Source organism: Phoca vitulina, unplaced genomic scaffold, assembly GCF_004348235.1.
Source record: "Phoca vitulina isolate PV1807 unplaced genomic scaffold, GSC_HSeal_1.0 scaffold25, whole genome shotgun sequence".
Taxonomy (NCBI): Eukaryota; Metazoa; Chordata; class Mammalia; order Carnivora; family Phocidae; genus Phoca; species Phoca vitulina.
This window is the reverse complement of record NW_022589728.1, coordinates 14,601,841-14,673,443: the sequence shown is the minus strand read 5'-3', so window position 1 is coordinate 14,673,443 and position 71,603 is coordinate 14,601,841. Positions and strand designations below refer to the sequence as shown.

Below are 71,603 nucleotides of genomic sequence, written 5' to 3'. Positions count from 1 at the left end.
ATTCATGATCTAAGGCCTTCTACAAGGCCCTTAGAGAACAGGCAGAGCTGCCCAAACTAGAGGCCCAGACACTGGTTCTCGGAGTGGCACTTTCCAGATACCCACACCTGCTTCGGAGCATCTGAGGCGTGTTCTCTCATACCTTGCTTTGCAGTGCCATCAAAAGCGTTTCGCTTGCCCTTAGCTGTCACAGAAGGCAGGGAATTTCTTCCATGCCAGCATTCCAGATCATCTTGTCCCCTGTGACCTTTATGGACAGGTGGAATCCAACATAAAATGAAAATGCTTGGTTCTCTCCTTCTACCGGCTTGTTTCTAGACCATATTGGACTAGCAGTCAAACAACATAAATTTTCATTTTGAAAACCTGAGTTCTCAGGAAGGAGAGGTTGAGACAAATCAATGTTTGACACAGAATTATATTGTTAGATTTACTCATCAGAAAATTTCCTTCCTAGATGTGCATTCATTCATGCATAGGTACTTACAGAAACATGTTTGCTTCTGCAGAGACCATTTCTTTAGATCAGCACACATTTGCCATGGTCTTATTTTGTGCCAGATACCCTACCAGCTCTGGAGAATAAAGAGTTGAATGAATTGAAGCCTTTGTCTTATAGAACTTTAGATACACTTTCTAATATGCTCAGGAGCTCACAGTGAATTGGAGAAAGGATTGCAATTCACCATGACATGGAAGATCATGCATTCAAAGTACAACAGTACTTCAGAGGAAAGCAACATCAAGAAAAGCTTCACAAATGTCTGCGAGTCTTGGAGGAGAAGCAGAGGTTCACCAGGCAGGTGGTGGGGATGAGGGCATTCCAGGCCCAGGAAACAGTCTGTACAATTGTCCAGGGGTGTAAAGGTGCATGGCAGGTTCAGAGCACCATGGTACATAATGTGTGAGAGCCTCAGGGGGTGTATAAGGGGAACAGGTGGAAGATCAGGGAATATATTAGAGCTTCTGTGTAAAGAGAAATATTAACTAAATCTCTGCTGAGACACCACTTCCCTAGCAGATTAGCAATCACCCCCAAATTCTACTCACTCTTTTGATGAGGTTGTGAGGAAACGGGTGCATTTTCCACTGCTGGTAGGAATGTAAGTTCGTACAGCCCCTAAGGAAGGCAGTTTTGAAATATCTATAGAAATTATATATATATAATAGACCCAGATATTAGAGCTAAACTATAAAATTTTATAAGAAAAGCATAGAAGAATAGCTTTATAACCTTGCTTTAGATAAAGATTTCTTAGGACACAAGAAGCATGAACCATAAAAAACCAGATGATAAATTAGACTTAGTAAAAAATAAAAACTTCTGGTCTCTGAAAGATACTAGATGAATAGAAAAAGAAAAGTCACAGACTGGGAGAAAATACACACACACACACACACACACACACACACTTGCAGAACATTTATAGTATTTATAGTATAGGTTATTCATTGTGGCGCCATGTGTAATACTTTTGCGATTCATCCATGTTATTGCTCAGATTGACTTTTCATTCCTTGCTGAGTTGTATTTCATTATATAGATATGTCTATCCATTTACCAATTAAGGAACACTAACTTTTTTTCCCAAATTTTGCTCATTACAAATAGACATTTGCCCACTAAACTTTGCGGCATTTTCGTTTCTCTTGAATAAATAGGTAGGAATGGAATTGCTGGGTGGTATGGTAAGTATATGTTTATAAGAAACCACTGAACAGTTTTTCTAAAATGGCAGTATCATTCGGCATTGCCACCAACAACGTATGAGAGTTCCGACTGCTCTGTGTCAGCACCTGTCCCTGTCAGCCCATTTAATCTTAGACATTCTAATAGCTGTGGAGAGGTCTCTCATTGTGGTTTAATTGGCTTTTCCTTAGCAATGAATGATGTTGAGCATCTTTTCATGTGCTTATTTTTCATCCACATTTCTTCCTCAGTGATGTGTCCAAATCTTTTGCCTCTTTTTATTAGATTGTTTGTTTCCTTATTATTGACTCGTAAGGGTTCTTTATATATTTGGGATGTAAGTCTTTTATCAGACATGTGTTTGGGGAGCACTTTCTCCCAGTCTGTGACTTTTCTTTTTCTATTCATCTAGTATCTTTCAGAGACCAGAAGTTTTTATTTTTTACTAAGTCTAGTTTATCATTTGGTTTTTTATGGTTCATGCTTCTTGTGTCCTAAGAAATCTTTATCTAAACCAAGGTTATAAAGCTATTCTTCTATGTTTTTCTTATAAAATTTTATAGTTTTAGCTCTAATATCTGGGTCTATTATCCTTTTGGAGTTAATTATTTGTACATGGTGTGTATCCACTAATCTTCAATAAAAAGTTAAAAAAAAAAAGGTTCCAGCTATGCTGACCTTTATTTTGATGTGACTTTTAGTATTACTCCACCTAGTGGTTATTTAAAAACACTCACACATTTAATCTGTCCATTCATACGATATTTTAAAGTTTATTTATTTTTTATTTTTATTTAAGTAATCTCTACACCCAATATGGGGCTCGAACTCAGGATCGTGAAATCAAGAGGGCATGCTTTTCTGACTGAGCCAGCCAGGAACCCCCATATAACATTTTAAATATAAATACAAAAGCAGGTTGCTGTTTTTTGTTTTTTGTTTTCAAAAAAGAAACAAAAGTATTTTGAAAACAAATGTTTGGAAATAATCATTTAATTTTATTTTGAAATAGATATAAATATATCACCTGTAAAAAGTCTCTTATCTCTGCATACTTGGAAAACTTGAGAACAGATTTTTCTAACTTCTTTTAAATACTCCCACTTAAAAATGAGGCACGCCCATGAGATTCAAACACTTTTTTGAAAATCTGAAAGTACAGCACCTTCCAATTACTTGTCAAGAACAGTTAATTGACATTAGGAAAGGTAGATTTTTTTACTAATAATTTTCAATAAAAACTTCTGAATAAATGGATCAAATTGAAAAATGAGTATTGGATATACATATCTTTGTGATATATTCTTTTAAAAATAACCAAGTATCAAAATAAGCTGAACTTACAACTTGACTTTTGGGTTGCTATATCAAAAATCCATAATCCAAGGGGCACCTGGGTGGCTCAGTCAGTTAAGCGCCTGCCTTCAGCTCAGGTCATGATCCCAGGGTTCTGGGATTGAGCCCCGCATTGGGCTCCCTGCTCAGTGAGGAGTCTGCTTCTTCCTCTCTCTCTGCCCCTCCCCCTTCTCATGCTCTCTCTCTCTCTCTCTCTCAAATGAATAAATAAAATCTTTAAAAAAAAGTGATAATCCAAGATTTAAAAAACTGATATGCATTCACCAAAAACATTATTAATAGTAATAGCAAAAAGGATTTTTGTACCATTAACAAAACAAAATTGTTTTTAAAGTATTTACTTCCTTCTACGTCACACCATAAAATGCCTGTGTGTTTTACAATATACATAATTTATACATATATAAATATAAAATAATTAGTTGTATCTTTGAATAAATTACTCAGTCTCTCTGGGTTCCTATATTCTCACCTGTAAAATGAATGGTTTTGATTACATAATCTGTTCAACTTGCTTTAAAATTCTTTGATTTTGTAATTCTATGCTTCGAGATCCTCTTTTTGACCTGTATGTCCACATTTTTTAAATGATACCATCATCAGCCTTCTTTCACATGCTTAAGACCTACATTTTCTTTGGAATTCAGGCAGCTCATTTCTCCCTGCCTGAGGTCAATCCCCAAGTTATACAAGTATCCTTTGAGATTTAAAGAAGAAAAATTGTTTTTCTTTGGGGAATAATGGAGGCAGGGAGATCAGTTCTATAGCATTGCTATGATTGAAGCATGAGAAAGGGGTTTACTTAAGGAGGTGTAAAACAAAAACAAAAACAAAAACAGATGTGAGGAATGACAAAGGAATTTGCTTTGAGGAAAGAAATGACAGACCTGGAGATAGGTTGCAGATATAAAGGACTTTGCAGGAGGAAGAGTTAAAGATAATTTGGAAGATTCTAGCCTGGGAGATTAGAAGAAAGGTGATATTATGGACAGGTTTACGAACATATTAAAATGATGCCAGTATGTGCCAGGAGAACACTGGGCTCTGTTGCAAAAGTTAAATTTGAGGTGATCTTGGCAATGCAATTATCTTTACTTTTTTTGTTAGAAAATAAGTCACAGATTAAGGAAAAATGGGTTAATATCCCTAACGGATAAAGATCATTTACAAATCAATAGGAAAAAAATACATTTCCAATAAAAAATGGGCAAAGACAATTGCCAGGAACTCATCAAAGAAGACACTCAAATGACCAATAAATGTGAAAAAAGTTCAATCCTACAGTTTAAGAAATGTGAAATTAAAATAATAATAGCCTGTAATATAGGTGATTAGGGTAGGCTTTCGCCATAATTATGTGGCTTCTTCGGAGAAACTGTTCTTTTCTCTTATAGAAATGGACTTGAATGTGGTTAGAATATATTTTGAAGCTATGCCTTCTGAGCCCTGGCTTATGGAAATGAGAACCTGAGAGGGAGAGGGAAGGCAGCAAGCCTGGCTGGAGCCCAGCAGGTTGATGTGACAGAACAGGGGGTCCATGAATGTGCGGAGAAGAGCTGACAATCAGAGCAATTCCTGATGACTACATCAAGTGAAAATGATAATCTTTGGCAAATTGAAATGATATGTCTCATTTCTGAAGATGAAGAAAAAGTGATATATATCTTCTTAAACCAGCTAACCACGTTCATTAACATAGTCATCCCAACATAGCTAGAGAAGTTGAGAAAGCACCAGATAAACATTGAAAAGTACCAAAGGCAGGGGGCGCCTGGGTGGCTCAGTCAGTTAAGCCTCTGCCTTCGGCTCAGGTCATGATCCCAGGGTCCTGGGATGGAGCCCCACATCCGGCTCCCTGCTCAGCAGAAAGCCGGCTCTCCTTCTCCCTCTGCTGCTCCCCCTGCTTGTGCTCTCTGGTGCTCTCTCTCTGTCAAATAAATAAAATCTTTACAAAAAGAAAAGCACCAAAGGTGCAGAATCTTTCAGGTGTATCAGTATGGAGTATAAAATTTGTCATGTACCCTCCAATCTAAGAAATAGAATTATGTTTGAAAATCCAGAGGCTGCTCTAGGGATTCAGAAGAGAATGGTAATTAAGGGGCGCCTGGCTGGCTCACTCAGTAGAGCATGCTACTCTTGATCTCCGGGGTCAGGACAGGGGTAGAACTTATTTAAACAAAAAAGAGAGAGAACGATGTTAAAGAAAAAACATCAAGAAAACCAGCAGAGGGCGCCTGGGTGGCTCAGTCCATTAAGCATCTGCCTTCGACTCAGGTCATGATCCCGGGGTCCTGGGATCTAGTCCCAAACTGGGCTCCCTGCTCCGCGGGGAGTCTGCTTCTCCCTCTCCCTCTGTTGCGCTCTCTCTCTCTCTCTCTCTGTCAAATAAATAAATAAAATCTTTAAAAGAAAAACCAGCAGAATTTCTCCAACTCCATCTGGAATCTATAGAAAAATTAAGGGACAAATCAATGATGAAGAAATTTCATTTTACCAGCTTCACAACTGTTTGTGGTGTATATTATGACATTTTGATCTTTCTAACAGTAGTACAGTTGATTTTTAGTCTCTTTCTGTATGCACTATACTTTTTTAAAAAAAAGATTGTATTTATTTATTTGACAGAGAGAGAGAGAGAGAGAGCACAAGCAGGGGGAGCAGCAGAGGGAGAGGGAGAAGCAGGGTCCCCACTGAGCAGGGAGCCCGATGCGGGGCTCGATCCCAGGACTCTGGGATCATGACCTGAGCCGAAGGCAGGCGCTTAACTGACTGAACCACCCAGGCGCCCCTGTATGCACTATACTGATGACTATTTGTATGACTATTTGTATGTCTTTAGTGACTACCTGCTATTCTAACTGAATAAAACTTAGAATCCTTGAAGTGCCTCCTCATTTTACAGGCTGAAATTTCTTTTTCTTTTTTTTAGAGAGAGAGAGAAAGAGCGAGCACAAGCGGGGGAAGGGAGGAGGGACAGAGGGAGGGGGAGAGAGAATCTTAAGCAGACTCCATGCCTAGGGCAGAGTCTGATGCGGGGCTTAATCTCACGACCCTGAGATCATGACCTGAGATGTTATCAAGAGTCGGAGGCTTAACCGACTAAGCCACCCAGGTGCCCCTACAGGCTGAAATTTCTGAAGCCATGTTACCATGCATGCTATGTTCAGTGGAATCTCAGGGTCTAAAGCTCTCGTTTATATATGCTTTGGAAAGAAATTTTTAAAAAAATTCTAAGGAGAATCTGAACCTGCCTTTGTGGAGTGAGGCTGTAGAGAACAGCCCTGTGAGGCTTGTCATTATTTCTACTTGAAAATTCTTGTTATTTCTTTTTTTTTTTACTTTTGTGTTGTTTTTATTATGCACTACATTAATACACTGCATAACCTTCTAGAAGGGGTAGATGAGTATGACTGAGTTACTTTTCATCAATCAGGAAAATGCTTCCTTAATCGATATTCTCCAGATTGATACATAGTAACAATTAACTCCAGAGACCCGCCTATCTCTTTGCATCAGACTCCACTGATATGGATAATAGGCAACCCTTTTTCCCTTGCCCCCGTTATGGAACCTGTGGATGTGCACCGTGGCTATGCCGGGGATGACCAAGCACATGGCCATGATGCGAGTTTCATGTCCAGGGAGTTTATCCCAAGGAAATAATCTGACTTGCATGCAAAGATGCAAAAGATGCATAAAGATAATGATTAGAGCAGTTTATAACAAGGGATTAGTGGAAACTATATAAATATTCACCGTATATACATTAGTTAAAATTTAAAAACACACATAACAATATGAACAGTTTAACCTCATTTTTTTAAATGCCCTAAATATGTTCATAGATGAAGATATCCAAAATTTGATGTGACAAGTAGGATATTAGATATAGATACGGCAATTGCCTACATAGAGGTGAAATTTGAAGTGACATCATTCTTGCAATTCAATAAAATTATATATATTTAACACATTTTTGTTTAATTTTTGAGTCTAATAAAATGTATATAAACACTAAACATTTTATTGAGTTGATATAATACAATTTAATTTTTAAACAAATTCTACTAATTTGTAAAAATTCTAATTGTAATAAAGGAGTTTTTAAAGATTTATTTATTTATTTTAGAGAGAGAGAAAGAGTGCAAGCAGGGGGAGGAGCACAGGGGAAGGGGCAGGAGGAGAGGGAGAGAGAATCTCAAGCAGACTCCCCGCTGAGGGTGGAGCAGGACAGGGGACTCAATCCCATGACTCTGAGATCATGACCTGAGCTGAAATCAAGAGTCAGATGCTAAACCAACTGAGCCACCCAGGCACCCTGGTAAAAAAGGAGTTTTAAGACTTAGTTGTGATAGGTTAATTCTAATAATCATAAAATGAATTTCCGTCATTACTAAATGATTTTTGTGTCTATTTAGTTTGAGTCAACATAGGTATGGTTATATTTATTGATAATCTCTCTATGTACTAGTTATTTTATTTGTACTACGTGTCACTTATTCCTATCAGCACTATAGAAGTCAACTTTATTCCCATTTATTTTATTGAGAAGAAACGGATTTTCAATAAATTGAGCAGTTGAGTAACTGCTTCATGGAAATTCATTCAGATTCAAACTGGAGGCAGTCTTTCTCAATTTTTTGCTCTTGCTAATTAGCCAAAGTATACGTTCAATTCGTATCTATTTTTCATTGATTCGTCCATAAAACATTGTTATAGATAGTTGATAGCTTAATATAAACCAAAGAAGTGTTAAATGAAAACAGTAGTACAACTCAAGCTCCACTTTAAAATATAAATATATACACATGGACATACGAAAAATGTTTGAAATGATATACATTCTTGAATGGTGAAATTGTGAATGACTTTTATTCTAATGTACTCTTTCTTATTTTGTAAAATACATAAAATGAGTATTTCTCAATTTGTAACTACAAAAAATGGGACTTTTTTTTTACAAATATGAAGTTGCTTCTTATTTTTAAATAGAGCGTATCAGTCTCCTTGATCACTTTAGGGGAGTGCATTTTATATTGAGCTTTTATTTATTTATTTATTTATTTATTTATTTATTTATTTAAAGAGGGAGAGAGAGTGGGGGAGTGGGGGGAAGGGCAGAGGAAGAGAGAGAATCTTAAGCAGGCTCCATGCCCAGCATGGGGTTTCACGTGGAGCTCCCCATAGGGCTCGATCTCACAACCCTGAGATTGTGACCTGAGCCAAAAGATTAACAGACTGAGATACCCAGGGGCTCCCGCTTTTAAATGAACCCTCATTCACTTTACATTTTGCCTTTCCAAGACTGATAGAAAAAGCAAATTGATTTCTCCTAAAATTCCACTAGGTGCTGCTACAGTGGAATGAATTTTTTTTTTTAATCCACTGGTTCTCAAACTTTTGATCCTGTTTTGTAGTTCAAGGTATGATTCCCTTCCCCCCATCAATCTCTTCATCTATTAAATATATATTAATATATATTATAAAGAGACCATTTTTTATATTATCATTTGGCATACATCAATGAATTTTTAATTATATTTTCATTGATGTATGCCAAATGATAATATAAACAATGGCCTCTTACACACATTAAACAGACATACATCCAACTCTCATAATTGTGAGGACCTTGGAGATAGCTGGAGTTATCTGGACCATGTTTTGTGAAGCATAATTTACAATACAATGCTTTAAGAAATTTGGATCAGTAATTTTCCAATTACCAGCAGTTTCCCACTTTCAGATATTCAGCTACAGTAATCCAAAATTATGGCACACTGATGATTACAAGCATATAATTATGTATGACATTTAGAGTAGTCTGTGCAAAAATCCTAGTTGTTCTGGCCCAGAGACGCTTTATCAATGAGGCTCAGGAAATTTCCCCCTTTGCTGTACATTTGTCTCCCAGTGATCTCTCTGGCTCATGGTTTCAGACATCACACAATTATCTCGTGCTAATATATACTCTTCATCTTTGTTCCTGGTAATACTATCAATAATGCAAGTGAACTTTAATGCCATTACTTGTAGTATTGTGCCATCAGATAGATTTGGCAACTAAAAAGTATGTCAGGTTTTATTACTTGTGAATAAATGTATGTAGTGTCTATAAAAGGCTGATGGGCTGGTAGCCTGAATAATGACTTCCAACCATCCACATCCTAATCCCTGGAAACTGAGAATGTTATCTAACATGACAAAAGGGACTTTGCAGATGTGATTAAATTAAGGCTCTTAAGATGGGGAGACTCTTCTGGATTATCAGGGTGGGCTTGATTTAATTACAGCAGCCCTCATAGGAGAGACACAGGAGGAGTCAAGGTCAGAGAAGGCTATATGAATGGAAGCAGAGACTGGAGTGATGCTTTGAAGAGGAAGGAAGGGGCCACAGCCAAAGAACACAGGTTAGAAGCTGAAAAACACAAGAGACCAAAGGCTCTCTTAAGAGCTTCCAGAATAAAGCAGCCCTGCAAACACCTCCACTTTAGCCCAGTAAAATCGATTTTAGACTTCTGGCCTCCAGAAATGTATGAGAATAAATTTGTGCTGTTTTAAGTTAGTGGCAACTGGTCACAATGGCAATAGGAAACTGATATATTTACATATCTGACTCTTCCTTGGTTACCTACCCCTATTAATATAGCATTGCTGTATCAAAATCCTAACTGCCTATTTTACTATAACACACAAATTGTAATACATTGGAAAAATATGTGCTACTTCTGGTGCATTTATTAACTAGTTCAATATTTCTGGAAGAAGGTTTAGCAACATGTATCAAGATATTTTAAAATGTTCATACGCTTTGGGGCACCTGGGTGGCTAAGTTGGTTGAGTGCCCGGCTCTTGATTTGGCTCAGGTCACGATCTCAGGGTCATGACCTCAGGGTTGTGAGATGGAGCCCCAAGTGGGGCTCCGCACTCAGTGTGGAGTCTGCTTGAGATTCTTTCTCTCTCCCTCCGTCCCTCCCCCAGCCCGTGCTCTCTCTCTCTCAAATAAATTAATTAATTAATAATTAATTTAAAAAAATGTTTTCCTCTTTAAGCCAGTAAGGCTAGATATCTAAAGAAATAGCCATAAATACATAAAAAGACCTAGGTACAGAATGAGCATTATGAGGACATAATAAAGATTAGAGGAGATATTAATAAAATAGAAAAATAAAAGAGAAAACAAACAAAATAAACTCCCCACTTTCAATAATGAATACAACAGTGTGGCAGAAGATCAACAAGAAAATTAAAACATGAACATATTATAACTCAACTAGACCAAATAGATATCTATAAAACAATCCACCCAACAACAGCAGAATACATATTCTTCAAATGTATGTGTGTGGATTATGTCTTTCTTAGAAAGACACAAACTATCAAAACTGAAGCAAAAAGAAATAGAAAAATATGAATAGACCTAGAGTAAATAAAAAGACTGAATTAGTAGTCAAAAAATGTCTCATGGGGTGCTTGCCTGGCTCAGTCAGTAGAGCAAGTCACTCTTGATCTTGAGGTCATGAGTTCAAGCCCCACTTGAGAGATTAGTCAAAAAAAAAAAACCAAAAAACACATTTTTTTTTTTAACTGTCTCACAAAGAAAAGCTCAGAATCCCATCCAAAACCAACAGAACACACATTCTTCTCAAGTGAGCATGGCACATTCTCCAGGATAGATCATATGTTAGGCCACAAAATAAGTCTTAATAAATTTAAGAAGATTGAAATCATGTCAAACATGTTTTCTGGCCATAATGGTATGAAACTAGAAATCAAGTACAAGGAGAAAATTGGAAAATTCACAAGTATGTGGAGATTAAACAACATGCTACTGAACAACCCATGGGTCAAAGAAGACATTAAAAGAGAAATAAAAAAAATACCTTGAGACAAATGAAAAGGGACATACAACATACCCAAACTAACAAGATTCAGCAAAAGCAGTTCTAAGAGAGTTCATAGCTATAAATGCCTGCCTAAAGAAACAAGAAAAATCTCAAAGTATGTAACTTTACACCTCAAGGAACTAGAAAAGAGAACAAACTAAGCCCAAACTTAGCAGTTTTTTCTTTCTTTTCTCTTGTTTTAGATTCCACAGAGAAGTGATACTATGCAGAATTTGTCTTTCTCTGTGTGATTTATCTCATTTGACATAATGCCCTCTAGGTCTATCCATGTTGTTGGAAATGGCAGGATTTCTTTCTTTTTTATGGTTCAATAATATTCCATTGTGTATATATAAAATTTATACACATAAAATTTTTATGTAGCACAAACTTAAGCAAATTCTATTTTGAAGTACTATTTGAACTTGGTTGATTGCATAGTTGAGCTCCAGAACTAACTCAAAGGGCAAGGCTAGGTAAACACATGCCAGATTTGGTCTTTGGATATTTACAACACTGGATAGTGTCCTAAAGGCCACCACTGAATAAACAGACTGCAGATGCCTGATTACCTCATTCCTTCCAAAATCCTTACATAGTCATTTATTCCTAGTAAGACAATCTTATTCCCAAATAAGACAATCTGTATAAATGATTTTCATATGACAAAAAAATTATGTATTAACATTTATCTATGAAACGAGACAAACTGGCATTATTCATATTCTTAATCTGATGTTAGGTAGTAACTACAGAACAGGAAATGGCTTCCTTCATATAAAAGTCCTTTCTCAATCATCGCTCTGCTGCTGTCATTCTGTTTGTTGGGGATGAGAGACCCCTTAGGGAAGGAGTGTTAGTTATTCATACCATGAGCTATATAGATGTAGCTACTTCTGTTCATTTTACTTTTCCACCATACAGAAGCTCTTCCATGCAAAGACTTTTACATTTTCTAATGGATCTAATGTTAGCCGTACCAATGCTGCCATTTAAGGTATTAGAGGAGACAGCAAAATCTAGGTTGATAGACTCAGAATTTTTTAGAGCTTTAAAGTTTATACTTAACAAAGAATCTAGTCCAGTTCTTTCCTTTTTTTAAAAAAATATTTTATTTATTTATTTGAGAGAGAGTGAGAGAGAGCATGAGAGGGGAGAGGGTCAGAGGGAGAAGCAGACTCCCACTGAGCGGGGAACCTGATATGGGACTCGATCCTGGGACTCCAGGATCATGACCTGAGCTGAAGGCAGTTGCTTAACCAACTGAGCCACCCAGGCACCCCAGTTCTTTCCTTTTTTTAGATAGGAAGGGAGACTGAATGAGTCTCTGTCACTTAAGTTTTGAAATAAGCTGTTTGGGTTTAGTGCATCTAAAATAAGGTCTCACATGATCTCGCACAGTGCCTAGCACACAGATGTCACTTTACAAGTATTTGTAAGAGAAATTACTGCTGCTGGAAGATGTCAAAATGATGTCTCTCAAACCGACTGTCAATGTGTATTGACATAATATATGAAGTGCTTAGAATGATCTCTGGCACATGGTTAGCACGTATGTATGTAATAGAAAATCCCATTCCTAAGCTCAACATTCAATGAGCACGAAACTACATGGCAGTCATCTGTTCTGCATTCCAAGGATGCTGAATTGAGGCAAACATGATTTCTCAAGGAGGCAATGAGTTGAAGTTAGGATCTCAGTGTTAGTCACCCTTTTATGATCTGCATTATTTATCATAGTTATAATCTGCATCTGAAATTGGTGATTTTACTAAGAAAGAGCCATGAGGGTTAAGGTTATGAGTCAGTGTCCCTAAGAGATTTCATGATTCCTTCAACACATTGTAGTTTGCAAGTATTTTCTTTTTTTTTTTTTTTAAGTTTTATTTATTTAAGTAATCTCCATACCCAACATGGGGCTCAAACTCACAACCCCGAGATCAAAAGTCGCATGCTCCTCTGACTGAGCCAGCCAGGTGCCCCTGAACCATAGGAACTTTATAGCAAAAATTAACAATTTCCTCAATACGAAGCCTTTCAAATTTACCTCTGATCCATGTACGTACACCAGTGATTAAACTGTTGTTAAGAGATGTGAATGTACAATTTTGTGTTCTAATATTTTACTTAAGATTCTTTTTTTGGGGGGCGCCTGGGTGGCTCAGTCGTTAAGCGTCTGCCTTCGGCTCAGGTCATGATCCCAGGGTCTTGGGATTGAGTCCCGCATCGGGCTCCCTGCTCCGCGGGAGGCCTGTTTCTCCCCTCACACTCCCCCTGCTTGTGTTCCCTCTCTCGCTGTGTCTCTCTCTGTCAGATAAATAAATAAAATCTTAAAAAAAAAGATTCTTTTTTTTCCTTTTTTTAATTAACATATAATGTATTATTTGTTTCAGAGGTATAGGTCTGTGATTCATCAGTCTTACACAACACACAGCGTTCACCACAACACATACCTTCCCCAATGTCCATCATCCAGCCAGCCCATTCCACCCACTCCCCTCCACTCTAGCAATCCTCAATTTGTTTCTTGAGATTAAGAGTCTCTTATTGTTTGTCTCCCTCTCTGGTTTCGTCTTGTTTCATTTTTTCCTCTCTTCACCTGTCATCTTTTGCCTTGTTTCTTAAATTCCACAAATCAATGAGATCATATGATAATTGTCTTTCTCTGATTGACTTATTTCGCTGCAGCCATCAAAAAAAAAAAAAAAGAAATCTTGCCATTTGCAACGAAGTGGATGGAACTAGAGGGTATTATGCAAGTATTTTCTTGTGGGTCTCTTTGATGAAATGAGTTTAGGGTAACTTCAACAGCCAAAGAATGCCAATTATATATCTAAAGCTTTACAGAACAGGTCTCTGTGCCTAAATGAGTGGAATTCAGGCCACCAGATATTATGTTAATAAATGTGGACATAGGCCATTGTTATAATCACTTCCTTAACTGGAGTGTATTTTAACAGGACAGAATTAAAACTATCCACTGAGGATATGAATTCCTGCATTTAGGCTAAGTGGAACTTAGAAAAGCTAAATTTAGGTTTTTTTAAAGGTGAGATTATTGAGCAAATCTCTTTTGAATAGTTCAGCCAACTCCATGATATCTCCTTGATCAGTATAACAGCTCCTCAAGATGCAGGGCCAATATCATGCCAATTTTATAGTTATAAAATCTGTAGGTGGCGGAGATAAAATAGACTATCTTCAGTTAGTGATTCTCAAACTTGCTTTATCCTAAGAATCCCCCAGATGTCTGCTACAATCCATATTTCTAGACTTCTTCTCTGGAGGTTCTGATTAATAGGTCAGGATGGAGCTTGGAAATCTCTGTCTTTAACAAAACCCCAGGTAAATTGTTCTAATGTTTGGCCCAGCATGGGAAATACAATCATAATTATTATTTGTCAAGGAAAGAAGCACAGAAACTCTTATCTGGGTTAGAAATCATCAGGGCTTGCAAAACTTAGTCCACACCTAAAACTCAGCAACAGAATGTAGAACTTCCAAAGCCACCCACAACCACTAATACCTTAAAAGATTTATTTAGTTGGTTCAAGCTGTCAGGACTTGATGTTGTACCTCTTAAATAAAAGACTGCAACAGGCATGGACACTGGTAAGCAGGGGGTAAAGTCATGCTTTAACTCAAGAATAGGAAGTGAACAGAATCAAAGTACAGGTAAAGCTGATATTTTATCAAAGCTAAGATGTCATTGATTGTAAATGGCACCATTATTTTAGGTATCAGAAAGAAAAACATTACGATACAATGCTTTCTTATCACCCAAATACTTTATTTTATATTTATAGAAAGAGCTTTTTTAGACTTAGATATTTTTATCCTATACAACTCCATAACCCCTATGAATACATAAAATGGGAGATACTGTATTTCACTAAGTCTAAAACACATTTTTTTCTCACATTTTTACATTGCTGAAAGCCAGAGGTATATTCTAATCTGTGGTGCCATAACAATGCATCATAATTTAATGCATCTTTACTTTTATAATATGTATATATAAAATATTGTCTTACAATGTATGGCACCTTAGATTCAGTGAAAGGTGATATTAGCAATATATTTTGGCTCACGCATTCCTAAACTCTTCGCATCCAGCAACTCTTTAATTCAGAGTCATCCAGTCCACAGTTTTCCAACACAACAATTATCCCTTGTAGCGTCAAAATGCAGCATTTGTTAAAAGAATCCATGAAAGAACTAAGTCGCCATTGGTTCGGACTCTAAGCCAGGTTTACAATTAAATAGAACTACTTTATTTTGACATTGGAAATGTTGATAATTACATCTGATTCACCAATGCCCCCATCTCTTGCCCATGACCTTTTGGTCTCTACTCTCAATCTTTTGGTTGACAGGGGAGAAAAGATTACTCCAATTTTTTTTTTTACAATTTTTTTTAAGTAGGCCCCACACCCATCATGGGTCTTCACTTCATGACCCTGAGATCTAGAGCTGAGTGCTCTACCAACTGAGCCAGCCAAGAGCCCCAATATTACACCAATTGCAGCCTCTGTGGAAAACAGTTTGGCAGTTTCTCAAAAGGCTAAACAGAGACCTATATATGACTCAGAAAGTCCACACCTAGCTATATATCCAGAGGACCTAAAAGCAGGGACTCCAATATTTGTACACCTGTACTCATAGCAACAATAGCCAAAAAAGAGAAGCAACCTAAGATCTCATGGACAGAAGAATGGATAAAGAAAATGTAATATATACAAACAGTGGAATACTATTCATCCATAAAAAGTAATGCAATTTTAATATATGCTTCAATATGAATGGATTTTGAAAACATTATGTTGGAAAGCCTGGGTGGCTCAGTTGGTTAAGCGTGTGCCTTTGGCTCAGATCATGATCCTAGGGTCCTGGGATTGAGCCCCATGTCAGGCTCTTTGCTCAGTGGGGATCCCGCTTCTCCCTCTCCCTCTGCTCCCCTACTCACGCTCTCTTTCTTGTGCACGCATGCTCTCTCTCTACTTTAAATAAATAAATAAAATATTTTAAAAAGAAAAATTATGTTAAGTAAAATTAATCAGACACAGAGGGACAAATATTATGTGACTCCACTTATGTGAAGTACTAGAATAGGTAAGCTGATAGACACAGAAAGTAGAAGAGAGGTTGCCAGGGGTGGGAGGGAGGTTAATGGGTACAGAGTTTTGGTTGAGGATAATGAAAAAAGGCTTAGGTATAGAGAGTGGTGAATAACTTGTGAGTGTATTTAGTACCCCTTTATTGTAAACTTAATGAATGATTAAACTGATAAATATTTCCTTATAAATATTTTACCACAAAAAAGTTTGCACCACTCTTTTCGTCTCTGGCTTTGCTTCCAGGTCACCCACACTCCGTCTGCCAGTCTTCATCCTGGCCCTTTTGATGTCGGCCAGCAACACCTCTGTACCCCACCCGTGGCCAGACCAACAGCAATTGTCGGAGGCCATTTAGATACATCCCAGTGTCAGAGATGTAAAATGTGGGAAAATGCATACTTCAGCAACGAACCAAGGTTCAGGGATTTGGGATAGAGTTAGGTGTCACTGTTTAAAGTCAGAAAGGACAGTAGTAAGAATAGATACTGAATAGATCACTCATGTGATCCTGAGATCATTCATCTGGGGCGTAGAAAGCAAAGTAGCAGACACAAAATTAGCTGATTTAGATTAGTAGTCAGCTAAATTAGAGCTCAATGCCAGAGCCACAAAACAAAGAATGTGTGTAAGCGTTTTGGCACGTTAGGGTGAGGGTTAGGGTTAGGGTTTGGACTAGGATCAGGGTTCTCTTAGGGTTAGGGGTAGAGTTAGTAAAATATATACTATGAATATACATGAAATAAACAGATATTAAATATATACTAAAATAATAAATTTATTTATTATTATAATATAAATTAATAAATATAATATAAATTAATAAATTAAACAAATAATAGACAATAAACAGAAGGATGCTTATTTCTTATCCTAAATTTTTATTTCCTTATACTATACTTTCACATACATTATCTCATTTGATTTGAGTCCCTGTGGTAAAAATGATCCCCGTTCAGCGAGGAGGAAAGCTACGGCTTGCAGCTCAGCACTTCCTTAGCAGCACATATCTGGTGAGAAGCAGAATCAGATTCTAACTCTTATGCACCTCCAATGCCCAGGGCTTCTCAGCTTTACCACAGGAAATACTGTATCATCTGCTATCGTTGAATATGAGAACCATTATGTGATTTAGTTCTCTGAGCCCAGATGAACAAAAGATATGCACTTGAGTAAGTAGAGATATTCTAGAATTCATCCTTGGCTGTTGGATTTTCAACTTAATTAAGTCAATTACCAATGTCCCATTAGGAGTGGTCTAAATGATCACAGTGTTCCTAATATGCCAACCGCTCAGATAGGCAGATATGTAATGTCAAGAAATGGATTTAGTCACCTTGCTCAGCACTGAAGAGCTGAGTGGCATCAGGTTTCATAGCAATAACCTCTTGAGGACCAGTTTTCTCCTTTCTAAAGAGGGATAATATTACCCACATTGTGGCACTGTTGTGAAATTGGAAATAATGTGTGTAAAATATCTAGCACAGTATCTGGGGAAATGGTAGGTATTAGTAACAATATTTACTCAATGGTTTTATCTTTACTCATAATGAGACTACATTGACCCAGTCAATTCTATATTAAAATAATCTGCTTCCCACAATTTAAATTCATATGAAAAATAATTGTACATTTGGTGCAACATAGCATGGTGGTTAAGTCTTAATTATAAATAATCTTAACTGGACTAATTACCAGCTGTGTGATGTTAGGCAAGTTACTTAACTTGCTACTCAGTTTCCTCAAAATAACATGGGAATAACAGAATCTATCTTGTAGGATTGAGGTGAAAATACGTGAGTTAACATTTGTTTTGTTTTGTTTTTTTTCATTTTAATTCCAGTATAATTAACATACAATGTTATATTAGTTTCAGGTGTATAATATAGTGATTCAATAATTCTAAACATTACTTTTACATGGAGCTGTCTAGTTTTCCGAACACCATTTGTTGAAGAGACAGTCTTTTTCCCATTGTATACTCTTTCCCAAATGAGTTAACTTTTGTAAAGAGCTTAGAATATTGCTGGCACATAGTAGGGGTATGTAAGTCTTTGTTTAAATAAACAAACTTTTCTATAGGCTTTAACACATGTCATTTTCAAATAAATGATTGACAGCAATAAGTGAGATAATATTCCTAACAAGGGGAACAATTTTTACTTTACTAATCCACATGATTCTTAATGCACAGCTAAAGAATGGCATGCATGGTTCAGAAATGAAGAAATAAGTACCAGTTTACACACCTAAATAAGCGCCTAGTTCACGGATACGGGGATGCTTGACTGAGGGAGAAGCTAGGTCCTTTATGACCTTTCCTATTCTGCAGAAGGTGTATACCATGAATCTTTCCCCCAAGTCCAGCCCAGAGGTACCTGCAGCCATTTATCAGAGTCACAGAGCAAGGGATAAGGGAAACACCTAGTGCATTTGAGGGTCACCAGACATTATGAAGGTAATCCCCAGAGCCCCCAAATACCACCACCATGGTCTCCAGTCAGAATGGGGCTTATGGAAATCAGGTGATAGATGAAGTCTTCACCCAAGTCCATTTAACAGTGCATCTGATGAGATAGAAGACTGATCCTATGGTCATTTCCTTACTTCACAGAATATATAATGCAGTTAAAGATATTTAGTATCTAGCAGAATCCCCATATCATTTACAACGCATGGAGTAAGTGCTATTATACTAGAAAAGCAAATAGAGGTCCTTGAAACTGACCACCTTGCTACCCCCCCCCCCCACTGTCTTTGTTCTACTATCCTCAAGAGGGTCAAACAAAAGCAGTCCCACATCTCTAGGTACCTGCAGAGGTTGGGGCTATTTAACTTACTCCTTCAGTTAGCAAAAGCCAAATGAGTATTAGAAGATGACTGCGGGTTATTGCAAACTCAATTTTCTGGATGTGGTATCTTAACTGGAACAAATAAACATTGTGCTATTGACATTAAAAACAGGCTCTCCAATTTTTATCAGTGAAGATAATCAGACCCAGTTTGCCTTTACTCAGCAAGAGATTGCGATCTTCCACTGTCGTGCAAACTCCCCTCCTTTCTTGTATAATGTAGCCCAGAGATCTTGATCATCTTAATGTGCAAGACTGGTTAGGCAGACAGGGTTCTGGCCAGAAACAGATGGCATACTCATATTCGACAATTTAGGAAAGTTTAATAAAGGGACTGTTTACAACAGTGAGGGGATGGGAAACACAAAGTCATTACCACCCTTAGATTCTGTACCGGGTTGAATGGTGTCTGCCCCAAATCCCTGTCCTTCTGGAATCTCAGAATATGAACTTATTTGGAAAGAGAGTCTTTGTAGATACAATCAAGTTAAGATGAGATCATACTTGCTTAGGGTAGAATCTAACCCAGTATGACTGGTGTCCTTCTGAGAAGAAAGCACTGAGGGGCAAACAGAGAGGTCAGGGAGATGGCCACATAATTCTGGAGGCAGACATGGGAGCGATGCAGCTACAAAGCAGGAATACCAGAGACGGTCGCAAGGACCTCACACTAGAAAGAAGCATGAAACAGATTTTCCCTCAGAGACTCTCAAAAAGCAACCGATCCTGCCTATACTTGGATTCTGGATTTCTACCTCCAGAACTGTGAGAATAAATTTCTCATATTTCATCCAGCGGGTGTGGTACTTTGTTACAGCAGCCCGAGCAAACCAGTAGGGACCTGAATGGACAAGGAGTGGGTAGTTACGGAAACTCGGAGGGAGTAGCTATAGGGGGAGGAAAGGGCGCCCTTCGATAAAGGGGTGCAGCCAATTTGCTGCAACACCATGGGAAGGGAGAATAAGACTTTGACCACAAACTCTCCCCATCTCTGGTCAGTGCCCCCAGCCAAGCAGAACTGGGAGCCAGAGGGCAAGGAGCATATTGGGGAAATCAATCAGTCAGCCTCATGCCACACAAATGGGAGAGAAGAGTGGAGGCTGCACATCTAAGGTGGAAATGGAAAATATTCTGCACCGGGTATAAGATGCTAATTGTGGAACTCTGGCTAAATTTTTTGATGTGAAAAATGGTATTGTAGTAATGTAGGAAGAAAGAAAGAAAACATGCACATTATTTACCAGCAAAATATGATCTATAAAAGTATTCTTTAAAATATTTCAGTTTAGGGGCGTGTGGGTGGCTCAGTCAGTTAAATGTTGGCCTTTGGCTCTGGTCATGATCCCAGAGTCCTGGGATCGAGCCCCATGTTCAGCAGGGAGTCTGCTTCTTCCTCTCCCTCTGCCCCTCGCCCCATTCATGCTCTCTCTCAAATAAATAAAATCTTAAAAAAAAAAATTCAGCTTATTAAAGAAGTGGGAGAGATAGACAAGACAAGATTGTCAAAATGGCACCGATTGCCGAAACAGGCTGTACATTAATACTCACTGTTATTGTCTCAGTCTGCGAAATTTTCCATGATAAATATTACATTGAAAATTTTAAAATAAGGTTTCCCAAGCAATGTAGGAAAAATCTGTGCTTCAGTGGAAAACTACGCATTGTGTGGACTCTAGATGACACCCTCTGGATTATTGGATTCTGATTTTATCTGAGCTATGTCACAACTTTATAAATTGTATGTAACTGATAGCAGGACAAGTAACTCTTGTCTAAGAACATGTAAATTCTGTCCTACCTGTTAGAGTTTCAAATGGCCTCCCTCCCTCACTGTGAAAGCAGTTAGTCTTGCTCCTGTTTGCACATTCATTTCAACATTTTTTATTCTGTATGAATGTATGCTGTTTTGATGTCTCCTTTGAACCTGTTATAACATCTCCCTGGTTCCCTGCTCACAAGTTAAATAAAAGTTCTAACACATGTTCACTTTTATGTCTGCTGGAGTCATAATTTTACCCCTTCTTGAAAGTTATCTCTTAGCAGTGTAGTATTTATGTCTTTCTTGTGAAGCTGAAAGTAAAATAAATGAATTGGTATACTTATGAATGATTGTGTGTTAATGAATAATTAATTGTAAAATAATTTCAGAGTAAATTGTAAGCTAGTTGTACAAATGTTAACAAACTTTTCCTCCATAATTTTGTTTCTCATACCATTAATTCCAAAAACCCTCTTGGAATCTTTGTACCAGAGGTCTAGATGGATTTTCAGTAAACATGAGAGCTCACTAAAGTGAAATATGGGCATAGCAAGTTTGAAAACACTTCAAAACAAAAACTGAGTCACATCTCCTGAAAATCTGTTTAAGAAATCCAAAATTTTAATACAGACCCAAGATACATTGTTGAAAGACACAAGCACGGTCTGCATTATTTAACAACAAATAATCAAGTTTTAGGGCAGGAGTCTCACCTTCTATGTCTACACCACTGCTCCAATTTCTTTTCTTTCTCTTTCCTTTAACTTTGCCATCTTTTCTTCAACGGAACTAACTGCAGACACTGGAACTTCTCCACATTTTGTTACAGATATCCACTGCTACCAATTGTCACCTCTTGAATATTTAGGAGCCATTTCTCCTGGTCATCTAGGCTCTATGTTGTTCCATTTTCACCGAGTTTAATGGCAATCAATCGGTCACTGTTCTTTTGTGTTTGTCTTATAAGAGTTTCACAGATGCAGAAATAACACATTTGGACGTCATGCCCACACATGGCACACCTCCAAAAAAGGATACTACAGCTATGTCCATGATCTCTTGCTGAATTTTCTGCCCACTCTCAAAAAAGCAGATGCTGATTTCTAAGAATAAGTAGAAAAATGTGTTGAAAAAATTTTGGAGAAGAACATGCTGTATATATGTTCTTAATTCACTTTTAAACACTTTAGACTACTAGAGAAGACTGGCTTCCCTTGTATTTGTATTATCCAGAGCTCTGAGTAAAGCTTTGCATGATCTACCCCTTCCTCACCTCTTCCGGGTGTTCATTCAAACATCCCATTGAGGTGCTATCCCCCTTCATCGCTTTGTTTCCCCATAGCAATGATCACCATCTCTCATGCCATATTTTATCACTTTTTTTAAATCTTGTTTATTGCCTGTCTCCCTCCACAAGAATGAAAAGTCCCTGAAGACAGGTGTTTCTGCTTTGTTCACAGGTGTACCCTCTGCACCTTGAACAAAGTCTGGAAACAGTAGCAATTCAGTAACTATTCTTTTAATGAAGGAAATGCCAGTCCTTCTCACCACTCTCTCTTTTTTCTTTTTAAAGATTTTTTAAATTTATTTATTCGACAGAGAGAGAGAGACAGCGAGAGAGGGAACACAAGCAGGGGGAGTGGGAGAGGGAGAAGCAGGCTCCCTGCCAAGCAGAGAGCCCGATGTGGGGCTCGATCCCAGGACCCTGGGATCATGACCTGAGCCAAGGCAGCCGATTAATGCCTGAGCCACCAGGCGCCCCTCACCACTCTCTCTTAAAGGCAAAGATTTGGCTTTATTTGTTTGTGCAATTCTAGCATTTACCTGGCACATGGTATATATTCAGTAAGAATTAGTCTCATGGATTCCCCTGGGAGACTCAGGTCAATTCTAGGATAGCTGCAATTGGTACAGATCAAGAAAAGCCTAATTTAGCACCCGTTCTGGTTTCCACATCATTTCCCTGATTCATCATTACCTGGGATGACTTAGATGAGGTCATCCATCTTTAGACTGTCCATTGAAAGACTAGACACGGTGGTGCAGGGTAATGGAGGAAGTACATGGTGTTTACAACTTTTTTTTGGCACTTGCTAGACATTCATTTGTATGTGTCATTAACAGGATAAAATGCCAAGAACCGAGAAGACTGCCCGGATTTGGTGCAAGGGGCTGAGAGTATTGAGTTTTTAATGTGGCATTATGGCATGTGTATTTTAGAAACCACTGTGATAATACAGTTTGGGATGGGAAGTCAGCTTGGAGCTTTAATAAGAGTAAGGAGGAAGCTTTAGTAATGAGTCGGCCACAGTGCCATTAAATGGTTGTCCTAAGGCTCCTTCCAGGTCCAAGATGAAAAAGAAAGAAGGAAGGAAGGTAGGAAGGGAGGGAGGGAGGGAGGGAGGGAGGTGAGAAGGAAGGAAAAGCAAGGAGAGAAGGAGGGAGGGAGGAAGGAAGAGAGAGAGGACAGGCGGCAGGAAAGGGAGAAAAAGACGGAAAAATTTGTTCTAGCAGAGTGTGTGTGTGTGTGTGTGTGTGTGTGTGTGTGTGTTTGTGTGTGTGTGAAAAACGTCCCAACTAATGGCTATCAGTGTAGGCAAACTTTCTGATGTCTTCCCTTTGGCGGTGAACACCACGACTTCCCTCACTGAAGAAAGAAAGGCTCGGGTTAGCGCCCCGGGTTTCCAGAAGGAGTTGCACCGTGGGGACACCACGTGGTTCCAAGCGCTGGCCCACCCACTCGCTGGGGCGAGAGGCCCGTCGCGGCCCGGCGGGGCGGGAGGGTGGGTGTGCGCTGGGCAGCCGCCACCGGAGGAGGGGCCGGAGGGTGGCGCGGAGCCCGCGCTTTTCCCCGCCGCCCCGATGAAGGCGGCGGGGGACAGCGCGGGGCGGGCATGGCAGAGATGCGGCCGGGGCCTGCGGCGGGGCTGCAGCTCAGCGCGCTGCCCGACCACTCCCCGCTGCTGCAGCCCAGCCTGGCCGAGCTGCGGCGCCGAGCCCGGGCGGCGGGCGCTCCGCCGACGCCTCTGCCACTCACCGACTCCTTCCTGCTGCGGTTCCTGCGCGCCCGGGACTTCGACCTCGACCTGGCCTGGCGGGTAAGCACGCTTCCCCGCTGCGTTCCCCCGCGCGGGCAGGGCCGGGGACCAGCGGCATGGCCAGACCTCTGGGAAATCCCCAGTTGCCTGTCGAGCCTTGGTGGCTACGCGCCCTTCTAACGCACCGGGCGGCGGGCGCGGTGGCTGCAGGTGTTCTGAGAACTCCCGCGCCGGTCCTTCCAGTTTCTCTGAGTCACGGAAAGAGGAAACCTAGAAAAAGCTGGAGCGCTCTGGGGTGATGGCCCGTTTGACCCCAAACACTGGAACTGTGCTCTAGATGAGTCTACGAAACCTATCAAGTTTTTGTTTTTGTTTTTGTTTTTGTTTTTGTTTTGTTTGTTTGTTTGTTTTGGGTGGTGGGGAGGATAGGGATGTCTTTCCCGTCCCTGGCCCGAAGCCAGCGATATAAAACAGAGTAACAGCTTCGAAGTAGGAAACCTAGATTTATCACATTTTAGCAGATCACTCCACCTGTGGTGGGAAAAATGAAGTTGCCAGTAAAACTGAAGGTCTGAAGCCAAATTCTAGCAAAATAGTGCCATTATTAATAATAATACTTAAATGTCAGGACAGTAAAGCGGTCCAATGTATTTTGAGTGGAAAGGTGCGGGATGAGGTGGTTCTTTTGTGTTTCCAGGTATGTTACAGATGGTTGAAGAAGGGGTAATAGGAAAACAGGAACCAAAAAAGAGGGATGTAACCTTGAGTTATGTCACTTTGGGCTCAGCATCCTCTTCTGTTAAATAAGGGTGAGAAAGCCTACCTCACTGATTCTGAGGATTGAACATTAACCAATTTAGCAGAACAACACGTACCCAGCACAGAGCCTGACAATATAGTAAGCACTCAGCAATTGAACCTGATCTAGCCCTTCTGCCAAGTGGCTTACTCGGTGTCATATTGGGAGGTGGGAGACAGGGAAAGTATACCAGTGCAGAATCATAACATGACCCAGTATGAGTTTTGTTGTTGTTGTTGATAACTAATTTTTAATTGAAAAAGTAAAGAGCATGGGTGATTTTTTTGTTTATGAACAGTAAAGAGTGCAAAGTAAGTTTCTAAAAGTAACTTTATAAAGGCAAAAAGTTCCCCACCCCAAACCTTCATTTTGCTGGTCCTCTACCCAGAAGCAGTTACTGTTACCTGTTTATCTTTCTAGATATAGTCTGTGCTCACACAGCATATGTATGTGTTTTACATTTGGCCTTGTTTGTTTGGTTTTTGTTTTTGTTTTTTGTTTTTACCTAATTTATCATAGAGATCAGCCTAGTTCAGTATGTGTTCATAAATCTTATTCTTTTTGGGGGCTGTGTACTCTTCCATTGTATGGATTTATTATATCTAAATTTATTAACCAGTCCCCTGTTATTAGATAGAGGAGTTATCCTCAGCCAATGTCAATACCCACACGTGCTGTTCTTTCCTTCATTCAGTGATTATTTTTTGAACTCTTACAATTTGCCTGGCTGTACACAAAATGCAGTAAACAAGACAAATGGGATTTCTTCTATCACCAACTGGATATCTCTTTATATATTAGTCTTTGTGCAAAAATAGGAGTAGTATCTCTTTATACATTTGTTTTTGTGCAAAAATAGGAATATATCCTTACAAGTTCAACCTGTAAAGTTTCTGGATGAAGTGAGGTATGCATTTTCAGGGTTGATGAATGTAACTGTCCTTCAAAGCGTTTGCACTAATTTTATCACTTTTATATTACAAAATGGCGCTTTTTTCTCCATATTATCACCTACACTGTACTATCAAACATTATGATCTGTGTCAACCTGCTTGGTGAGAAATTGGTTCTCATTATAATATGCATTTGTTTAATTAAAAGTGAGGTTAATCATCTTTCATATATTTAAAATTTTTAGATTTTCCAGTTAGCTGTTTTTACAGTTTGTTAATTTTCTTCCATTTTGTTCACATAAAATATACATATACATTTTTTATTCATAAAATATCTTTATGTATTAAAGAAAATAAGCCTTTGCCCTAGTTTGTTGTCTTTTGACATTGCTTGTACTATTTTTCTTTTCTGTGCGGACTTTAAACATTTTTATGTAATCACATGTATCGATTAGATTGTTCTTTGATTGTTTCTGGGTTTTTTTTTTTTTTTTAAAGATTTTATTTATTTATTTGAGAGAGAGGATGAGAGGAGAGAGAGAGCACATGAGAGGGGGGAGGGCCAGAGGGAGAAGCAGACTCCCTGCCGAGCAGGGAGCCCGATGCGGGACTCGATCCCGGGACTCCAGGATCATGACCTGAGCCGAAGGCAGTCGCTCAACCAACTGAGCCACCCAGGCACCCTGTTTCTGGGTTTTATAAGCTCTTCTCCTCTCCAAAATTTTCTCTAGTAATTTATGATGTCTCTTTTTAATGTTGGAGTTGCTAACCTACTGGGATTTATTTTGTTGTTAGGAATGAAATAAGAATCTGACTTTATTTTTGTTTTGTCAGATGGCTACTCAGGTATCCCAACATCATGGGTAATAAACTAATATTTACTCAGCAACTACTAAATATAAAGACACTCTTAGGTCCTATGAGGAGTGCAGTTTAAATGAAACATTAAACATATAAATGTGTAGAGATCACTAATAATAAAAAAGTATGTAATTTACTGATTTCATTTTAGCTGCTTTTCAAAAGTAATGTCTAAACACAAGAAGGAATAAAAGTTACCTCCAGCAGCTGTTATATATATTGTTTCCTGTATTCTTTATTTTCCTGAATTGTTTTCATTTCACCATGTCCTTGAGGAATTGGTTAGCAAGACTGTCTAAATCCACTGGATAGGGATCAAGTTTCTGTCTGTGAACTCTTTGCCTTACTTTTCTGCCAACTGGAAAGGAAAGGGAAAGGCTTAGAGTGTGAAACTATTTTTTTTTTTCAATTTCCTCCATAAAGGCAGCTAATTTAACTCAAACCCCCTTATTTATAATATAAAAGCCCTACAGTTTTAGTATGTGAAGAAACCTTGATAAGCCCCTCAGTTACAATGAAATTTCTCATTATTCTAGTTTTTGTATTTGAAGATACAATGAATTAATGAGGTTTTTATGATTCTAAAAGTTTATAGAGTACCAAATATTTGGGTAAATAGTGTTTGTGTGGATCATCTCATTATTTTCTCATTTTAGAAGAAACTGAGATGCAGTTTCTAGTCCAAAGTCAGGTATTAAGTGGTAGAGGAGGGATTTGAACTTGGGTTGAACTCTGCAGAGCCTATGCTCACAAGTCTGCACTTGCCCCTTCTGTTCAAAACAATGGACATAAAACGGCCAACTGTTAACCTCTGTGTGTCCTACATGTTCTTGTGAATTCCTGTCTTTTATAAGTGACTAGTTCAGTTCCCTATGTTTTTGCTCTATGTGGCAAGTTTTTTTATCCTTTAAGTATTTTTACGGTTTCCCCAAAGTCTTTGAAGCTTTCAAAAATCCATTGACTCTTCCTGTAGCTTCTTTTGTAGAATTTGTCATATCACATGTCAGTTTCAGTGACTCTGCTCCTGATAGTTACTGCCCTTAAACAAATGTGTAACTTCTCTGAGCTTTAGTATTCTTATCCATAACATGGGATAACAGTAGTTACCTCTCAGGATGGTTGTGAGAAGGAATTGAAATGATGCCATTAAACCCTGTAAACGCAGCACAACTATAGCTGTTATTTTGTTTGAAAGCACATGAAAAATGTAAGAAGAAACTGACTCTATTACAAAGCATAGTTAAAATAAACCCTAACTTTTTACATTTATTTATTCCTAACTGGAGCGAAAACAGGTGCCTTCCAGTAACGAATGTTCACCTGCTGCCAGTTTTTTTGTTGTTGTGGACTTCTGATATTTGTTTGAGAATTGCCGAGTAGCAGTTTGTGTTATTTACATAACTTATTTATGTCAGCCGAGTTTTGAATTTATTTGTCAGAGGAAAAGTAATGCTCAAAGATCCAGGTTTAGATACTTCAATTTGCAAAAGTTAAATGTCAAAGGCAGGAGAGTGATTTGCACACTTTTATGAAAAAGTCAGCTTTTCAAGTATGTGAATTCGGCTGGTTTATTCATGCATTAATTTATTCTTTCATTCAACACTTGTACCTACCTCCTGGGTGCCCAGCATTCTGCAGAGATGAATAAGCTGAGGACCCTGCCTGTTACCTAAAGATCCCTTTTAATGAAGCTACAACTTCTATGATTCCATGGGAAATTAAAATCGTTATTTTTATATAGGAGCTAATATGCTGCTTCTAGCGTTTTGCTTGAAACAGAATTAAAAGGACTATTTTTGTATCTGAGGGAGCTATCAAAGTAATGAGCACTGTAACATTCTTTTAACACTTATTCTGATGCCCTCTAAGACAGGAGGAGGAAGAGAAACTCAAAGAGTAGAATGAATATATCAGAATCTACAATGTACCTTTTGTTCTTTCTGCTTTTGGAAATTGCTATTTAGGTCACCAGTTATTTCTTTGTTGGCTAATTTAGGGACTTTTTTCTTTCCTACCTCACAGTTTTATCCAGCCCATGGCAACATTCTCTTTTTTAAAAGAGTTCAGAAAAGTTTATTAAATGAAGAAATGAGAGGGAGAAAGACAGAGATAGAGAAAGTTAGAAAGACAACATCGGGGAGAGAGAGAGAGAGGAGAGAGGGGCAGGAGACATACATAACTTTTTCCTCCCTTCTGTGCGCCATGGTGTCAAGGCTCGTCCAGTCCAGCCAGCTTTTCTCTTTCTCCAGCCCTTGCCAGCCATTAACGTTGCTCCAGGTTCGGAATTTCACCCTCTACTTGGCTTTTAAATTTATATTTGTTCTTTCTCTTCCAGGTCATCACTACTTTGTGATCACACCTGTCATGTTTATTCCAGTGACTCTCAAATATGAAATTCGTCCCTTCCTTTCATCTAAACTTCCATTCCCCACCTCTTTAAACTCAAAACAGACTTATTGTTGGGGTGCCCGGGTGGTGCAGATGGTTAAGCCTCCGACACTTGGTTTCAGCTCAGGTCTTGATCTCACGGTCATAAGATCGAGCCTTCCCTGAGGCTCCACTCTGAGCGTGGAGTTTGCTTGAGATTCTCCTTCCTTCTCCCTCTGCCCCTCCCTCTTGTGCTCTCTCTCTCTCAAAATAATTAAATCTTTAAAACAAAACAACAAAACCCAAACATATTGTCATTTTACAAAAATTGAGAATGCTAAACATCGTGAAGAGGCAAATTAAACCATAATAAACTTTAAATGCATTGATTTTAGTATTCTCCACAATATACTGGCAATATCTGTATTTCTCGTAAATGCAGAGTAACCATTATTGGTGGTTCTTTTAAAATGAAAAGACAACAGGATTCCTTCAGACCATACTTTACCAAGACCTACTATCTGGGCTTACTGTTCTGCTCGGAATACATACCACTATTAACAAAGCTGATTTTTATTGTTTTTCTATTAGTAGAAAGTATAGCAATGGTATAGAGATGTTCCTTTATATCTTTGATTTAGCTCTTTTTTGTAGGAAAGAAAATGAAACCAAAAAATTCTAGTTATCTTTAACATAAACCTGCACTAAGATACTCAGATGAGCAATAAATCCAAATAACTTTCCTATTACAACAATAGCAGGGGTAACTACCAATCATTATGTCCATGTATGCTTTACGTTTAATCCTGCAAGCAGATATGGAGGAAACAAGACACAAAGGAGTTAAATAACTACCCAAGATCACACAGGTGATATGTGGTAGAGTCAAGGTTTTTCTGATGAAGCAGCCTGGGAATTTAACTTTTCACTACATAGCATGGCATGTATGATCCAGTTGTCACCAGCAGGTCAGCTCCAATGAGCGCAGGCATTTTATTCTGTTCACGGCTATAACTCAAGTGCCTATCCAGTGTGTAGAACATTGTAGATGCTCCAAAAATATTTGTACCACTAATTCATTTGATTTCTATTTTTCCTTATTTCAGAATGGACTAACAGTAGATGTTTCAGTTAGCTATTGCTGAGTAACAAGTCACCCCCAAATTTAGTGGCTTAAACCGCAACTATTTATTTGTCTGTGATTCTCTCAGTTGGGCAGGGCTGAGTGGGGATGACTCATCTGTGATCCACATTGCATCAGATGGGAACTTGGCTGAGACCAGACCAAGATGGGCTCTAGTTGTCTAGTGCCTCTTTCCACATAGACTTACTATTTAGTAATCTTATTCTGATGTGGTTTCTGGGTCCCCAAAAGCAAATGTAGAAAGTCCCAGCCTTCCTAAACTAGCACAGTGTCACTTCTGCCAAAGCAAAATGTAAGGCTGGCCCAGATTCTGGGGGGAGGAATCAACTGGATTCTACCTGTAATGGGACAAATGGCATGTGTCTACCAGGAGGGGAGGTATTATTGGTAGCTATCTTTGGAGACTACCAACCATAGAAGACAAATGAAAATTACTCAACTTTGAATTTGTGATGAAGTCTTATCACCTGCAATGCTTGATGAAGGGAACTTAAATTTTTACAATGAAAAAAAAAAATACCCCAGATTAAAATGCTGACATAATGGATGGTAAGGGCCGTACATAATGCCAAGGCTTTGCTTCCGTTTTTACAAGGTGCTTACCATGTATGACATCTGTAGTCAATTTTTATTTTATTTTTCAGTTACTGAAAAACTATTATAAGTGGAGAGCAGAATGTCCAGAAATAAGTGCAGATCTGTGCCCTAGAAGTATTCTGGGACTTCTGAAGGCTGGTTACCTCGGAGTCCTGAGAGCCAGAGATCCCACTGGCAGCAAAGTTCTTATTTACAGAATCGGTAAGTCGTATACAGCACTGCTTTTCTTTTTCTTTCTTTTTCTTGGCTGCCGTATTGAAAGCTTTATGAGTCCATATTTAAGAATTTTGCTTTTCAGGCTTTAACTTAGGTTTAATTTAGATTGTAATGTCCCTCAAATATAATAAAACTGGCAACTGTGAGAAAATTAGAAACCAACGAAAAGCTTGCTTCCGTTCTTCCACACAGTCAGCTGTATAAAATCAGAGAGGAAGAAAGCAGAGTAGAGAAATATGGAGGGGAAAGGTGAAAAAGATCAAGGTAAAGTGTTTAGGAAATGCTTAGTAGGAAATCCAAATAAGAATTCTGAACGGTAATAACACAAGCTCCATGAGAGCATGGATTTTGTCTGTTCTGTTCACTGTATCCTAACACTGAAACCAGGACCTAGTATATGGTAGGTATGTATTAAATATTTCTGGAGTGAGTGAATGGCTAGTTGGATAACACCCAAGGCTGAGGAGCCAGGGACTCATTCTCTGGGACGGGGGAAGGTCCAGTGGGAAAGCGGCATCCCTGAGTCGCGTTGAAGACACTGTATTCCACATACCCCTCTTGTCATAGCTTCCCCTTTTCACCGTTAGGCCTTCCTAGTATTCCTGTAGTGTGACTGCCCCTTCCTTAGACCTGTGTGTGATTAAAAATGGCATGTAATGAAGAAGGACTCACACTGCTCCCAGCATCCTCTCGTGGCCTCTTTATAGATTTGCTTTTTCTACCTGATTATAGATAAGATACCTGCTTGTAACTCAACTGTTTATGATCTTGTAAGAAGGCACTGCATGTAATTCTTTAGGGTATCAGAAGACCGAGGAGAATGATTCCGGGTGTTTGCTCCTGCTTATGTGTCAGATACATAGTCACTGTCCATAAAACAGACGTCACAATGTCTGCCCTGTCCTTTTGTTGCCCCACCAGTGTTATAGGATGATGAGTGTAGTTCCCCAAGTTCTTTAGAGGTAGAGTTGCCAGAGTGACGATATTATCTATGTTTTATGTAGCAAGTAAACATAGAGTGTATGAAAATATGGGATGTCCAGTTTGAATTTGAATTTCAGATAAACAGGATATAATTTTTTAGTATCAGTGTGCTCCATACATACTAAAAAATTATTTGTTTTTTATCTGAAATTCAGCTTTAACAGGGTGTCTTATATTTTATCTGGCAATGCTACTCAAAGGTCCCAGGAACATAAAACTGAAACCTTCAGGGGGCTCTTTCTGCAAGTGTCCTGGCTCTGTACTGCCTGGCTGGAGTTTTTTCAGATTTGTTCATAAATTACCTGGGGCAAGTTAAGAAGTAAAAATGACACCTTGATAGTGAAAAAACAAATGTGCTACTTTGATCATAAATACCTTAACACTGGGGGCATCTGGATGGCTCAGTCAGTGGAACGTGCAACTCTTGATCTCGGGGTTCTGAGTTTGAGCCCCACGCTGGGTATAGAGATTATTTAAAAATAAAAGCTTTATGAATAAATAAATAAATACATACATACATACCTTAACACTGCATCAGTTGTCTTCTATTGCTTAGTGAGAGGGTTTCTTATGGTACATTAACATTTAAGTATACTGTTTTTAAAATCAAGAAAACATGTTGGTTGGGGCGGTCCCTGGGTGGCTCAGTCGGTTAAGCATTTGCCTTCAGCTCAGGTCATGATCCCAGGGTCCTGGGATCAGGCCCCATATCCAGCTCCTTGCTCAGCGGGGAGCCTGCTTCTCCCTCTCCCTCTGCCTGCTGCTCCCCCTGCTTGTGCTCTCTCTCTCTGTCAAATAAATAAAATCTTAAAAAAAAAAAAAACAACAGAAAACACGTAAGTTAGTGATGGTCAGAACAGAAGGGCATGCAGCAAATTTCCTGTGTGTTATGTAGAATAAGATCTTATTCTAGGGTGCAAAGGGAAAACTCAGAAGAGGTTTAGGAGTAAAAGGAAAGGATAGGATAAAGATTTATAAATTTCCTAAATGTAATTGAATTAATGGGAGAAACTAAAAAAGGAAATCTGTGGTAGAGGTTTTGGGTAGAACATTAGCATAACCACCTTTCCCTAGGTACCATCTCTGCAGTGAAAATGCACAGAACCTTTTTTCTCCAGTCCATCAGGGCAACACAAGGTGAAACTCAGTTTTTGCCACTATTAGCCTACCAGCCAGATATAATTTTATGCCTTTTGAAACTATCATACTGTCGCAGCAAAAATAAAATTTAACAGTGAGTATTAAGTTTTGACTATGGCTTAGTTCTTAGGGTTAAAGTTCTACAGCACATTGCCCAGTTGGAACTGCAGCTCTGCTATGTTCTAGCTACTTGGGCAGCTATGTACCTGTGATCCCATTTTCTCTGTCAAACAGGCATGTAAAAACCTATCTCACGGGGTTCCTGTGAGCATTAAATCCTGTAATACACATGAAATATAATTAGAACATTACCTGATATATAATAAGCACTCAGTAAATATTGAATAGATGCTGGAAAAGGAATGAAGAAGTAAAGTCATATTTTCCTTTTGCCTTAAAGGAGCTTAGAGTCTAGACCAGCGCTATCCAATAGAATTTTCTATGATGATGAAATTGTTCTACAGTAGCCGCTAGTCACATGTGGCTATTGAGCACTTGAAATGTGGCTTTTGCAACTAAGAAATTGAATTTTTAATTTCATTTAATGTTAATTAGTTTAAATTTAAATAGCCACACATGGCTAATGGCTACCCCATTGGACAGCACAGGTCTAGACAACTATGTTGGTGAGCTTGGAAATTTAGGCCAGTAACTATTTTCTTGACTGCAGACTTTCAATCATTCTGCTTGTATTTTTCTCCATTGTAGCTTTCTGCCAATGTCTGAAGTAGTATAGTATATTTGAGCTGGGTTATCCATGAACTGATTACTCAAATTCTTACCAGGCAGCTGAGGCTCTTAAAAAGCAAAGCGCAATCCCATTATGCCTTTCTGGGAATACTTCTGATTGTCTCTTTTCTATCTTCGATTTTTTCCTTGCTAAAAGACACTCCCTATCAACATTTAAATCTATTAAGGGTCAGCCATCCAAAACAAAACAAAAACTCCTTCTCAATCCCACAAGATCCTCCAGCCTCCACCCCAGCCATCTCCCTACTCCTCATTCTCAGCCAAACATCTCAAATTAGTGATGTTCACCATCCATATTTTCACACAGTTTTTCACAATTCCTCTCAATCCACCTTGGCCTGGTTTCACTTCCACCTCTGTGCTGAAATGACCTTAACAAATCATCAGTGACCTTCTTTTCACCAAATCTAGTGGACATGTTTAGTTCTGTTTTACTTGATCTCTCAACACAGCAAACCACTTCCTCTTTCTTGAGATATCCTCTTCCCTTGGCTTTTCTAATGCTACATTCTCCTGATGTTTTCCTGACTTAAACTGGCTGCTCCTTCTGAGTCTCCTTTGCTGGCACCACCTGTTCTACCACCTTTTCAATTCTGAAATTCTTTAGGGCACTTCCTCTTCTTATGCTACTTTCTGTGTAGACCTAAGATAATCCCTGTTGCAGGCTGTCATGCAAGTACAAACAACTCTCAGATTTCTGTCTTCACCCCACCATCTCCTGTCCCCAGGGATCTGTACGAGCAGCTCCCTATTCCAACTGTCTCCAATTGGATGTCTCTCATTCACCATTTTTACGTGTCCAAAACTACTTACGATTTTTTCCTCCCAAAACATTTCTCTTCCACTGTTTCCTCTCTCAATAAATGGTACCACCATTCTACCCAGTTGTCCAAGCCAGAAACTTTGGTATTTTGAAACTTTACCATTACTTAATCATGAATCTTTTCTTTCCCCTTTGTCATTTGTCTCCTTAGGCACTCCTTGGAACCTTCAGTATGAAGACTTGCATTTTTTTCAGCTTTGGAACATTTTTCTCTACTGTTATTCCTCTTTCCCCTCTTCCCTATTCTCTGCATTATTTCCTTCCAGAACTCTAATTAGTTGGATGTCAAAACTCTGGATCTAGCTGCATGTCTCTAGCTGCATGAGTCTTTTGATGCATACATATCAGTTGTTGGCTCTTTTCAGAGAATTCCTCAGCTTGGTATTCCAAACCATTATGCACTCATTGGCTGTGTCTTTCCTGCTATTTGTCCCATCAACTGAGATTTGCTTGAATTATCATCTTTTTATTTCCAAGATCTCAACTGATTCTTTTAAATAATAACCTGTTCTTATAATAATAGCCTACATTACCCTTTTATTCCCTCACTGAAACTATCTTGCTTCTTTTTAATGTCTCTTGCTTTATTAACTGTTTCCTTAGGTTTTAATGTCTTTGTCTATTGAGTGTGGTTCCCCTCTTCTTTGTGTGTATTTTTAAAAATGTTATAATACTTAGTGAATGTGTATCTTCTTTTAAGATCACCTGTTTGCCTGTCCATTACTGTCATTTCTGCTTGCCCTGGCCTGCCCAGGGATGGTGGGGGAGGGGAGAAGACAGGAATGTCAGTAATGCTTTGTTGTTTCCCCTGGGTGTAGGCAGCTACCAGAGTGCTTCCCTGGCTCTTTTCCAAAGCCCACACTTACTGTTCTGGCCTGTGCAGACATGACAGCTATGTGCTGTTGCCACCGAGGGGTGTCTGATACATCAGCCTGCCAGTCTGCTCTTCATCCATTTCCCTTAGCAACCTCTTTGGTTACTATAGGGACCTTAGTTACTCTTTATAATCCTTTATCATCCAAAAGCCCTTGCTTTTCCCATTTCCAACACCTCTGAGCTGGGAGCATACCTGGGGACATTTTCCTCTTTAGCCACACCCTCTCCTGAATGTTTTGGGCTATAGCTTCGTCTGGCAATCAAATCCAGCCTGCATTCATTCTCTTCTCCCCCATGCCCTTATCTGTTCTTCCCTAGGGATTTGAGGATAGAGGAAATAGCAGGAACATGTTTTTGGACTACCAAATTGATCCATTATTCAATTCACGCTCTTTGTACATGTTTTTATTTCTACTGATGTTTTAAGTCTCAAAAGAATTAGTTTCCCTTTGTAAATCTTCCTGAATCCTTACACTATGCTGAGATATGCTATTTTAAAAATTTTTTTTAGCACAATGGGACCCCAAAGTTTTCACAGCTTATGATGTTTTTCGCGTAAGTCTAATCACATCCGAGCTTATTGTACAGGAGGTAGAAACGCAACGGAATGGTATCAAGGCTATCTTTGATCTAGAAGGCTGGCAGTTTTCTCATGCTTTTCAAATCACCCCATCCGTAGCCAAGAAGATTGCTGCTGTTCTTACAGTAAGTGTATATTTTAACTCTTTGGGATACTAATTCCAAATAATAGATTTCAATTTAGTTATATGTTCAACAAAGCAAGAGGATAATACATTTATTAGAAAATAAATAATTTTAAAATGACACATAGAATTCAATAATGCTAAGAGGAAATAAAGTGCTATTAATTCATAAAAGAAAGAATGTTGCAAGAAACTAAAAATAGGTTCAAAATTAGTAACTACGGAATTTATACATTTAAATAATAGCGTGGTAACTTTCTCTTTCTGTTATTAATATTTTCTTCCTAAATTAAAAAATTGACTCAAAACAATATTTATAGCAATGGTACAATAAAATGTTACATTCTTGGTAGGTATAAATTGATACAATTCCTTCAGAAATTAAAAGGTTTTTAAGATGGCCATCATCTTTGATCCAGTAATTCTACTTTCGGGGACCTAGCCAATGAATAATCTGAAATACAGTAAAGACTTCATATATAATAACAATAGTAGCTTATTATGTGCCAAGTACTTTGCTAAATGTCTCAAGTGCATTACCCTGTAATGACCAAACAAGCCTATAGCTATTATTTTTCCCATTTTACAGATTAATTAACTATGTCAGAGGGGTGACATAGCAATGCCCAAGCACACACATTTTGTCAGCAGTGAAGCAAGAATTCCAGTTCAGGTCATCTGAATGTAGGAGTTGTGTTTATAACCACCATTGCCTCCGATAAATAAAGATAGTTACTATAGCATCAATTTTTATAGATGAGAATTAGAAACAGTTTATTTTTCCAGAAATAGGAAAATTATGGTATATCCATTTGATAGATTATCGCAACAATATTAAAACTCATGATATGTGTAAAAATTGTATTATGTCAATGAAACAAAACAGGGTGCAAATTATTTAGACAGCATATTGGCAATTATGTTTAAAATAAAATTATTCATAGAAAGAACCTGGAAGGAAAAGCTCCAAATTGATAACACATCTGTAAAAGGTATGCATAGGGGGAAAAAAAAAAGAATTTTGCATGAAAGAAATTTGGTGGGAGGAATCTGTATGTTAGCACATTTTGTGTAGGAAAACTATTGATGAAGTGTTTTGTTTTTTTTTTAATTCTTAATGTTTTAAGCTTTCTAAATAAACCTATATTACTTTGATGTGAAAGACCTATACCTGTGCCAGAAGTTTAAAAGTGTGTGTTTACTATTTCTTCAGCTTCTATGAGATTTTAATTTTTTTCTCAAAATAAAAATTAGGGGAACATGGTTAAATATAAACATCCAAATGACTCACTGGTTCGTTGAAAGAACATTTATATGTGGTTGGAAAAGATATTTTCTGTGTCTTACTTACAAAAGATGCAGGTCTTTCTTAAAATACTTTGCCTAAGCTATAAGGTGAAACCTTTTTCAGAGATCTTTCCTTAATCTAGTGACTGTGAGCTGCAGAGCAGGATATTGTGTTGATGGAATAAATAATTCTGAAAATAAAATCCCACTTTAGGTACTGCACTAAGTAAAGCAAGTGTTCAGAGAAGGGACTGGTCAATAGGAATATATATTGATTTATGCTTTGTCATTAATAATTTTTTTATTTTCAAAAGGATTCCTTTCCATTAAAAGTTCGTGGTATCCATTTGATAAATGAGCCAATAATTTTCCATGCTGTCTTTTCCATGATTAAACCATTCCTGACTGAAAAAATTAAGGAACGGGTAAGTAAAACATATTCAAGTCACTATTCTTCTGTACCAAATGTTCCAATCCTTTTTATTTAAGGATTGCATTATTACCTCCCCTCCCCACAATTAGCCCAATGTTTTAAGTATTTGTCTAACAAAGCATTTTTATAAATTAAAATTCCTTTTTAATTTGGAAAATCAAGTTAGGCTGTGGGGGGAACAGCCTCTCATTCATTGAAGTGGGAGTGCAAAATGGTATATTCCCTATAGAGGGCAGTGTGGTAATAGTTATCAAAATCACAGCCTTTGCACTTCTGGGATTTTATCCCACAGATATACCAGCACATAAACAAAATTACAGATACAAAAGGATTCATTGCAGCAAAAGATTGGAAACCGCCAAGTGTTCATCATTAGGGAACTGGTTAAATAAACAGCTGTATCAACACAATGGAATACAATAAGACTTTCATGATGTAAAGTGAAATAAAAAAATGAAGAATAGTTTTTATAGTATGCTACCTTTTGTATAAAAAGGGGAGAAATCAGAATCTCTAGTTGTATTTACATTAAAAGGATACAAGAAAGCAACCTAACTATATGTAATAGAGTAGAGGTGTGGATGGGGTGGATGAGGTTTGAGTAGGGACCAAGGCATCTCATTGTATATCTTTTATCTTGTTTTGATTTCTAGCCATATGAATGTATTATCTATGCAAATAAAAAATAAATGTATTTAAATTAGACATGCATAACTGAAAACCACAATACCCAAGGTATGTGACTTAATGTCATGTTAATTAAAGCAAAGAGATTTGATGGGTTTCTTTTTGTTTTTACCTATCTTGTGGAGCCTTATCTCAGGTGAATATCTAATATCTCTTAGGATTTTTCAAGTATTAAAAATAAAATTTGAATTCCCAAGAATGGCAACCACTCTTCTACATTAATCTATAAAGGATAATTTGTAGAGATTATCCAGTAGGAATTTCTATCTGTCTTCAAGAAGAACTACACCTATGAAGATGGCCACTTTTCATTCTAGCATTTTTAAAAAAGTCAATTTTGCGGGGCTCACTTTTGTCTCTCTTCAGTGTAGCTTGATAATATCTGACACGTTTTGTTTAACTCTGAAAGATCTAAAAATAAGTATTTCTATTTTGGGTTATATTCTGGACAAATAAAAACAAAAACAATGAACCGAACCTAATGAATAGGAGAATATGAGCAAAAAAGAAAGAAAAATTTAAAAAATTGAGAAGGTAGGTGAAGCAGTTCAGTGAAAGGTAATTGACATGAAACAGACTTGCCAAAGTAAGGGAGATGGGGACCCAATCAAGCCATTCTCCTCCCTTTCAACATTTTGGCAATACCTTGTGAGTGTTTTTATTTGCCCCCTTCTGAGGAAATAGTGGAATTTTTTTCAATTAGCTGATGGTATTTTAAACATTTCAGAAGAAATCAAGAATTGGGACTCTGAGGTTCCCAACTCCAGGAAACTTGTTTCATTCATTTTTCAATTCTCCTATCCTAGCATACAGTAGCTGTTTTTAAATGATCATTGAATGTATAGATGAACATTTTACCCTAGCAGATGGAAAAAGGGTACTTATTTATTTTTAGCAAGATGTGCTTTTAATTGAAGGCTCTAAGTCTTTATTTTAACGTCATGGCATTATATGATCACTTTTTATAGTTTAAAATATTTGAAAATTTAAGGTTCTCAACCATCATAATTGTCTCAATTCTGTCCTAGCCAAGAGTATCCATCAACTGGACCACATAAATTACTCCCCATATACATAACGGTGTGTGCAGATATATGCTTCTAATTCATATGAACTAATACCAGGAAGTATATTTTTATCATCTCTAGAACAGTCTCAGGATGTTAGATATTTTGCTAAGAATCACCTGTACATTAGGGAATAGACTATATAAAATAATTTTATTTAGAGTTTTAAAAATCTTTTTTTGAAAGAGGACAGAATATCTTTCTATAAATCTTATATAGTTATACAAATACAAATACATGTAAAAAACAATAAGGTGGTTAGACTCATAAGCAGCACAATAGAAATTTAAGTATAATTCTTACATAAGCAGAGAAATAAAGGGTACAGTATCTATACATGCTCTCCTCTCTTGAAAGTCATTAAAATGCCTTGTTCTATGGTGTTGATTTTACATTAGAAATATATCTAATCTACTGAGAGACTGAGGGCATATCTTCTGAAACATTTTGGCTATTTCAGATTTACATGCACGGGAACAATTACAAACAAAGCTTACTTCAGCATTTCCCAGACATTCTTCCTCTGGAATATGGTGGTACAGAATTCTCCATGGAAGACATTTGTCAGGAGTGGACAAATTTTATAATGACGTCTGAAAATTACCTCAGCAGCATTTCACAGATCAGTCAATGAGAAGAAGTTACTTAATGTCAGTGACTTCCTAATTATAAATACATGAGTGAGATCCTACCTGGTTATATGAATGAAAGAAAAAAAATCCTTTAAGCTAATAACATTTTTCTGATTGATCTTTTAAAATGTAAAACTCTTCTGACATGAGCAACATGGATATTTGGGAAACTTCTTGACTTTTTAAATGTATTTTCTGTATCTTTCAAGTAGTTAAATGTTAGTATACCTTAAAAGCATAGAAAGGATTCCTGGTTTTTATACTTGAAAGTATCTCCTAAAGTAGCTGTTTCTGAAAAGTTTCATTTTCAACAAGTTATCTGACTACATTGGTTTAGTAATAAATGTATAAATGGTCCACTGAAAAGAAGAATTAGCACAAATCAACTGATGATGAAAATTATTAACTCCCATCTTGGGTGGATGTCAGATTAGATTATAATTCAGATTAAAATCTGAATACAGTTTTACAGAGTTATTCTGTGGACCAGCAAGATAGTTCATCTCAGGAAAGCTCTATTTCAGTATATTTACACAATAGAAACTTTTGATTGAGGAGTCTGTACACCATAAACTATTGTATGTAGCATCTAGACCTCTTTATGAAATTACTCATGTTGATACAATTGATAATCAAAAATAATTTAGGAAATATTTCAAGTATAGCTGATGGTTTCTTAATATTATTTCTGCATTTTCAAATAAATCTAGAATGTAATTTTGACTTCAGTTTTTGGTTATTCTTATCATGACTACATAGAGAATTAGAAATGGAATAATATTTAATTGTCATACATGGACTCTATTTTTAATTGAACAATAACACAACTACACAAAGGAAAGGAAATGTTTACATTTTAAAAATCACTGTCAGTTACACCTGGAACTTTTCAGATTATGTATGAAATAATTTTACTTTTACTATATATCAGAATATTCTAGCCAAATTCTATAATTCACATTTACTTTAAAAAACCAGTAGTTAAAGTGTGCTGTTTGTATTATAGTTTATGTCAAAGAATATTTCATTTATTGACACAATGTCAGTATAGCTTTCAATTTATGACAATTTATAGTGTTTCATGATTTTTTTTATTTTATTTTAAGCTTGAAAATAAAAAAACACAGGGTGCAAAATTTGTTAAACATTTGTTCAGCTTACTTGGGTTTCAACATTAATCATACAATAGTATCTTTGTGAAAGGATATATGAAGGGTGTTTTTCTTTATAAGAAAATTATTCTAATCAGGTGAGCTGATACTTGTGATTCTCTGTACATATGTCTATGAAAAAACTGAGAGCACTTGTGAATGTTCTTTAGAGAACATACTTAATTTTGACTTGGCATTGGGAAGCTAACTTTACATTATAATTTTTATTAAAAAATTAGATCATGCCTGTTTTCTAAAAAAAAATTATAAAGTCTTCCTTACAAAATCATATAATTCACAAAATTGTATAATTAGAAATAACAGCAGAATAAACTCATTGAAAAAGAATAAACAATAACAACAACAAAAAGCTCTGGTTTACCCAACTTTTATTCCTTTGTAAAGGAGGTTTATATCAGAGTTCTACTTAATTTACTTTTGGGTACTTAAAACACTTTCTTATGACACTGTGAAGCACACGAATAAAGGGTAATATTTAAAGATGTCTCTTAAATGTGATTTACTGGTGATGTCATTAGCAGTAAATAGAATTAAAATACATCAATCAACAGAAGTACATTTCATGATGGGACTTTGACATTTTTTTTAAATATCACTGAAGAACATTAAAAGAACAATGTGAAATGAGCAGGCAATTTTATAAGGTGGTAAGATAAATAACTATCAAATTGTCTCTATTACTTTACTGTAATTGCACCAGAAGTGCCTTTTATTTATAAGGTCAACACTAACATGTGCTCAGTATGTTAGTGAACTGCACAATAATTTATTTGTTTTAATATTGTTCAAAAGAAAATAAAGATCTTTCACATAAACAATAGCTGTTTCTTTTTCATTTTTAAATATAATACAAATATTAGGCGATTGTTCTCAAAAATTGCTTTTCTTTACAGATAAGTTTAAGAAAAACTAACCACATCTGGTTGTCCATTACACAAATGCTAGTTTTTCCTCTGTAAGTTTTCATTACAGGCTGCTTTTCCAGGCTGCTGAGTTCAACATTATCTTCCTCTAGTGTCTTTTGCTGTGCTTAAAGGGACCACAAACTAATATCATGAAATTAAGCCATGCAGATTTAATAAGCTAAAACTTCTAAGCGAAAAAAGAGTGTGCTACTTAATCAGATAATTTAATTTTGAGACGATCTGCTGTTAGGCTAGATTGTGATTTTATATTTATATTGTATATTTTAATATATTTTTATAGTATAAATATTATATATTTTTATAAAACATATACTTGTATATTTAAATATATATAATATTTATACTATGTATTTTTCTTACAGAAATAACACTGAAGAACTAGAGCATATACCGTCTTTGCCACTCATCTAAATTAAGCCTGTAGCTCACAAAACAGGTGAAACCTACAAACCAACCAAAAACTCAGTAAACTAGTAGGATGGTGTTGTCTGAAACACTCTTTACTGGCCTTATATGTTGAATTTTGCCACACTTAGATGCTGTGGAGGAACTGTGATTTACATAGGTGGAACTAGAAATGGGGGTAATAAAATTAGGATTGGCAGCAGTACATCTCCTCTGATTTTCTTGCTAGCAAGGACACATGTCGTCCTCCTCCTGCCCCCATAGCTAGTACTTGCTTGACTGCTCTCTTTTCTACCCGTCAATCATATTAATCCATAAAATGTCTACTTTTTTTTTTTTTAAAGATTTTATTTGTTTATTTGTCAGAGAGAGAGCGCACAAGCAAGGGGAGTGGCAGGCAGAGGGTGAAGCTGGCTCCCTGCTGAGCAAGAAGCCTATGTGGACTCAATCCCAGGACCCTGGGATCATGACCTGAGCCGAAGGCAGATGCTTAACCAACTGAGCCACCCAGGCACCCCAAATGTCTACTTTTGATAACACCATACACTGAATTAAATACTACAGTGAATAGAAAAATTAACTAGATGCTACCTAGAAGAGAGAAAATATATACCTAAAATAGCCGGGTAAATTGCAGTATAGTGTAAGGGTCATTAGAATGGTTCCAATAGAATGCTTTGGAAGGAAAGATAATTTCCACGTGGGGTAATTGAGGATGTGTTCTTAGACGAGGCACAATTTGAAGCAGAGCCTTTAAGGTGAATTGACTGCCCTGGAGAAAAATGAGAACTGAGGAGAAGAAGGATATTCCAAGAAAAGAAATAGCATGAGTAAAGACAGAGACGAGAATGAATAGGCCATGTCTGAGAAATAGTGAAGAGCCCTATTATTTTTGGAGGGAGGGAATGGGTACAGGAGAGTAAGACTTCCCCTAGAAAGATGCACATGAAACACATGTGGGAGGCTTTGAACACCTGCTGAAGGGCACTCAAATGTATGGATTACTTATTTTGTGCCAGACAAAACTTTAGATTCACATACGTCGTGTCATTCAATCTCTGCTGAAAAAAAGGTAAGTGGCATTGTGCCCATTTTTACAGAAGAGAACTGAACTTTGAACGTGTCTGTCCCTGGCTCAGAGTCACAGAGCTAGTGAATGCCAGCATCACACTGAACTTGGCTGGCCTGGCTATAAAGTCCACACCCTCCACAACACCACCATGCTCCTTTCAGACCCAGTTCCACAGGCCACCAGATTCTACCAATCCTACTTGGAAATGTCTGACCCCAACCCATTTCTAAGATTAATCATCTCTCATCAGACCTGCTATTAGACTACCTCCACATTAGACTACCAGTGTCTCATTATTCTTGCCCTTACATACCCCTTCCACGGCTGCCAGAGTTCCCTTTCTACAAGATTTTATCCCCTGAACTTTGAGAGAGCGGCACTGCATATGCGGTAAACTGCTAATTGGCATCCAAGGCCCTTTACAACCAGGCCCAACCTGTTTTTCTATCCTCACATTGCAGGACTCTGAACCCCACCTATATTCTAGGCACTCAACCTTTTCACCACTTTGAAAACTATCACCCCTTCCACACCAGACATCTCAGAATCAGTAGCAAGGGAGGGGGTGAGGGGAGGGAGGAAGGGAAAATGTGTGTATTGTGTCCTCTGAACCTTTGCTCTTACTGTTTTCTCAGCTCCATGCCCTTTCCTGCTTTGTCTGTCTGCTCATCTGCAGAGTGCTGCTCACTTGTCACATCTGGGAAAATTCTAAACCTCCAGAGAATTCTTTGCTCCTACTTGTGGATCCTCTGTGTGGAGGTCTCAAACAATCCTTATGACACTGAATTTATAGCTGTTTACCTGCCTGCCTCCCTGCTGAAAAGTGCTCTTAAATGCAGACAGTCTTTTTCACCTTTGTATAATCACTATCTAACCAGCGTCTAGCACAGGGTCAATACTCACAGGATGCATACCTTACTGAGGCCTAGTTCTCATTGCAAGGCTGGGTGACAGCCACCAGGGGAACAGTCACAAGTGGCATGAAGGTCTGCCTTGTGCTAAATGGAATATTGTCTACTGGGAAGTTGAGCTGCCCTCAGCAGCTTCCTTACAAACCCTCAGACTTAACCTCCTCTCTCTACTTTTTTTCTCTCTCTCATCCTAAATGTTAGCTGTGTTACAGTGATAAGGTCCTACCCTATTGGGTTTTATTTCTGTCTCAGACTTCAATCCATTTCTCTATTTTAAGTATTTTAAGTAATTGGCTTTAATTTTTTAGTTGATTTTAAACTTCACTTCTTTTAATTCTACATCTACACACATACATAGTACAGGCTGACCCCTATGGAGTTGCTGTAGAGACTCATTAACCATAGTTGAATAAATAAACCCCTGTGGCAATTTGGCTCACATCAGGAGCTCCCTCTCCAGTCCACAAGAACTCTTCTGACAGGTTACCCACAGCAGAATTTTACTGTGCACTATACTCCTCTTTCTTAGAGTACCGTGCACTTGGGGTGATATGAAGATCTGGGATGAGGAATGGTCAGGCACAGCCCCACACTGTACTCCATCTTCTTTCCCCCACTGCTCAGTCTCATCCACTCATGACTCAGGCGAACCTCTTTTGAGGAACTTCAGTCCATCCTCTGAGGGTATCTGAGCCTCATTACCCGAATTCAGTACACAGATGACCTCTGCTTAATGATGGTTGTCAATGCCCAGTATTTACTGCAAGCTCTTGCCCAAAAGGGACATAACATCTCTAAACATAAAACAATTAACAGCCCTCAAGTGCTAGCACATGATATCCTCCCTGAAGTAAAGACTTTATTCCTAAAAAAAAATTAACACCATTATCAATTTCCCTCTCCCGAACACCAAAAGACAACTCCAAGGATTTCTACAATTAGTTGGCTATCGCCAGAATTGACTCCCTAACTTTTCTGCCATTGCCTTTCCCTTATACGTCATGTCTAAAGAGATGTCCCTGCCCTCCTTAATTGGGTTCCATGCCTGCAACTCAAAACGTCAAATCCTCTCCATCTTCTCCCACTGTTAGAGTCCCTAATTACTCATACCCTTTCCCTTTTTTTATACATGAAAGGGGTAGATACACTTTGGGGAGGGGGGTCCTCAACCAAAACACACTGTCTTCCTTACCACCAAAACTGCTCCAAAACAAAGAATACAACCTTTGATTCACATTTCACAACTAAAAAATAAATAAATAAAAGCCTTACTTCAAATAGAAATCCACCTCAACAGGAAACCTTAAATTGAAGGTCTTTGGAAAGGCCTGAAGCAGCAGATAATGATGTAGGTGACAGAATATGCCACACCCAAAATATGCCACTTGGACATAAGGATTATTTTGAGCTGAAGGCAACTGAGAAGAAGCAGATACAAGAAAAGTTCTCCACCTTCCCCCTATTTACCTAAAATAAATGTCCCCTTCTTCTACCAGGAAAGACAAAAGTTAATCACTGGAGACAACTATAGATCCTTACCAGTCCTGAGGAATCTACATAGTAAACTTTATTAGCCCTTATCTTCCACTAATTTTCCATATGTTTTATTTGCCTTCCCACAATTTACCACCCCTAGAAACCTGAAGTCCTCTTCCTTTGCGAAGATACTATATAAGCCCAAGTTCTAACCAACCCTTTGAATTACTCTTCATTGAGGTTTCTCTCACACAATGTACACTGCATGAATTTTCTCTTGTTAATCTATCTTTTGTCAGGGAACCTGGAAGAGAAGAAGGAAAAAAAGAAATTTTCCTCCCCTCTAATGACATGAAGTAGACTGCTTTCTCAAGAACAACTGTATGATACCATGAAGTGGTCAGCTTCCAACCAACACACCAGAACAAGATCATCCACAGGTATTATATTCAATCCCCTCCATATTTTTCCTTTGTATTCTTCTTGTTATCCTCCTTCTATTTTTCTATTACTGACTAGTATCAAAACTTTCTTGAACCATGTCTTTCTTTTTTGCCCTTCCTACTGAATAAGATTCCTTATTTTACCTATATTCAGGACCCCCAAACCTTTGGATGGCTTTTGCTAAACTGAGATTACTCAACCTTAACATCTTTTTTAAAATTGTTGCCTTTGTTCACCCTTTCCTTCATTTTTCCTCAAATTCTTCTTCCCATCCTTAAAACCACGGCTTAGCTGTTTTCCCCGCACAATGCTCTTTTCCTTTATTTAAATCAGTTAAACAAATAACCAAATTCAATCTGGACCACTTTTAGAAGAGTCATGTTTATTTCTCTAGCATTTTCACAGACAAGAATTTTCTAGGTTCCAGTTTCTGTCTACATAGTTGACCTTGAACAACATGGGCTTGAACTGCATGGGTCCACTTCTATGCAGATTTTTTATAGTATAATACTATAAATGTATTTTCTCTACCATATGATTTTTGTAATAACATTTCCTTTTCTCTAGCTTCATTTGTGATAAGTACACAGTCTATAATACATATAACACACAAAATATGTATTAATCAACTGTTTATGTTATTGGTAAAGCTTCTGGTCAACAGTAGGCTATTAATATCTAAGTTTTTGGGGAGTCAGAATTACATGAGGATTTTCAACTATGTGGAGGGTTGATGCCCCATACCCCTGCGTTGCTCAAGGGTCAACTATATATCTTTTACTCTGCCAACTCTAATGACAGTACTTGTAACTATTCATCATTTTCCCAAAGAAAATGCAACCTTATATCAAACAACTCCAGCATGGGTGCTGCCATCTGGAGGCACTAAAGTTTTATGTATGGAACAGTCCTAATCAGGATAGTCTCCGTATAACCATACCCTTTTCTCAGCTTCTATATGGTAGAAAAGATGACGCTATGACAAAAAATTGCCCATTTTCTTTGGTTATTCCAAAAGACACCTATTTCATCTTTGGGAGCAGACCTATTGATATCTCCTAGCGTTGGGCAGACTCATATTACCTAGCCAGTCTTGTGAGTCCTTACCAGATATGTAGCCCAACTACTTCCTTAAAGTATTTAAATTCCTCTTTGTCCTCTTCAGTGACTATCATTGATCTGGACAGTCTACCAGTAACTGTGTTTCCTTAAAATATGAAGGCTGACATCAAAATGTTACCATATTCTTCCTTTCTCTGCTGGACCTGACGACACCCTTGAAAGGGAAGCCAAGAGCTTGGTAGGAGATCTTGAGGACTTGGATGCTGCATCTGACCACATCTGAGCCATCTTTTTGCCTGGAGCATCTCCACTATGGGCTACTCAAGAATTGAGTCAAAACTCTCACATCTTGGGTGCCTGTGTGGCTCCGTTGGTTAAACATCTGCCTCTGGCTCAGGTCATGATCCCAGGGTCCTGGGATTGAGCCCCGCATTGGACTCCCTGCTCAGCGGGGAGTCTGCTTCTCCCTCTCCCTCTGCCCATCCCCCTGTTCATTCACTCTCTCTCTCTTTCTCAAATAAATAAATAAAATCTTAAAAAGAAAAACTCTCATATCTTGCATGCCCTACTACAGGAGATAACCATCACTGCAAACAATGTGATAAAGAACATTAAATTTCTTGGCCAAGAATTTCAAAAGACTCAACACACAGTGCTCCACAACTGACTGGCACTCAGTCTGATCTTGGCACCCAGAGGGGAGACATGTGCTGTTTGGAAGTGACTGCTGCATATGTATTCCCCAAAATTTCTCTGACCTCTACATCATAAATAAGAACATTCAAGTTGCTAGGGGCACCTGGGTGGCTCGGTCGTTAAGCATCTGCCTTCGGCTCAGGTCATGATCCCAGGGTCCTGGGATCGAGCCCTGCATAGGGCTCCCTGCTCGGCAGGAAGCCTGCTTCTCCCTCTCACACTCACCCTGCTTGTGTTCCCTCTCTCGCTGTGTTTCTCTCTGTCAAATAAATAAATAAAATCTTAAAAAAAAAAAAAGAACATTCAAGTTGCTAATGGAGAAATGTACCCCATTGCCACCACAGTCCTGACCCCACTGTCAAAGGACTTTACCACACTAATTTTCTGGAGTCCACTAGACTGGTCTCAAGTCTTGTTTTTATTCCTTAACAAAATCTCTAATATTTTTTCTGCTTATTCTTGTATGTATCCCCTCGATTAAATGCTTTTCTCCAGAACCCTTCTCAGTTCTAGACCACTGTCAGAGCACAACAGGTGGTTTGGCTGTTTCTCCAAGAACAGTGTCAACAAGAAATACTGACTTTGTGCACTATTTTACTGAACTTTGACCAAAATTCCACACAAATTACTCTAATCTCTAAGATTGTTTTGAGACAAACTATATTTGACAAAGCCAACAAACACAGACCTTTCTCTTTTGCCCAAACCTGCTGACAAAGCCAGACACAGACCCTCCAGCTTCCCACTCTTTGTCTCATTATTGATTAGCTAAGATTAGAACTATTTGTCATGATTAATTAGCTAAGATCAGAACTCTTGGTCCTCCTGAAACTTGTTAACTACAGAGGAAAATATTTCCTGTTCAGGTATCTGAGATTTCTGCTTGTAAAACAACCCCCACTGTAAACCTCCAAAGTGTTCACTCCTTTCCACAAAAATCTAAGGCAAAGCCACCACTGAGACACTCTAATATTCAGATCTGAGGTACACTCCAAATTGCAATAGTCAGAATAAAATAAACCTCTTTGCTTGTCCAGTTTTTGTCTCTGATGGAAGCCACCCAAATATTCTCTGATAGTTAGGAAGTGGTCTGTTTGGAATCAATGGTGGATTTCTGGGGAAGGTTGTGAGCTACCATTTTACCTCAGCTTCACTAAGCCCTTTGGTACATGAATGCTTTATATAGATACAGAAATGTAACTGGGCCTCCTTTAGCTGACTCAGCCCTCATCCAGTTGCTGTGTTGAGATAAAATTCACATCTGGCACAGACACACAATACAGATGATAAAACATTAATAAATAATGTAGACTTCTAGTAAAGATTCCACATAGAAATGGTAAAAAGGGCAAAATTACAGATCACACAGAAAAACCACAATGTACCTTTGAACAGTCTTTCTCTTTTGTTTGTTGCCTCTCTCCTCTCTCCCCTCCCCTCCCCTCTCCTCTCTCTTCCTTATCTCCTCTTTTTCTCCCTCATCCCTCATTATGTCCCATTTTTGGACTCCTTTGGGGTTTCTCTAAATCCATAACCATCCCTCTCCCTTAGCAAAACAAAAGATCTCTTCCAGAATCCACCTATCTTAGAAAGTACGGAAATAGGGTGGGATGGATTGGTGACAACTCTTTACCTTATTTTTGAAGTTTTAATTCTAGTCTTACACTTTTTTTTTTTTTTTTGCTTTTTAAAAAAGACTTTATTTTTACGTAATCTCTACACCAAATATGGGGCTCAGACACACCCCAAAATCTAGAGTCGCATATTCTACCAACTGAGCCAGCCATATACCCTTCATCTCATGTTTTAAAAAAAAATATGTGGGGCGCCTGGGTGGCTCAGTTGGTTGAGCGACTACCTTCGGCTCAGGTCATGATCCTGGAAATCAGGATTGAGTCCCACATTGGGCTCCCTGCTCAGCGGGGAGTCTGCTTCTCCCTCTGGCCCTCCCCCCCTCTCATGCTCTCTCTCTTATTCTCTATCAAATAAATAAAATCTTTAAAAAAAAAAATGTGTGTGGGGGGGGTTTAGCTCATTTTAAACCTTTTAAAAAATTTTGTATTAAACATATATTTTCTAGTTAAAATTAATTCAGTTTTTCCTTTTTCAACCAGTTTTAAACCGTTTGTTCTCATACATGTATTCCCACTGGGTTCTGGGCAAGCTACGTTAATTTCCTGCCATCTAGAGGATGTCATAATGAGTCGAAGGACTTGCAAAGAAACGCCTCTTCTTTACCTTAGTTAACAAACACTTGGTTTCAAACATTCCTATACACATCCATAAGAGAGATAGAGTAGAGACTCTGTAGCCAAATCCTGGCCACTCTGATGCTCTCATCTTACTAAGCTCTAGGATGGTTTATTTCTCCTTCCCAGTAGGATCATAAAAGAAAACTCTTGAGGTTTGTTCCTGTGAGCTTCCCTCTACCCTCCTGTAAACCAAGACCTAGCTAGAACAAGATTTAGCTGAAGAAGGCTATAGTTGTTCCTCTGGTTGGTGGTTCTAAGTCTTTGGGTCCTGTTTTCAGTAAGTAGAGTCCTACCTAGGAAGACACTAGAGAAAAGCCCTTCCTTTTGTGATTAATGAGCCATGGCCTGCCTCCAGAGATGTATATCCTGTTCTACTGAACTTCCTGGTTTCACTAAAAGTAAATATATGCCTAAGGAGTGACTTGATTCAACTTCTGGATGTATGTCACACTGATAATACTCCTAACTTTATCCAGGTATCCCCTCCTCCTCTTCCTCCTCTAGTGGCCTGTTGAGTTCCTTAGTGGGGCTTCACTAAGGGGATTGCTCTCCCCTTTGAAGAGATGAGCCATCTGAGATCTCTTCAAACACTCTTTGGACTAAAGAGACCAGTGTAGTTGTAATGAGACTGCTTTTTGCTACTTCCCAGTCCTATCCAAGGATGAATGCTGGAGTATTTCTTTCCATACCACCACTACACTTCTGGATGTCAAGGTGTATGAAGACCAGAGCAGAGGAGGGGAAGTGTTAAAACAGGGTAGTTTAGAAGAGGCTAGGCAAATTCCAGGGAGCAGCCAGACACCCTTCTGCTGATAGATAAGTCATGAGTGATCTGCAGGAAGTTGATGACTGGAGACCTATATGTTATAGCATTTAGATGAGCAGCACCTAGGACTCTGCTTTAGTGACAGTGGTACTTCTAACAAGTGGCCCACAAATATGTGCAGTCAAATATTGTTGGTGGTGATTTTCTCTAGAGGCAATAAAGAACGTAAAAGTGGCCAGTGGCAAGAACCTGCTCTCACTATTAAGTAAAAACTGGCTTGAGAAACTCAGACGTGAATTATATTTTGTAAATAATTGATGTAAAATTAGGGTAGAATATCCAGTTACCTAATACATCTATACTTAGAAGTGAACAAAGGTTTGTCCCTTTCGAAGGTGGAAAAAAATATATCCTAGGCCCAGTTAGATGGGATAATGCTATTATAAATATTTAAGAAAAACATGTTACTAATAATAAACTTTATCGTTTCAAATGGTCCTTAAGGAAAAAGGTCATTTTGGAGATTTTACTTACCACATCTAAATACAAATACAGTGGGGGGAAAAAATAAATACATACATGCCAGTACAGTGGGAAGGACAGGTATCAGTTTTGCTTGTGTTTTGTTTGTGTGTTAGCTCTAGTGGTCTGTTTTATTCTTTGACATTCCAGTGGTGATTTCTGTTTTGCTATCTCCCTGATTTTGAAGAAAAATTCGATGTGTTTTACTCTAGGTGCCCACTTTTGATTTTTGCTTTGCATTATACTGTATTAAAGTTACTAAGGCTTTTGTTTAGCAGTTTTTGTTAGATAACTTACAGTGCTTACAGTCTTAGGAACACACATACTAATAAAACAGAACCCTCTGATGATGTTATGTCTTGCAGTTAAAATTGTTATACAAAACAAGGAGGGGCACCTGGGTGCCTCAGTTGGTTAGGTGTCTGCCTTCGGCTCAGGTCGTGATCCTGGGGTCCTGGGATCGAGCCCTGTGTCGGGCTCCCTGCTCAGAGGGGAGCCTGCTTCTCCCTCTCCCACTCTCCTGCTTGTGAGCTCTCTTTCTGTCAAATAAGTAAATAAAATCCTTAAAACAAAATAAAACAAGGAGACATTCTTTAGGCAAAATAAAGAGAATTTAAAATTCTTTTTTATAGATTCCAATTCTCTGCTGAAAACTTCTCATCCATTTTGCCCATATTTTTCTCCATTTTATTTAAAATTAATCATATTTTATTTAAAATAAAAGCCTTGTCTTCTAATTGCAATATCAGGATCATCTATGGGTCTTTGATTTTACTTTTCTTTTTATACTACCATTACTTATTTCTGCTTCTTCACATTTTAAAAAATATTTTATTGTATGTTGGACATTGCATTTAAGTGTAGAGGCTCCAGATAGTATCTTCCATTAGCAATGATTCTTTCTTTCTTTTGTCAGATAGAGTGAAAGGCTAGTCAATCCAATCAGGTCTTATACTGGGTTGCTAATTTAGTAAGATTCAGTCCATCTCTGGTTCATCCCCATTCTTCACGATTGTTCCTCTTGGGCTTATTAATTAATTTTTGAGAGAGAGAGTGAGTGCATGAGAGCGGAGGGAGGGGTAGAGGGAGAGGGAGAGAGAGAATCCTAAGCAGGCTCCACACTCAGCATGGAGCCCAATGCGGGGCTCTGTCTCAGGACCTTGAGATCAGGATCTGAGCCAAAATCAAGAGTGAATCCTCAACCGACTGAGCCACCCAAGTGCCCTGGTCCTCTTGGGCTTTTGATTGATACTCTGCATACTCTCTTTTTTTTCTCAGCCTTGAAAATTCTACCTTTGGCAGATTTTAAACTTAGTACCCATCTTTCGCAGGTTAAAAATATGGTAAATGCCCTGAAGCATCTATTGTGGGTTTGCTGAAGGCTTCCTCCCTCTAATGGAACTTTGTTTCCAAAGCTCTGCAAGACAAGTGAATGTTTCATTTTGCCCTTCCTATTCAGCCTTCCTCAGTTTCTGGTACCATCCCAGAATTCAGCACATGTCCCAAGGGAAAATCTAACCATGTACTTTATATTTTCCAATTTTTTTTTTTTTTTTTTTTTTTTTTTGCCAGCCTATGTAACTACAAAAAACTCCACTGCTTTCTCTTTTCCAGCTAGGATCCATTGCCTTATATCTATGTGCATAGGTATAATTAATTATACAACTTTTATCGTGCCCTTTGTTCTTATTCTTAACTTTTTCTGTTTGGTTGGTGAGTTTTAAATGGCATGTTTTGACTCCCACAAATACCTACACAAGGTGATTTTTAGTTTTCCCTTCCTCTCTCTCCTTTCCTCTCATTTTTTCACTTGCATTCTTCCTACTGGGCAGAATAGATGTTTATATTCTACTCTTTGACCCATGTCCCTACTCTTATTTTAGTATTAGTACTATAATGAAATATATTAAATGCTCACCATCAGTTATTTTGATATATTTTCCAAGTCATTTTCCCTTCAGATGAAATTCATCTTCTAGATTGTTTTCCAGGAAAGGTGTGTGAGAACAGTTATGTGTTTCTATAGTCCTCATACTTCAGCTGCATACAGAAATCTAAGAATTTATGTTAAGTTTTCTTAAAATGATGCTCCATTATTGCTTTGACTTTTATGTTGCTCTTGAAAAGTGTGAGGTCATCCTAATATTCTTACCCACATAAGTAAACTGGTTATTTTGCTTAGTGGCCTTCATAATTTCTCCTTTTTCCTTAATGTCCAATGGTTTTACTAGGATAAGTCTCAGAGTTGGTCATTTCAGGTTGATTTTACCATTTTTCTCTTACTTACAGAAAGTCTCTTGGATTATAGTGATAAATACTGCTTTTGTTCCATTGCTTTGTTTTCTTCTTCTTCCAGGACTCCAATAATACATATGTTGAATCTTCTTTGCCTTCCATTTTAAGCACTTTTTCTCAGAACTGTTTTACTTTTTCATTCCGTTGGTTGTTTCCTCCTTTTCTTCACCGATGTTTATTAAAATTCTACTTGACTCTTTTCTGCCTTAGACAGACAGTGGTAATTTATTCTTCACTTGTGAGATGGTTTTGTCTTTTCCTTCAAATTTTTCCTGATTAGATCAACTCTTGAGGCATTCCTTCCTGTTTTTGTCCACTTCTTTTCTCAGGTTGTGAACTAGACTTGCTACATACACATATACACATTTATCTAATGCTTGTTTGAGAATATTTTAGTTTGGAGCTTGGTCTTACAGCTTTGTTGTTTTGAGGGAAAATTTTCTTTAGGTGAAATGTTATCTTTCATTTCATTCTTATCTTTTTTGTTTCACCTCAGAATAGTTTTGCATTGTGTTGGTCTGATTTTTTTTTTTTAATAAGCCTTTTGTGGACAATTTTCTACTTGAAAAGTATTTTATTGTGTCAGTATAGTGAAGTACAATTCCTTTAAGAGATAATGTTTTTGTGGTGGCAGTTTTATGTATGTAGGGGTGAGGTAGGGTGGCTGGCATGACTTATTTCTTCTGTTTCTGTGGAATCCTTAATTTTTCCCCTTCTTTCTTTCCCTCAATTGCCATGTCTTTAAGGGACACTACCCACTTGTCAGTGTAGCTGATTCTTCTTCAAAAGTAATGCTTTCTGAAGCTTCCACTTCTGGTCTCTTATTTTCAAGTTCCTTCTTGCTATAACTTACCAAGACCCAGGCTATGTTCGGTATGTTGGCACTTAACGTTTGACATTTTCTTTCAAGGTTTGATTTTGCCTATGCTTTGTTTAATCACCCACTCCCTTTTTTCTTTTTCAAAGATTCTCTGAAGCCCTGCCTCTCCCACTCTCAGCATCTAGATGTCTTGCAGCAGTGGAGGATGCTTTTTAAAATTTGGTACTATCAATTTTCTGATAACTGAATGTTTGTGGTATCCTCTGTCTCCTGATATTGCTAAAGGCTTGAATCACACGTAATTATATTTGCACTGCTTGTACATAATGTTTTTTTGAAAATGTGTGGAGAGTTTTTGGTTCAGGTGGTTGACATTATCCTCTAGACCCTGTTATCTCTTATTAATACAAATTTATCTTTGTTCATAAGCAGCTCCAATTCATTCATTTTTATGCTTTCTAATAGTCTACTAATTCTTCAATTTATTACCCATTCTCTTACACGTCATTTACATTGCATTTAATATTTCACTATTATTAAAAAAATGTTAACAAAGAACATACTTATGTCTATTTCTTTATTCACACATCCAAGCATTTCTCTAGGGTATATATGTAGTATGTCTGAAAAGTGCTGGTTTATAGAATATGTGCATTTTTTAAAAGATTTTATTTATTTATTTGAGAGAGAGAGCAGGAGTGGGGCAGGGGGGAGAAAGCGGCAGAGGGAGAGGGAGAAGCAGGCCCTCAGCTGAGTAGGGAGCCAGACACAGGGCTCGGGGCTCAATTCTAGGACCCCAAGATCATGACCCGAGCTGAAGGCAGCCGCTTAACCGACTGAGCCACCCAGGTGCCCCCAGAATATGTGCATCTTCACCTTTACCAGATATTCTCTAACTGCTTTCAATAATGGTTGTAATAATTTACAATTCTACTAGCAGTGTTAAAGAATTCTCATTTTCTACACACTTTATTATTTTCAAGGTTTACATTTTTGTCAATCTGATGGATGTGACGTATTATCTTAATTTACATTTCCCTGATGGCTATTGAAGGTTTGGTTTGTCTTTTCATATTCTTTCCCTAGTTTTCTTTTCGGATGTTGTCCTTTATTAAGTCCTTTGTATATTTTAGAAATAAACTTTTAAATTCTATATTTTGTAAACATATTTTCCAAGTTTGTGCCTTATCTTTAATTTTCTTAAAGTTATACAGATGTTTCAAAGCTACAGCACTGTCAAATCTATTATTTTTCTCCATTAACATCTGTATCTTTTTATACAATGTTTTATAAAATCCTTCTGACCCCCAATGTCATGAACATGTACTACTATATTTTCTTATTGGAGTATATTTTGTTTTTCACATTTACATCTTTATTTAAACGGAGTTTATTTTTGTGTAAAATGCCAGGGAATGATTTTTTGTCTGCAGATAGATACCTGCTCCAACGCCACAAATTCATATTTACCAAGGCTCTTCCTCTGTTCAATTATGCTCAGAACCAGCTGAGTACTTAAGGCCTTTCCTTGTATCTTTAATCACATCCTTTGGGCTTCTCTCTCACCACGCCCTTCCACAGTAGCATTATTTTCTTGTCAAACCAGACTACTTATTGCAGTCACTTTTCTTGAATACCAAAACTCTATTCTTGCTCCCTCCATAAGTCATGTTCTCTTCCTGTCTTTTCTCCTTCCTAAATTATAAACTTCTTCTAAAAAACACATTGTCCAATTCACCTTTGCATCCTCAATAATTAGCACTGATTGAACAGACTTCTGATATTTGTCAAAGAATTTTATTCTTAATTTAATTTGGCCCTTGTAGGTGGGCACTTCCACCTAGTACAAGCCCTATCTATACAGCTAGGTTTCCACACAGAAGGAAAAAGGTTTCTGTCTTTTATCTACCTTCCCACCAAAATATGCCTAGTGATTCTAAAGCTTTTCTAAAATTTTTAAACAGAACCCTCAAAATAGTTCTAACGCCCAGGAACCAAAGTATCACTTCTGCCCCTGTGTGTAGGACTGGCAAGTCTGTGGCTGAGGCTAACAGTAAAGGGGACGCGCCCCTCTGCTGGGGATGCCAGGAGTTGGCCCCTCCTTGACCCACTTCGGAGGCGAGGCCGCGCACCCGGGAACGCGTGCACATCCATCGTCCTTCCCTCTTCCCTTCGTTTCCTCCAGCTGCCTCGACCCTGAAAACAAATAGCAGGATGTAGAAATTACCTCTGAAGTCACCGTCTACCCTTCCACGCAACGTTGGAATGCCCAGCTTGGCTGTCAGCATTCCTAATGACTCGGTCCGGCCTTTCAGGCGGAAGCTACAGTTGGCGCAAAGTTCTCAGGCGACTTCTCGAATCTCTCACGGGCCCCGCTGGCTGCCTGGTTACAAGATTCGGTCAGGCCGGGACCCAGGGGTTCCCCTTCGAGAGCCTGTGCTCCGTTACGGGTGACTGAAGGTCACCTCCATGGCACAGTTGAAAGGGAAGGTTCCGCCCACCCCAGGCCCACCCAGAAGTTTCTGGTCTTCTCCTCACGGGCCACCGGGCAGAAGCAGCGGTCGCGGGCTCGCGGGTGGGCAGAGTGAGGGCCGAGCGATGAGGCAAGAGGGGTGACTGCGTCCCCAGAACCGCCCGCGTCCCCAGAAGCGGCCGCTCCCGCCCTGCGACCGCCGCGCGCGCCGGAACTGCATTTCCCATAGGCCCCCGCGGTGGGGCACCGCCCTCGCCTTGTAGCCCCAGCGCGGCCGGGAGACCGCCCACCCCGCCGCCGCCGCCGCCGCCGCCGCCGCCGCCGCCGCCGCTGCAGCCGGCCTCGGTGACCTGCCAGCTGTGCCTTTGAAAGGCGGCGGGAGGCGGCGAGCACGATGGCGAGACTGGAGCGCCTGCTGTGTGTGCTGGGCTTGGTCCTGTGCGGGGCGGCGAGCCCCGGGCTGTGCGCTTCTCGCGCCTCCACTTCCAAGAAGCCCATCATCGGTAAGAAGGCTGGGTGGGAGCCGCGGGCCTGCGGCCGGGTGTCCGTCCTGGGCGCTTCCCGCTGCTGGGTTCCAGCTGCTGCGTCCCGCCTTGGAGGTACCCGAGGCCAGGGTTGCGATGTGTGCCTTCATTTGTAGCGAGTACGAGCCGAGCCAAGACACCGTTTCGATCGTGCCGAAATAGAGCTAATGCCTGGTGGTTTCCTCAAATTCATTCGGCTCTTGAAGTTGAAAGGGAGGAGGGTGCGCCGGAACGAATCCTGCGGATTGTTTTTTTCTTTGTACATGGCTAGGAATTTCTACTAACTCACCAAACTCTGTACATACGTTATGTTTATTAAAATTTCAGGGAGTGAGGGCATATTTTAAGATATGCCTTATCTTTGTATTATCCCTATAAAAATCGAATTGACCAGATAATCAAGAAATTATGGTATACTTTGGATGCTGCACCGGAGGACCGCAGTGGCTAGTATAACCCTAATGTCAGTTCTACTGGTGTTAAAGCGAAGCATGTCATTTTTCGTTTCCAACAAATTTGTGTTTTAAAGAGTAAAATCAGTTTACATTGCCAGAATAGACATTCGAGACCGGGAAGGGGAAGGCTACCCAGGAGAAATCAATCAGCCTAGAATTAAAATTTGCCAGAAGCAGTTTATGTCAAACGATTAAGATTGGCTTTATTTTAGAGGTAGTATTATGCCATTCAAACTCTTTTACCTTCTGGGAAGGGGAACATCATATTCTGTAACTAAATAGTAAGTAAATGAGTATTTTTTTTTCATATATATTGCTAGTGCCTGGTTTTCAAATGGGTTCTGTATCAATATTTGGAACTTGGAATGCCTTATTTCATAGCTATTTAAAATGGTGGTTAGGTTCTCCAAGGAGAATTAACTCAAAATAAAATTCTAGGTAGTGTGTTGGGAATTGTGAGTATAGAGAGGAGGGAAAAGGGGAGAAAGAGGTGGGGGGATTCTTTTCCCTTTCCTGGAAACAGTGGTAGTCTGGGGTCAATTACAGAAAAAGGAGTGTGCTTTCAGTCACATCACTTAAGACAAAAATAGTTAACTAAGCACCTACTATGTTGAAGGCATTGAATTAGGATGTGCAAAGGATTCACAGACAAGGAAACCACAAAAGTTGTGAGGTGGCCTTAAAGTATGGGTGGAATTTTGGTCACATTTTGAGGGACTTACAGGTTGAGCTTTTCCCGTCCACAGATGGAAGAAGTGAGTAGGTGGGTAAAGGGGCAGGGTGGGGGAGAAGTTGGTGGAACTTACCTATTCTAATATACTTTTTCTCCTTTCTGGTACTTATGTTCACATGTCCCAAACCCTTTTTTGTGGCACCTCACCTTGCCTGCCTTGTACCACTCCATTCCCCATTTCCTGTGACACTCCCTCATTCTTTCCCTACCACATTTCATTTTCCTCGGTGAAGACTTACTTACTTAACAAATTTTGGCATTTGGCATGTGTTAACTGAGTGCCTGACAATGCCAATTTTTGTGACAAGCTGGAAATAGAGAAGTATAGACAGCTCTTCCTGTCAGGTGGCCTACAGAGACAATGAAGTGTTCCAAATGGTGAAGCAGCAAATGAAACTGGCACAGGTGTATTCTCCAGACAGACATGTTTTGATGTATATTGGGTGCCAGTACTGTGCTGGGGCTGAGGTTTCAGTGATAAGAGGTAGCCTGAGAGGTAGGTGGGGCAGAGCACACAGGGTCTTGTAGAGTTTACAAAAGTTTAGGAACCCATTGAGGTACTTAAACAAGGAGATGCCCCCTGTGGATTTGTTATCTCTGATCTCATTTCCTATTGTTTTCTCCCGTTGCTCACATGAGCTCTAGCCATATGGACTCCTTGAGATGTGATAGGCACAAACCTGACTTAGGGCCTTTGCACTTGCTGTTCCTCCACCCCTGGATCCCTCTTCTTCCAGATACTTGCATATGGTTTACTTCCTCATCTCTCTGAAGTCCTGGCTCTCAAATGTCATGTTCTACCTTCTCAGGGAGGACTTCCCTGGCCATCATATTTAAGAGACTTTCTTCCCCTGGATAGATGGGACCAACTCCTCCCCCTCTCCAAAACAGGCCTTCTTACTCTGCTTTACTTTTTTTCTTTAGCATTTACCACCAGCCATCAGACTTTATATTTTAACTTTTTATCTTGTTAATTATTTGTCCTCTCTTCTCTCCCTCCCACATACTAGGATTAAAGCCCATAAAGGAGGGATTTTTGTTTTGTTCGCTCATGTGTCTCCAGCACCTAGTTCAGTGCCTTGTATATATTATGATTCAGGAACATACTGAATGAAGAAGTGAATGAATGAATGCATGGTGATATGATCAGATTTCTTTCCATGTGGAGAACTGGTTGGAGTTGTTGAGGATTGTTTAAGAAAGGATATAGACCTTTTAAGAAGCTATTGTAATAGTCTGAAGGGGAGGAGGCAGGATGTTGGTTGCTTAGATTATGTTGCTGATGTTGGAGAGATGTAGATAGAAGATATTTTCCACTCTTTTGCTTTATTGTCAAGGTAACAATGTGTCTTTGAGTGTGTGGGAGAGGAGAGGCCTCCTTCTAGCTTAAGGATGTGAGATTGATTCTAGGTTGTGTGAAGGAGGCTGGTGCTATTGTAAACCTGCTTTGGGGCTTATTTGGTCTCCTTGATGAGGTGAGAGAGAGGAGGCTACTTAAAACTCAGAGCAACCTCCACTGTTTTTTCCCAAAGTCTGTGGAAGTACTTACAGAAGAAGCTTTGTATTTAATTCTGTGAGTGAAACAAGTAAAGTCGTGGTATTTTTTTTTTATTTTAAGATTTTATTATTTGTCAGAGAGAGAGCACAAGCAGGGGGCGCTGCAGGCAGAGGGAGAAGCAGGCTCACCACTGAGCAAGGAGCCCAATGCGGAACTCGAACCCAGGACCCTGGGATCATGACCTGAGCCGAATGCAGACACTTAACCGACTGAGCCACCCAGGCGCCCCAAAGTAGTGGTATTTTTACTGTGATGTGTTTCAGTTTCTGAGTAAGAAAAAAAGGAAATTGCTTGAAATTAAAACTATTTTTCTTTCTTTCTTTTTTCTTCTTTTCCTTCCTTCCTTCCTTCCTTCCTTCCTTCCTTCCTTCCTTCCTTCTTTTGTAATTTAGGAGTATTAATGCAAAAGTGCCGTAATAAGGACATGAGAAGCCTGGGAAAATACTATATTGCTGCATCCTATGTAAAATATCTGGAGTCTGCAGGTGCAAGAGTTGTACCAGTAAGGTATGATCCAATATTTTTTACACTGTATAAATAAAAACTCCTGTTTTTTCTCAAATAATTTTTTATCTCAAAAATTAATGTTTCCTTTGCTATGATTGCATCATTTAAATGTGGTAACATTGCTCCTGATTTTTTGCCAGATCTAATGCTTAGAGTCATTAAATTGTTTAAAGTATGAAGCTGTCTGTATTTACAATGCTATTAGAGGTCTGTCAAACATATTAGGTAAAGAATGAAATGGTAGTTTCCTATACCCCAGAAAAGGTGGTATTCATCAGACATTTGGAAAATAATGGAGTAAAAGAATCAATAAATTAACCAGCTTTATTCCATAATATTAGGATAAGGGAACACTTACGGAATGAAAGAGATTTTTAGAAGATGACTTTTAAAATACCTTCACACTGTACTTTAAAAATTTGTAAATGACTAACACAGCCGTGTTGCTTCAATATAAATTACAAGAATTGCAGTCTTAAAGGAGCTACATTACTTTTTGTGATATAATGGCCTATTAAGACTAAAATGACATGTCATATTTTGATTGGGAAAGAATTGAATTTTTTAACAAACAAAACCTTATAAGTATTTATAATATCTTTTCACCCAAAATTAGCATATTTTAGAATCTTCCAGCTCTCCTATCTATTCCATTATAAGTGATTTCACACACAAAACACAATTGTGTGCTTTATGTAATTAATTCCACATTAAAAAGGTATAACGAAGAAAGGTACTGTTCAAATAAAACAGTGATAATCAAAATGCAAACATTACAACTGAGAGAATTATACCACAAAATGGTTTTATGTTTAGCTTCATAAGGATCACCTTCTTGCTTAATCTTTTACATTTAACTATCTCTACCCCATTCGCTTTTGACATTTGTCTTTCATTTTTTTTTGTAGCAAATCTAATTTTTCAAATGAAACCTTATTTGGAACTCAGATAACACCAGAGTTTTAGAGCTGAGGAGGCTTTCAAGTTTTCAGAACAGCGTTTCAAAGTTTTGATCATGGGAGCTTTTCCTGCAAGCGTTCTTTTAGGACATTAGTGCTGATAGCCTGGATGGGACATGGGAGAGACACAGGCAGGTAGACCAGTTCAGAGACTTGAGGTAGGCTAGGTGTGAAGTGATGAGAGCTTGGCTTACTTGTAGGATCGATGGGTAAATGTTCTCTAAAAGTATCAGCAAGATTTGATGACTAATAGAATGAAAGGACATAGGGAGGAAAAGTCAAGAATGACAAGTTTTGAAACTGGGCAAGTTTTGAAACTTGGGAAGTTTTGAAACTGGGGAAGTTTTGAAACTGAGAAAGTTTTGAAACCTAATGACTAGCAGCAGAATGCTGATATTTATGACGGAGTCACTGAAAATGTGACTGTCAGCATGGAGGTGACATTTCTAGCTTGGGTTCCCAAAGTTCATTTTAAGGTATATTGTTTGGAATTAGAATCATATAATCCTACAAAAACAATGTAATACATGGCAGCTAAATTCGCAGAGTAACCTCTAAAGGGTGACCTAAAACAGAATGGAGGAAAGTGACCACACTGATAATGTTGAATTTATTTCTGAATTTTGGATGCTGGGAGCCAACTTCCATGGTTTAGAAGGGAAAAGGAGGAGGATGGGAGACCTAGGCAAAATTCTGGAATAGGTAAGGAAGTTTGTTTTTGGTCTCCTGCCTTCTCCTGCCTGGTGCCCTGAGATTATCATAAATCCCCACTGTGGGCTAGTGGAACCCACGGGGCATCCTCCTCCTGAGAGGTAGCATGTGACACGGGCTGTTCTTGGTTTAAAAATGTGTTTTGTTCACACAGCGTTTTAAAACAGTTTTAAACATTTACAAATCAGAAGACTTCATAAAAGTCTGAATTTCTGGCCTTTTTGTTGTTGTTGTTGTTCAAGACAATCATCTGGGGCTGACTTTAAATGAAGCAAGTGCCCACCATTGGCAACAATGCCTGTTACTCCTTTTCATGCTGCTGAAACTGTGTCATCTGCCATCATCACCAGGCCTAACCTGTTTTCTTTTAGTTAAGGAGAGAGTAAACTATTTCATACCCTATTGAGAAGGTCTTTGGTTTCTAGAAAGTCTGACAACATGCAAGTAATATCTGTATTCAGAGAATGTGATCTGGCCTGTCTTCCCTGTCCGGTCTCTGGGGCATTGGAGTTCATGACACTTCATCCCCCCCACCCCCCAACAATTAAGCCCTTTAAGAATGATTAGCAGGGTCTAAAAGTTCAGTCATGGACAACATGGGAGCTGTTTATTTAGAATTAATGAAATGACTGAAACCAACCTGCATGGCTAGCTGGTAGAGAAGTCCCTGGAATGTAGCTGAGTGATCTAAATCCATTCTGGTGATGATTGTCCTGGTTTAAATATCCATGGGGAAGATTCTGGGTCCTGACTGTTTGGTTCCCTTTTTATTGACCCATTCTGAGGAGATGAGACTGGCAGAATACTGGAATGTGGACTTACATTTGAATCTCCCTGTCACTTCCCAAGTCAGGGCGACTTGTCCATTCATCCTCCATCTAAGATAATGGTAAGCACCAATGCAATATCACCCACTGCTTTATAGCTCTCTGCTGGGAGGAGAAGTATTATGAATTTCTTCTTTTTTTAAAATTTTATTTACTTATTTATTTTTTAAAAGATGTATTTATTTATCTGAGAGAGAGAGAGAGAGTGAGTGAGAGAGAGCACAAGCTGGGGGGAATGGCAGGCAGAGGGAGAAGCAGACTCCCCGCTGAGCAGGGAGCCCGATGCGGGGCTCGATTCCAGGACCCTGGGATCATGACCTGAGCTGAAGGCAGACGCTTAACCGACTGAGCCACCCAGGCACCCCTCTTTTTTTTTTTTTTTTTTAAGATTTATTTATTTATTTGAGAGAGAGAGAGAGAGCGAGCAAGCATGGGGAGGGGGAGAGGAAGAGGGAGAGAATCTCCAGCAGATTCCCTGCTGAGTGTGAAGCCCAACAGGAGAACTTGATCTCACAACCTTGAGATCATGACCTGAGCTGGAATCAAGAGTCAGATGCTTAACCGACTGAGCCACCCAGGCACCCCATATGAATTTCTAAATAGACCCGGACTTGCAGAGGTCATTTGGACTTAGAGAAGAACCTAGCACAACAAAGCACAGCCAAGTTCTGGGCATCATAAGTGTATTTAAGTATGGGAGAGGTGTTCTAACTCCCCCTAAAACATTCCCTGGAGCAGAAATGGACTGTGGTTGACATTTGATCATAAATCTACTTCTTTTATGGCTGATTGAGAGGGCATCATGCCTTGTTATTCTCTTATAGAACCAGAAGACTGCTTAATGTAGGAAAGTTCTTGCAGGAATTTCATAACCATGATGCTGTCTTCTCTCGTTCTTGCATTTTCTTCAACTTTTGGAAGAACAAACCCATTTTACTGTGACTTAACTAAATTTTCACAGATTAGCCCCATTACTTTTTTCTGGAGAAGGGGATAAAATCATCAGTAGCATGGTGATGTTAGGAGCCCTTAAGTGGTGTTCGATGAAAGGCACTTCAGATTACCTGGGCAACTTAGCTTCAGAACAATTGCCTGGTCTACAGTGAGGTGCATGTAGCCTATCCCTAGATCTGAACTCTTCCGACTTTTGAATACACAGTGGTCTCCCGAACTTTGCAGTTAGTGGCGGGGGTGGGATGAAGCGGAGACTTGGCATTTATATGTATTGTTCTTATCTGCCCAAACTGCCTGTAGTTAAGGGAAGCGTATTAATAAATCTCTTTATTTCATCTTATATAAAGCTACCAAATATCCTTACCTGTTTTTGATAGTTCTCAGCTAGCAGAGAAATGACTGGTGCCCAAATATCATGGTCTTTAATGTTTGCCATATTAACACGTACTTCACAATATTAAATTATATGAGAACACAGGAAAACATGTTTACTTGTCTGATTAGCAAAACAAGGATATAATTACAGTATGTGATTTTCATGTAGTTTGAAAAAATACCTCTAGGAAGGGAGAGAGCTATTGTCTGGTATTTAAGAATTACTTTTCATTTGTTTTTGTTTTTTTTAAATTAATGTGGGGACTTCATTTACAGCCTTACTTTTTTTCCTTAGGTTTTGGAAATAGATGTTTTGTAACTTCTTATTGTTTTCAGGCCTGATCTTACAGATGAAGAGTATGAAAAGCTTTTCCAATCTATTAATGGGTAAGTTGGTAGCATTGATTTGATATGGGGAATGAGGTGGATATAGTCTGCTTTCGCAAAAACATACTTATAAACATACATGTTTCTGTGTAACTGTCTTATAGTGGTATAATGTTAGTTTTCTGAGTTCTTTTATAGGAATTGTTTTGTTGAGAGATGAAAAAGTTCTGCAGAGGGAAGGCAGCTTAAGAAATAAATGTTGCACAGTAGATACATTTAGGTTTTTTTTTTTTAACGTGTGACATAATCTTTGTTCTTTTAATGATTGTCTTAAATGTTTTGACTCCACTTTGAATGACATGGCATACTGCTTGCTCAGGGGATTTAGAAGTCCTAAGTCTGAGGTTAACAACTGGTTATCTTTCAGAAGATAATTTGCATAGAACTTGGAAAAAAATTTTCTGTCATCTGGCTTCACCACAAAAGATGATTGGCTAGCTCAACAGAATAAGACTTTTAATCACATGAAAAATGTTCGACATTACTCATAATTAAAGGTTAGGTAATTATAGCAATTATAAACTTTTTTAACTATCAAGTTGACAAAGATCAGAAAATTTGTTACTACTCTATGGTGAGGGTGTGAGGTAACAAGCATTCTCATACTTTACGGGTGTGTGTTATACAGTTTTTTGCAGGGTAGTTTTGCAATATCTGTTGAAATTGAAATGAAATTAAAAATGCATATACCTTCTGACCCAGGTAATCTGTCAGAAGGAATTTTATTTTTAAATATATTTTCCCTGTTATGTGAAAACTTAGGCCCAAAGTTACGCATTGTAGAATTGTCTGAAATACCCCCAGTTTAGAAGCTGCCCAGTAATCTATCAGTTGGGAATTGGGTAAAAAAAATAGACTACATGCATATAATAGAGTATTATGCACAGATTTAAAAAATGAGGATATCATTGGATGCTGGTTTGGATCACTATTGTTATGTGAACAATGTGATATTGTTATGTAAAACAAAGCAAGGCACATAATGGTATTTATAGTATACTCCCATTTGCTTTTTTTTTTTTTTTTTTTTTTAAGGTAGGGGTGAGGAGATTAGCACAGTATAATCTATCAGGTGAACACACAGATTTTAAAGGTGGTGGTTTTTAAAGATTTTTTATTTATTTATTATAACACTTGCCAGCAGGGAAAGAACAGAGGGGGAGGGAGATGGAGAAACAGACTCCATGCTGAGTACGGAGCCCTACATGGGGCTCAATCCCACAACCTTGAGATCATGACCTGAGCCAAAATCAAGAGTCTGACGCTCAACCGACTGAACCACCCAGGTACCCCTAAAGGTAGTTGTTTTTGATTGGGAGTTGGGTGGAGGGAGTCTATTTTATGATAAAGCTTTTATAAAAAGAGCTTCTTTTTTTTCCACTTATAAAACTGTTTATTACTACTTAAAAAAAAAAAAAAAGCTATGAGTAAAACATTTACAGTGCCCATTATGTGCGGTATACTTTGGCATAGAAAAGATAAGTAAGTCCAGGTCAGAATATATGGTAGAACCTCAAAACTATACAAAAAAATATATACCAGAAAATGAGCTAACTCTCATGCAACTTCAGAATCACCTTTATTGAGCCCCTATTACACAGTAGACCCCATACTGCTTTGTGGGGGAACACAGAGATGAAAAGGCAAAGTCTTGTTTTAAAGTACTTTCCCAGTCTGGGAGAGACAGTCAGATTTTACTTTATGAAAGGACTCTGGCATTAAACACACCAGATTTGATCAGAGGCAGCTTTTTAGACACTGAGTGAATGAAAAGGGAGACCTGCTAATGAGTCTTCATTAAGCCACTTTTAATTGTAGGGTTTTCTGTATGGTTCTACCTTATAGTTTGTAGGTTTTCTACTAGACTAGGAAAAATTCCTCATCCTTGTCTCTCCAAGCTAATACCAAGATGCAGAATATATTTGTTGAATGAACAATAGTCTGAAAAGTGAACTTTCAGGGAGCCTGGGTGGCTCAGTTGGTTAAGCATCCAACTCTTGGTTTTGGCTCAGTTCATGATCTCAGGGTCATGAGATTGAGCCCTGCATCAGGCTCTGCGCTGAGCGTGGAGCCTGCTTGGGATTCTCTATCTCCCTCTCCCACTGCCCCCCCCACCCCCCCACCCCCGTATCGCATGTATGCTCTCTCGCTCTCTCTCTTTCTCTCTCTTAAAAAGAAGTGAGCTTTCATATATCTCGAATTCATATTTAACTATTTTCAAAATTTTAACACATTTAATCCAGCTTTTGTAATCTTTTTTGAATATCTTTGGTTATTTCAAGACTTGTTATAAATTTTAAAATTAAAGCTAATTTAAAAGTTGATATAAAAACATAGTAAATATTTTTCTGTATCTCTCCTTTATGGGTAGAGTAAAATAAAATCAAACATGACTTCCCCTCTTTTTCCCCAGACTTTTTCCAGAATTGTCATTTTGTTCTTTCAAAATTTTTTAATAGTGTGCATATTTTGGAAGAAATTTCAGGGTGATAATAAAAAATTAAATTCTCATGGATATTTAATTCTAGCCTACATATATTTTTATGAGCACTTTGTTCTTTATGATTAAAAATAATTCTCTGTGAGCCAAAACTGACTCATGATTATGGGCCTCCAGTTGATTTTTGACATCACTGATCCCTTGATTTAAACCTAGCTGTACCTGGAATTTTATCTTGACTTGATTTCTAACTTTGTGTACTCTCCTTCCTTCCCCCACTTATTTATCCTTAATTTATTCACACTCTATCTCAAAAATAAACTTGTTTATTGAAGAAGTTTTAGAAGAATATGTGCTTCTAGAAGTATTGTTAACTGTGGTAGTTTACAAATGTGTAGGAGTGTAAATATGTTACATATTTTTGCCACAGTTTTCTAACTTTCTTTAATGATCTTGTTGTTTGCATGATAAGGAAAAAGTTGTTTTAAAATAAAAAGAGTGTTTATTTTCTGTGGGCTGTGGGGTTGAAAGGTACCTTATTTGACGTTGTTTCAGAATCCTTTTCCCTGGAGGAAGCGCTGATCTCAAGAAGTCAGGTTATGCTCTGGCAGCCAAAAAATTTTATGATTTGGCCAAACAGGTAGGTGTCAGTTATTGCCTATTATTCCAGGTGGGTTTTTGTAGTTTTCCATGAGGATAATTCTTTCCTAAGCATGTGGTAATACTTCCCGCACAATTACCCTAGCCTCATCCTGCTTTAACTTTTGAGCTTCCTGCTCTTTAGCAGCGCGTGGCGGCGCTTACCTGTTTCCTGTGGGCTTCCAAGGGAGCCAGAGCCCCGCAGCCTGGCCCTCTCCCTTAGTGCTTATTGATACGAACCAGGTCCTCACGCTGGCTTAGTAAGCTATTTTTTTTATGTACCAGGCATTGTTCATATGTTATTAATTCTCATCTCCTCTTGAAAGCTGCTCTTTGTGCTGACTTTTGGACAAAGGTCAAGGTCAAATAGGGTGGAAAGGTCAAATAGGATGGACTTTGACCTTTCTTCACAGTTACCCTAGACTCCACACTCAGCTACCAGGCAGAGCCTCTTGAGTCCTTTGTAATGTCTCACACTGAGCCTGACTTTGCACCCCACCTCAGATCCTTACTATTTCACTCCTGAACTATAATCTTGCTGGCCCTTGTATCTCCCCCTGCCCTTAAATATTTTCCTAAAGAACTGCTTTTAGCATATGAGATACTTGTTTAAAAACTTTTAATGGGTAGGCTTTTAAATCATCTGTAGCCTTTCATAGTCTTTGGATCAAGACACAGACTGTGTGTCCACAGCCCCATTTTCTAGCTTTTCCTTCTGCATATAATTGAAGCCAGTGTGGTATTTCTAGCATATATTCTGTGTCCTCCTACTTTTAAATCGGCTTAGTCTGTTTCTTTCCATTCCATCCCTAATTCACAACTTGGTCCATCTTTTCAGGCTAAGGTGCTACTCTCCTTCTATAGAGGTTTCTTTCCCAACTTCAACAGGAATGGCATCCCGCTCCCTCTTAACTTTTAGAATATTTTGTTGTAGAAGAGTTCAAACATTTATTTAGCTCCTACTCGGTAAGATGACAGGGTCCATGACCTTCAGGAGCTTCTATATCAGAAGACAGAATATCTTGAGGTTAGTTATTCATGTCTCAGCAGATTTCATGGTTTTAACACCCTTTGAGGTGTTCCTCATTTCATATAATATGGTACCATGTACTGAGTACATGCTCAATGGATTTTTTTTTTCTTGAAAAAGTGAAAAAAATGGAAATTTTATAATGTGAGTGATTTAAAATGCATTTGGCAAATATATATGAACATTATAAAGTCATCATTTTTCCTTTTGCATACAGGGACTCATGTAACCAGCTTGCTCAATTGAAAAAAAAAAAAAGGAACCACCCAACTCCTGAGACCCAAAAGTCTACTTTTTGAGATGTAATTAGCTACTTAAAGATTTCAAAACAAAGGAAAAAAGCTCAGCAACCTTGAACTTATTTAGCTACAACCACTGGGGACCACAAAGCTCTCGCTGAAGAAGGCTTGAGAAGTGGAGTCTGTTAGATCTTTTCAGTCCTATTCTGTGTCCTTTGCTCTGCGAGGCTTTGTGGAGGATCCACAGAAAGTAAAAGATGTGGACCCAGCAAGCGAGAAATGAAATTTGGTACATATGGAAACTGAGCAGTTAAACTCTCCTTTGTGTTTATTATAAGTAAATGCAGTATGGCCCTCCAACTTAATGTATGCAGTTCTAACTTCTAAAAATAAAATTTCCCAGACCGGCATAGAAAGTGTTAAAAATCCTCCCTTAGGATAGAAAGTATAGGAATTAATGTAATTCTGTATTTTTCTCAGTAAGGAACAGAAAGAAAAAGAAAGCCCTAACAATTTCCTCATTTAAAATGAGTGACATGTTATATTTTACAATCTATACAGGAAAATCACTGCTTTTAGAAAAGTTGCAAAACTCAGTTTTGTAACTACCAGTACATAGGGATTTAATCTTTACTTAACCAGAAAATTCATTCACTAGAAGACTTTTTCCCTATTCATGCTAGTTGTTGTGACTTTGAAGAAGCTCAATACATTTGTACTTTTTCAGTTGACAGCTTTTACTCTATACAAATTTATTTTACTTTTGCTTAGCCTTTTCCTTACTGACTGTTCCTTTTCTTCCAGATCATGGGTTTCCCCTGATTTAAATTTAATTAGCTGAAGGTGCTATAATGCAGCTATTACTATAAATTCCAAGATAATGAAGGACGGACTTCCGAGTGTGTTCAAAGCAGACAATCATCCAAAGCAACCAGATCCGTAGAAGATGTATCAATAGACATCTATGTAGCATTATCTTTGATATTTGCAGTCCCTAATTGTTACTGGTATCGCTTGGTAGTTGCCTGGCAGATGTCAGTCTCTTTCCCAGCACAGCTGAGACTGAATAATTTGATTGATTAAAACTGAATAATTATGTAGATCTGAGGAAAGATTAAGTGATAGCCTCCTTACGGATCCTGGAAAATTCTTTAGAAACGCATGCATGACTCAGATGCCTGTCTTGTAATGACAAATCAAATGTATAATTTTTGTTTTGAAAAGTTTGAATAAGCTTAGTTTTCTCTTTCACTCTGCAAAGAGTTTTGATGATGGAGACTATTTTCCTGTGTGGGGCACTTGCCTTGGATTCGAAGAGCTTTCATATCTGATTAGTGGTGGAAAGTCCTTATTAACTCTCACTCATACTAATGGAATTGCAATGCTGCTGAACTTCACTAAAGGTGGGAATTCTCTTTTTGACCCTTTTAAAAATATTACCTGGTTAGGATGAGTAAGTGGCAAATATCCAAGTCAGAAGCGCTCATGTTTACTAATTTTCAGATTATTCATACAAGCTGACGATGTGAATGATGTACTGAGCTGTGAAGATGGCTTAGGAGCTTTGAGTTTTGATAATTCATTACCTGTAGTAATACAGGACCATGCATGATTAACACCTCTAAAATCGGACCCGGGTTTGAGTCCTAGCTTCATCCCTGTTGCCTGGGGGAATGGTTTAACCTCCCATGACTTTAATTTCCTGATTTTAAAGGGTTTTCCTCTTAAGGTTGTTTGTGAGGATTAAATAAGATACTGCTTTCCAGCTACTGTGCCAAGTGCTTGAAATACAACTCTCATAAATGGTAGCTATGAATTATGATAGTACAGCACTTTTCCCTTGGCTGTGTACTCTGTTTTAACCCTAGCTGTGGTGTACGCAATTCCATTCTGGTACTAACCACTTGGAGTTAGCGCAGACTCCATAGTTATAAGTTATCTCCCCAATTAGTCTGCCCTTATTTCAGATACCAGCCACAAGTCACATCCCCAGGCCACCCACACTTCTGACCAACTGT

At 38.4% G+C, this 71,603-nt stretch overlaps 2 protein-coding genes across 3 annotated transcripts in view; both read left to right on the top strand.

Annotated features, from left to right (window-relative positions):
- Positions 1-23,471: 23,471 nt before the first annotated feature.
- TTPA (alpha tocopherol transfer protein) lies at positions 23,472-41,937 on the top strand. Of its 2 annotated transcripts, none has more exons than XM_032421982.1 (5): positions 23,472-23,755; positions 30,404-30,557; positions 35,657-35,850; positions 37,451-37,561; positions 39,784-41,937. In XM_032421982.1, exons 1-5 carry the CDS (start codon positions 23,552-23,554, stop codon positions 39,955-39,957), a joined length of 837 nt encoding a protein of 278 aa, XP_032277873.1. In that variant the 5' UTR covers positions 23,472-23,551; the 3' UTR covers positions 39,958-41,937. The 2 variants fall into 2 exon arrangements, with proteins under 2 accessions (XP_032277873.1, XP_032277874.1); XM_032421983.1 differs by lacking the exon at positions 39,784-41,937 and adding an exon at positions 37,862-38,018.
- Positions 41,938-57,528: 15,591 nt separating this feature from the next.
- GGH (gamma-glutamyl hydrolase) overlaps positions 57,529-71,603 on the top strand; it is a 20,996-nt gene continuing 6,921 nt past the window's right edge. The window contains exons 1-5 of the mRNA XM_032421844.1: positions 57,529-57,750; positions 60,910-61,024; positions 65,187-65,237; positions 68,233-68,317; positions 70,847-70,988. Coding sequence (XP_032277735.1) covers positions 57,642-57,750; positions 60,910-61,024; positions 65,187-65,237; positions 68,233-68,317; positions 70,847-70,988 — 502 coding nt within the window. The 5' untranslated portion in view covers positions 57,529-57,641. The remainder of the gene's footprint in view (positions 57,751-60,909; positions 61,025-65,186; positions 65,238-68,232; positions 68,318-70,846; positions 70,989-71,603) is intronic.

Coding starts and splice junctions, on each gene's coding strand:
- TTPA (XM_032421982.1), top strand. CDS start 23,552: ATGGCAGAGATGCGGCCGGGGCCTGCGGCGGGGCTGCAGCTCAGCGCG. Junction 23,756..30,403: donor ACCTCGACCTGGCCTGGCGG/GTAAGCACGCTT, acceptor TTTATTTTTCAG/TTACTGAAAAACTATTATAA. Junction 35,851..37,450: donor AGATTGCTGCTGTTCTTACA/GTAAGTGTATAT, acceptor TATTTTCAAAAG/GATTCCTTTCCATTAAAAGT.